The 64,135-nt window shown below is 48.5% G+C and overlaps 2 protein-coding genes across 4 annotated transcripts; both read right to left on the reverse strand.

Annotated features, from left to right (window-relative positions):
• Positions 1-2,333: 2,333 nt before the first annotated feature.
• On the reverse strand, positions 2,334-27,538 carry LOC133347395 (epidermal growth factor receptor kinase substrate 8-like). Of its 3 annotated transcripts, none has more exons than XM_061559639.1 (19): positions 27,475-27,538; positions 27,177-27,330; positions 25,973-26,121; positions 21,099-21,188; positions 19,630-19,791; positions 18,593-18,757; positions 17,989-18,077; positions 14,712-15,001; positions 13,586-13,671; positions 12,332-12,458; positions 11,250-11,338; positions 10,776-10,850; positions 10,381-10,529; positions 8,761-8,907; positions 7,660-7,738; positions 5,703-5,822; positions 4,735-4,891; positions 4,434-4,516; positions 2,334-3,301 (listed from the first exon to the last, which is right to left on the reverse strand). In XM_061559639.1, the coding sequence occupies exons 4-19, from the start codon at positions 21,126-21,128 to the stop codon at positions 3,239-3,241; spliced, it is 1,911 nt and encodes a 636-aa protein (XP_061415623.1). In that variant the 5' UTR covers positions 21,129-21,188; positions 25,973-26,121; positions 27,177-27,330; positions 27,475-27,538; the 3' UTR covers positions 2,334-3,238. The 3 variants fall into 3 exon arrangements, with proteins under 3 accessions (XP_061415623.1, XP_061415624.1, XP_061415622.1); XM_061559640.1 differs by lacking the exon at positions 27,475-27,538 and adding an exon at positions 23,212-23,327 and having other exon boundaries at positions 27,177-27,392; XM_061559638.1 differs by lacking the exon at positions 27,475-27,538 and having other exon boundaries at positions 27,177-27,392.
• A 7,774-nt stretch (positions 27,539-35,312) lies between these two features.
• DDB1 (damage specific DNA binding protein 1) lies at positions 35,313-60,089 on the reverse strand. Its single transcript, XM_061559904.1, has 27 exons — positions 59,700-60,089; positions 58,257-58,405; positions 56,405-56,521; positions 55,823-56,044; positions 54,754-54,868; positions 54,311-54,408; positions 53,220-53,378; positions 52,577-52,660; positions 51,338-51,454; positions 50,063-50,165; positions 49,588-49,663; positions 49,091-49,199; positions 48,242-48,420; positions 47,400-47,563; positions 46,005-46,112; positions 45,344-45,551; positions 44,460-44,555; positions 44,184-44,295; positions 43,609-43,732; positions 42,868-43,032; positions 41,965-42,059; positions 41,083-41,253; positions 38,883-38,992; positions 38,091-38,260; positions 37,082-37,184; positions 36,126-36,249; positions 35,313-35,843 (listed from the first exon to the last, which is right to left on the reverse strand). The coding sequence occupies exons 1-27, from the start codon at positions 59,758-59,760 to the stop codon at positions 35,760-35,762; spliced, it is 3,423 nt and encodes a 1,140-aa protein (XP_061415888.1). The 5' UTR covers positions 59,761-60,089; the 3' UTR covers positions 35,313-35,759.
• Positions 60,090-64,135: the final 4,046 nt, after the last annotated feature.

Below are 64,135 nucleotides of genomic sequence, written 5' to 3' on the forward strand. Positions count from 1 at the left end.
AAAGTCACGTAGAAGGGAAGTAATAAAACAATAAAAATTTAACATAATTGTTTTATTACTTCCCTTCTACGTGACTTTACCGAAAGAACCAAGAAGACAAAACAATACCCTTTATTATGGATATTGGTCGCGAAAGCCTCCGACTTGCTAAACCGATGGGCGACGCTTGAGTTTGACCGGTAGGTGGCGATGATTAACTGGCCGTGGCGTGAGGCTTTTCAAAACGCGGGTCCACTCCTCCGCACCCGTGTGTTGTGGTGACACGGCCAGGGATTTCAAGAAGCATATTGAACCTTAAGGAGATACATGTTTTACTCTTGGAATGACCTAAGACCGCAATACAGAGTAAACGAAACAAAAAAAATCATACAACTATTAAATGGATGTTCTTTATATATATATATTTGCACATGTGTAGAAATAGGAAGGGCAAAACGATACGAAACATCTTGTACACGACACAGATAGGAGGCACGTTTCATTTGAATCTGCTGCTTTCATTTGTCCACCCAACCACATGGCTCTGTTCAGTGATCTGTCAAAGGACTTTAAACTCTGCACCCACAACAATGTCGCGGGGATGCCATGGTGGCGAGATGTTAACTACCTCGCCTGGTGTACAAGAAGCCCTGGGTTAAATCCTGTGTATTTGGAGTTTGCATGTCGCGTGGAATTTTCTCCAGTTCCTCCACGTGCGTTCAGAGTATTTGGCTGCGATACATTTCCGCGTGATAAGCCACTTGGTTCAGTTGTCATTTGTGGCCAGGTCGCTTTCTGAAAGAGAGCTACATAGCTCAGTGGGCCTTACCTGGTAAAATAAATAATATTAAATGTCCCCATCTTCACCATCCCATAGAGTGGTTGTTTCCCATAGTGCGGTGCTCGTCTGGCTGGGCTTATACGAGGGCTTCTAGCCGCCTAAAAAAAAACTATTAACTGAATTTCGATTTAAAGCTTTCGTGACTGCAGGGATTCATATTCTTTGGTTTTTTCGGTAAAGTCACGTAGGTAACAAATAAAATACTGCTGATGCAGACTGTTAAAACTGTTAAAACAGTCTGCATCAGCATTCAGCAGTAGGCCATGCTTTCCCACCTGATGACGGGCGCTTGTGTTATGCCCGAAACGTCGTGATTTAATTCAGCTCTGTTCTTCACCTGAGGACGGCTGCTTGCGCTGTGGCCGAAACGTCGTGAGCATTTTACGATGTTTTATTTTTATTATTTTATTATTCCCCTTCTACGTGACTTTACCGAAAGAACCAAGAATAACTATTAACTGGGCCCAGATTATTCACAGCCAGCCCACAGCGAAACCTCTCGAAGCCGCACTCGCCGAGAGAGTGCAAGGCCACCACGAGGCAAACGCGGGTCCTCTCCGTGTGACGCTCGCCAGACTCCACGCATTTAAAGAAGCACGTTCATTGAACCTTGAGGAGAGAAATATTTCACTCTTGGCTGGCCTGATCGGTGAACCTGTGCCTGTGGATGCGTCCTCGGTCTCCCACGTTCTCTGCTCGTGGCAACCTTGCTTGCACTCTTGGTTTTTTTTATAGATACATTTTCTCAATTGTTTTCTATTTTAATTACTCTTTAAATGTGGTTATTTATTTTGAAACGAAAAATATTTCCAGCCACCTCAACATTATTTCAGCTCCCGAAAGAATATCTCCATCCAGTGCCTATGAACCTCCTACCACTCCATGTGGTTTTGATTGGTACGCGAAGCATGCCATAGGCCCCGTGTTTATCCAATCATTCACCTAGTGGTGAATGCTACTGTTTTGTTAAAGTTTGCATCTGTACGTATCCGATGTAATTATATATATGCATCATGCATACCCGCATGCTACTGAGTAATGTGCATATTGTGTAGTATTATTATGTCTATTGAGTATTATGTAATATATATAATAAAATGTACGTTATCAGTTGTTGTTGTGCGAGCGTACGTCTTCTAACGTTTGCGAAGCGTGTGGATTCCACTGTCAGACAGGGCCCCCCACAGGGCCCCCCACAGAGCCCACCACGCACTGTGCGGGTCGTGGCCGTGAAACTGGCCACGCTCCACCACGCCGGCCAGTTAGGTCTGATGAAGGTGGCACAGGCATGGGATCATAGAAGTGCAACACAACAATGCAATTATTTGCAGTGCGCCCTCTGCTGCCCACCACGTAGTCCCGCAGCCCTATGGCAACGCCTGTCTGTCTGCGCATGCCTTCCGATATGAGGAAACCATCGGCGCTATGCACTTTTAAATCTAGATTGAAAACTCTTTTCTTTAGAACTCCTTTTTGTGTTTAATGTGTTGTCCTTTCCGCCCCCCCCCCCCCACCCGCGCACCTCCGATTAGCGCGGTTGGCTACGTACGGTGCGAAAGACGCTCATACGTACACACATGCCAGTCACCCATCCCATCCCTGGCCGGGTTCAACTCTGCTTTAGGTTTCAAGATCTGACGAGATCGGGCATATTACGGGGTATTTGGTCATCGGTTAAGAACCGTTCACGAATTATAAATCACTATCGGCACGTTCCTCAACAGCGGAAGCTTTCCCATCAATGGGAAAATGTGCATGAGCGTGAATAATATATATTTTTTTCATATGTATGAGGAGCGGCGAGCATGTTTGGTGTCTTGGTGGCATCAAATACTGTAGTTGCGAGCTGTACGTCTGAGTTGTATTCAATGAATGGACTAATTTTTGTTGTTGTTTGGTGCCATTTCTTAATTTGTTTATTCATTTCTGATTTTACTTGGCAGTAGGGGGTGTCCATTTGCTTGGTAGTGGCTGTATATGTGGGATTTGGTCGTTATATGTGATTAATGTGCAGCGTTGTGGTATGCTATTAGCATAAATGACACTATATAAAATGAAAGTATTAGTATATTTTTTATTACGAGTGTACATGTTTGCGTTTGCACGTGCCGCGTGCGTGATGACACCATTTACGTATTGGTCCACAAATTGACAAGTGTCAAGTTCAGATTCCAGCCGATGATTGGGGGAGAGGGGGAATGGGGGAAATTCGAGGGTGCAATCGAAAATACCCACGTGACAGCCTTGCCACTGGCGATCGAACCCCCAACATTAGCGCGAGATGGCAGAGACACGGGCAGCACCCCCCCCCCTCTGCCCCAACCCACCGGCCTCGATCCGTCACCCCCATCCCCGTTGGCCTTCTGCGCCGCTCACGGCCACCGCCGTTCGAAAACCGCCTCGAGCGCTCCCTTCCGCTCAGTTCTCCAGGTCTCCGGGGTCATCACTCTCCCCGTCGATGACGCCCTCATCGTCCGAGTTCTGCGCAGCAAACACGTCGATCACGGGGGGGGGGGCAGGTTACGGGGGGGTGAGGGAGGTGAACGAGAAGATGGAGCTGCGACGGACAGCCTTTGGGAAAGACGGAAGCATCGTTTGGTGGCGTTCACGCAGTTCAGGCGAGTAACAGCGTCGGCTCTCGGATGTGCGTTTACGCTGGACCGCGCGTTTGGTCAGCGCGGTGTCGAGACGTCGTCGGAACGTCGGACACCGCGCAGAACAACGGGCGGCACAACTCGATAACTCGTCGGAGGGCTGCACAGCGCAAACCGTGAAAAGCTACGCCGCGGTTAAGACGTTTGGGATCTTCCCACCGCGATGCGCGCGTGTGCAGCCTGGGCGATCAGCGCAGCAGAAAGGGAGAGAGATCGACGCTTTTAAACGATGGTGCTGGAGAAGACTTTTTGCTTATCCCTGTGGGAAGCAAGAAGTACCTTTGGAAGTGTACTACAAGATATTGCCAAATATATATCCAGAGTTGTAACATCTGAGTAGTTAGATGGGAACAAAAGTGTTTTGGACACGCACGGCTACAGATGCGATTGGGAAAACCTGGAGAAACTGATGATGATCGGTTGTTGTTATTGCTCATGACCATATGGCCAGGAGCTAAATGCCAATGTGCGAGGTGCGCTAGCCATGACAGAGTTTATGTCGTTTTTCGTACGGCGTAACAAGCAGTGCCGGATGATCCTCGTAGCAAAAGTAGCTACAAATGCTACGGGCCCCGCACTTTCAAGGGCCCCGCGCTAAATGCTTTCAAACTATCAATTCCGGTTCATTGATTCTGCACTTGCTCTATTACTATAGCACTATACTGCCTTCAACTTTTACGAACTACTGGGTGTTTAAAGGTTAGCGATTTGTCGTATTATCTGGCTGTATAGCAAATGAAAAAATACAATTACTTTACTATGCAAGTAAAAAATGCGTGCGTTTGACTATTTATGTGTTTTTTTTATTATTTAAGGCCCCTTTATAACATATGCTACAGGCCGCGCACTAGCTTAATCCGGCACTGGTAGCATGTGTGTATTGCTGAACATCTTCTTCGCACCGTACGTAGCCAACCGTGCAATAAGCGGGAGGGAGGGAGGATGGTGGTGGGACTCACGCCAGCCGTTTTCTTCACCGCCTTCCTGAGTTTCAGCTTCAGCGCCAACTCCTGCTGCATCTGGTCCAGTTGCACCGTGCGGTCTGAGTGCGTCACGGACAGACACAAAGGCTGTTGTCGCCTCAACAGACTCTGGCAAGCGCTGTTAGCGAGTAGCAGCACCTACGAAGGCCGCCACGGCACACGAGGGAGGTGGGCGGCCAGCACCACGCCCAGCCACCTTTGCGTAACCCAGCGGCGATGTTTACAGCACACCGGCACCAGGCAGTGGACAGACAATGTAATATACGTCAAGCCTTGCCTTTCCACGCCGCAGGTATAGGCGGCTTATGTTTGTTGCCCTCTTGCTGCTTCAAGGTGTTGGGGTAGTAGTCCACTGGGGCCCCCTTGGGGCTCCCCACGATGGGCGACGGAGACAAGGGGGGTGGCAAGGGGGCCCCCTTGCCCCGGTCCATTTCCTGGTGAGAAAAGACAAAAACATGGAAAGATGCTGAGAGGAGGTTGCACGTGTGTGGAAAAATGTTTGCCTACGAACGCTGAAGATCAGGAAGGTGGTCGAAGAAAACGGGCCTGGGTTACAACAGTTCCCAGTCGCGACCACATGTCAAACGAGACACTGTTTTTTTTATTCTGAGCCTCGTCAGAAAACTGTGGCCTTATGAAGCCAATCGTGAGTTTTGGATTTCCAAATGGCGACAATTAAAGAATCAATGTTACCGATGAAAGCGATGCGTTTGTTTTACCTCTGCTGGTCAGTGATTGGGCGACTGAGGGAGCAATAGTTAAGCTTGTTGGAGCAAAACATTCTATGGATTGGCTGCGGCCATGGTAATATGGAATTACCACCATTATATCAGGGTTTACATTAGACATGAGCACCATTGCTCTATAGTGCGGATAGACACTCGGACTGAACTCTGACTGGACTATAACGGCTACTAAACTAAACTATTTTGTATTTTACCAGGTAAGGCCCACTGAGCTATATAGCTCTTTTTTCAGAAGCGACCTGGCCACAAATGATAGCTCAACGGAGTGACTTATCACATGAACATTTATGGCAGCCACATACTCTAAACGCGTGTTTGTAAATGAGAAGGGGAAAACCCGAGGACCCGGAGAAAAATCCACGCAACCACGGGGAGAACACGCAAACTCAAAATATACAGCAGGCCTCGTCAGGGTCGGGATCAAACCCACGACCTCCTGTATACCAGGCGAGGGCGTTAACATCTCGCCATCTCGGCGTCCTTCACCCGGTTACGGTACCGGTGTGGGCATGGGGTACAAGATGTAGTTGAGAGGCTCCAGGATATTGTGGGGGACGTATCCCGTCTGCTGGGCCCCCTTGCTGGCAACCTTCCACCACGACCGAGTCGAGTCCAGCACCTGATGAGGACGCGAGAGAGAGAGAGTACGTATGCATGCATGTTGAACTTCTCTCGTACCGTATGTGGCCAGCCGTGCAAAACAGCAACAATGTGTGTTTTTTTCACGCGACTTCCATTCACCGTTTTGCAAGTGGCTGTTGAAACGTGACCGCGAGGTTAGGATTGGCGTTCGAAATTGTTGCAGACATTAGGGTTGCATTGCCATGGCCGAATCACACGGAGTAACTCGTCGAATTAATGGCACGCCAAAGTGTGTCTTACGCAAGTTAGGGTTTGCAATTACTCGTGGCTGAGCTGAGGCCACTAAAACCTTCCAGACTTCATTCTCGATTAATCATGAATGGGCAGGAGCCCGAACACAATCCGGGGATATCAGTGCCGCTGGCTCGGTGGCTCTGACGTGGCGAGAGTGAGTTGTCGTGAGAGTGAGAAAGTTAACCGGTGAAAAAAGACAGACAATCTGAAAGCCAGTGAGCCGATGTGAAGGTGAGGCAGTGAGACGTCGTTAGCCAGTGAGCCGATGTGAAGGTGAGGCAGTGAAACGTCGTTAGCCAGTGAGCCGATGTGAAGGTGAGGCAGTGAGACGTCGTTAGCCAGTGAGCCGATGTGAAGGTGAGGCAGTGAGACGTCGTTAGCCAGTGAGCCGATGTGAAGGTGAGGCAGTGAGACGTCGTTAGCCAGTGAGCCGATGTGAAGGTGAGGCAGTGAGACGTCGTTAGCCAGTGAGCCGATGTGAAGGTGAGGCAGTGAGACGTCATTAGCCAGTGAGCCGATGTGAAGGTGAGGCAGTGAGACGTCGTTAGCCAGTGAGCCGATGTGAAGGTGAGGCAGTGAGACGTCGTTAGCCAGTGAGCCGATGTGAAGGTGAGGCAGTGAGACGTCGTTAGCCAGTGAGCCGATGTGAAGGTGAGGCAGTGAGACGTCGTTAGCCAGTGAGCCGATGTGAAGGTGAGGCAGTGAGACGTCATTAGCCAGTGAGCCACTGTGAAAGTGAGGCAGTGAGACGTCATTAGCCAGTGAGCCACTGTGAAAGTGAGGCAGTGAGACGTCATTAGCCAGTGAGCCGATGTGAAGGTGAGGCAGTGAGACGTCGTTAGCCAGTGAGCCGATGTGAAGGTGAGGCAGTGAGACGTCGTTAGCCAGTGAGCCACTGTGAAAGTGAGGCAGTGAGACGTCGTTAGCCAGTACGCCACTGTGAAAGTGAGGCAGTGAGACGTCATTAGCCAGTACTCCACCGTCAAAGTGAGGCAGTGGGACATCATTAACCAGTAAGCCACTGTGAAAGTGAGGCAGTGAGACGTCGTTAGCCAGTGAGCCGATGTGAAGGTGAGGCAGTGAGACGTCATTAGCCAGTGAGCCACTGTGAAAGTGAGGCAGTGAGACGTCATTAGCCAGTACTCCACCGTCAAAGTGAGGCAGTGGGACATCATTAACCAGTAAGCCACTGTGAAAGTGAGGCAGTGAGACGTCGTTAGCCAATAAGCCACTGTGAGAGTGAGGCAGTGAGACGTCATTAACCAGTGAGCCACTGTGAAAGTGAGGCAGTGAGACGTCATTAGCCAGTACGCCACTGTGAAAGTGAGGCAGTGAGACGTCGTTAGCAAATAAGCCACTGTGAAAGTGAGGCAGTGGGACATCATTAGCCAGTACGCCACCGTCAAAGTGAGGCAGTGAGACATCATTAACCAGTGAGCCACTGTGAAAGTGAGGCAGTGAGACGTCGTTAGCAAATAAGCCACTGTGCAAGTGAGGCAGTGGGACATCGCTGGCCACTGCCACCCTCCACCGTTGGCCAATAAGCCGCCGCTGTCGACAGTGAGGCGGTGAGCCCAGACCTGGAGGACGTCGCCAGCAAGCACGGAGATCTCGCTGCTGCTCCTCGCCACGTAGTCGTAGAGGCAGCGCGCCATCCCCCTGCACGAACAATCGATTTCCGCCTCATGTATGCATGTGTGTTGAACTTCTTGCGCACCGTACGTAGCCAACCGTGCAAATCGCGCCCTACGCAGCCAACCAGTGCGTATGTAACTGCGAAGCGGAATTTTGATTTCCTGCTGCACTACTGCCATCCGTCTCCCCGAAATCGTCATATTTTGTGTGTCTGTACCAAATATTCATGATAATAATACTTTAATTTTATATAGCCCCATTCACGGTTATTACACCCGCAGTATTAATCAGGGCAGCCACCGGATTCGACCCGTGAACCCCTGATACGAGCGGCGAATGCGCTTTAGTTAAATGATGCTGATCAACCACGTGAACATGAGGGCGTACAACCCGGTAAACAAGGAACGTTGGGCCAACGGTGGCCCAACGTTGGTCCACAGGTTCTAACCGCATGCCAACGTTGAAAGTTTCCTGGGAAGCCCGTGTATCTCATATGTGCAATTTTGAGAGTGGCGATTTGTTGATAAATGGCCATGTGCCACTACAACTTTCTTTCAGATTTCTGAGATTAAAAAAAAAAACTAAATATATTGGGTCAATCCTTACATAATTTGATACTTTCGCTTGAGCCTGGACCCATGGAGATTGACATCACCTCGTGTATGTGTGTCTGTATAAACTTCTTTCGCACCGTACGTAGACAACCGCGCTAATCGGATGTGCGCGGGGGGGGGACAACAAACTAAGCACAAAAAGCAGTTCTAAAGAAATAATTTTTCAATCTAGATTTAAAAGTGCACAGCTTCGGCAGCTTCCTAATACCAGAAGGAAGAACGTTCCAGATGGCCGCAGAGGCGCGTTTAAAGGCCCGCGACGCGGTGACCGCCTTTGCCCGACGGCTCGCCGAAAGCCGCTGCTGCGAGAATGACCGCAGTTCGCGTGATGACGCTTTATGCTCCTTTGACGATGTCTGCGAGGTCTTGTTCATCCCGCACCCCACCACTGCACCTCCACAGCCCCCCCCCCCCCAAACGCCTTCCCCGCACCTCGTTTGTCCCGGTGGCCACGCGCTGGGGCTGGGCTGAGATGGCTCGGCGTCCACAAACGAAACCTTCTTCTGCGCGGGGGGGTGCCAGCCGCTTCGGAACACGGGCACGTAGTGGGGCACGGGCGCCGGCTTATTCCACGCGGACCTGCACACAACGACGAAGGCAAATGAGATTCCTCCCCCGTATAGCCTTGGCGGACTGTTGGGGCAAGTGCTGTTCAGCGAGTAGCACCTACGAAGGCCGGCACGGCACACGAGGGGGGGGGGGGGGCGCGGTGGCCAACACCACGCCCGACCGCCTTTGTCTCCCCAGTGGCGATGTATACACACCGCACCAAGGTACTCATTTGAGGCTGAGTCGACCTTAGGAGAGGCTCAGGACCGGTTCAGATAATCGTCACTTGGTGTTCGCCGTGAGCTGGAATCGAACTCGGGTCGCCGGGTTCGTAGTGCAGCGCGCTAATCGCTACACTACTGCTCCCCTGCACACTGTGACGATTATCTGAACACCAGTGACGATTATCTGAACCAGTCCTGGCCCTCACCTAGGTCGACTCAGCCTGAAATAAGTCACTGGTGCGATATGCAAATCATCGGCACTTGGGAGACGAAGGCGACCGGGCGTAGTGCTGGCCACCCACGCCCTCGTGTGCTGTGCTGGCCTTCATAGCTGCTTGTGAAGAGCACTTGCCCAATATTATGTTGAGGCTGTACAGGGGACCTTGTCTTCGGTAGTGATGGCCAGAATGCTGATGATTCTGACGGTGGTGGCAGTGATCTTAACAATGATTCAAGATGGCACAGCGAGCGTACAATTCAAGCAGCACACAGAGGGCATGGCAATGAAGGTTACGTACAAGGCAGAGGGCAGCGGGCAGGATAGGTTATGAGGTGCAGAAGAGGCAGGGATGCAGGGCATTTATGGGCAGTCCCCAAACTACGAACAGGTTCCCTTCCTGAGATCCGTTCGTAAGTTGAATGGTTCGTAAGTCGGAGCACAGTAATGCACCGTATTTAAATGCACATACGGTCCGGTCCGTGTTACAAAACGTGTTCGACAAAAAGGGAAGCACTGTTCAGCTCATGAATAAAATAATTATTGTACATGTTCATGTAACTCTGAAAATAGTTCCGCCATTCGGTTCGCAAGCGCGAGTTCACGTATGCAAGTCGGATTTGTTAAAAAAAAGAAACACTACATTTACACTATGAGACCTCCTTTACCAGTGGCAAAATATAGTAGTAGGTTTTTACCCTTTAAACTGGTACAAAAACTGACACCTTTATACAAGGCATCATGTTTGCAATAACCACAACACAAGCAGTCAAAATGCAAACAAAAAGAAACAACTCTGATAATGATAATGATATGCACTGTCCTTGAAATTGTTTCTTTTTGTTTGCATTTTGACTGCTTGTGTTGTGGTTATTGCAAACATGATGCCTTGTATAAAGGTGTCAGTTTTTGTACCAGTTGAAAGGGTAAAAACCTACGACTAAACACTACATTTCTTAAGGAAGGTCGTTCGTTAGCACGTATATTCGTGAGTCTTGCGTTCGTAAGTCAGGGACTGCCCGCGTTGTGAACACGGAGGGGAGGGAGGGGTTTGTGCCCGACCTTGGTGTGTTCCACGCCTCCCCCAGGCTGCTCCACAGGTGGATGCCGTCCCCGCCGGTGCACGGAGCGAGGAGGAGCAGCGCGTCGCGAGTGAGCAGGGGGCTCACCACCGTCTCGGCCAGCTCGGGGCCCCCGCTCTCCTGCACGACCTGGGATTACACAAGACGAAGGCGAAAGGCCCCCGAATAGCCTTTCACACACTGCCGGGGCAAGTGCTGTTAGCGAGTAGCACCTATGAAGGCCGGCACGGCACACGATGTGGCGTGGGTTGCCAGCACCACGCCTGGTCGCCTTTGTTTCCCCAGTAGACATGCTTACACATTGTAGCCGGTACTTATTTGAGGCTGAGTCGACCTAGGAGGAGAAGCCCCCGACACACACACACGCGCACGTACCCTGGTGAGCGTCTGGAAGAGGGATTGCACGTGTTCATCGGCAGTGGGGTCATGGAGGTGATCCTTCAGCCGAGCCTGAATGCACAAAGCGTAAGGTCGAGATTTCCTATTAAATATCATTTGTGCAGATGACACCATTGATTTCTATTCTGGATCATAAAACATTCCGTGCAATAGTCATAGGTATACTGATCATCTGAGAAGAAGAGCTTTATAGATTATCGGATTTCTCCGGTATAAATAAATATTCCAATTTCCGTGACATCGGTGCTTATATATAGGGTATCCAAAAATGCATCCAGATATTCCAATAATCAGCCACTGAATTAATATAGCTTTCTCCATCCCCAGCTCACACTGCCCAAAACGACTCCGCCCCCACCCCCTCCCCCCAACCTCTGACCCCTCGCCCCCACCCACAAACCAAACATCGTTGACCCATCCAGATGCAGGCGTGCCCCTTCCCCTCCTCACCAGCAGGTTGAATGAAAACTTAATCTTCTGAAGGCACTCGATGAACTCCTCCTCGGTGGGCGGCTTTGCACGCAGGGTCAGCACCCCGACTGGTGGACAGCGGCGCGGCCCACGTCGGCACGCACGCGCACGCACGCACGCGCACGCACGCGCACGGACGGAGAGGGCACACACACACACAGGTGCACGGGTGAGCGTGGCCACGCCGCACGTGCGTATGAGAGCGTGCAAGCACGGGCACGCAGACACATTCAATCGCGTGAAAAATATAGGCAGAGGCCTGGGTGCAGGCCCAAAGGCTCTAGGCCCCAACACTGTTGAGGGTAAAGTAGATCAGCGTTTATACGTTTCTTCATTCGAGGGAATTCCGAAGCTGGACGGCGTGATTAATAAATAAGGAGAAAGAGGAGTGTTTTGACTTGCGGTGTGGTGAGCGAGTTGGTGGATGAATGAGTGGGTGGGTGGGTGAGTGGGTAACCATGTGGATGAAAGAACATCGAGTGAGCGTGATGCTGTGTCGTGCAGTGCGACGGTTGAACACCGTGTGACCACACGGTGGGCGTCTGCCAGGACGAGTCCTCAACACGAGTGGAGGAATCAACGAGCGAAGTCCGTGGTAGCGGAAACCGTCGTAGTGGCGGCAGAGGAGTTGATGAGGAGGCGACTGACCGCTGCTACTGCCTGCTGAACGCCCGTGCGTGTGCACGTGTGCGTGCGTGTGTGAGTGTGTGCGTGTGTGTGTGGGGAGCGGTAGTGTAGCGGTTAGCGCTACGCTGCGCTATGAACCTGGCGATCCGAGTTCGATTCCAGCTCACGGCCAGCACCAGTGACGATTATCAGAACCGGTCCCGGGCCTCCCCTAGGTCGACTCAGCCTCAAATGAGTACCTGGTGCGATGTGATAAACATCGCCACTGGGGAGACAAAGGCGGCCGGGCGTGGTGTTGGCCACCCGCCCCCTCGTGTACCGTGCTGGCCTTCATAGGTGCTCGCTAAAAGCACTTGCCCCTACAGTCTGTTAAGGCTATACTGGGGATCTCTGCGTGTGCGCGTGTGTGTGTGCGTGTGTGTGTGCACCCTCACCTCCGGAGCCGACCCTGGCGCTGTGCCCTTTGCCCTTGCGCTTGTGCAGCTCACGGCACGCGGACGCCACGCGGTCCAACTTAGCAACGAAGAAGTCCACGTCCTCCAGGGCCCGCGTCAGGGTTTGCTGATGGTGCCCGAGTGGGCGTTGGGCCGCGAGTGGGATACACAGCGCGAGGTTCAACTTTGGTGCCAATTATTAGTATGTGTGTATTTTGAAATTTTTTCGCACCGTACGTAGCAGATTTAAAAGTGCATAGCTTCCAATGGCTTCCTAATATTGGAAGGAAGAGCGTTCCAGACGGCCGTAGAAGCGCATCCGAAAGTGCACAATGCGCTGCCCGTCTTTGTTCGATGGCCGAGCACAAAACCGCTGCTGTAAGGATGACCGGAGTTTGCGCGATGGCTTATGCTCCTTGACGAGATTGGCGAGGTAATTGTGGATCCGAATCGGAAAGGTATCGTGCGTCTTTGGGGAAGAAGGCCATTTCACGGTCGAGGTGTTCCATGTCTCGGTGAGCGAGTGCCGTCCTTCACGAATGGCACGGGTTGGTCTCTGCGAGGCTGTGATCAGGCTAAATGGACGTGCGCCTCATCTCTGAGAATTGTGCCGAGCCTTGGTGAGTGTCTGCCATGCCCCAGTGGGCACGTGCTGTGTGTTGGCTCGGGCGAGTTGGATGCGACATGGTGAGGGTCTGCTATGCCTCAGTGGGCACGTGCTGTGTGGCCGGCGAAGCCGTGTCTTGTTTGCCAGTCTGCAGTACATTGGGGGTAGCCGTGCCGTGTGTTGGCGTGGGGTTCAGAGAAGAGGTCGCAACCGGGTACCCGATACCCGTACCCTACCCGATACCCGGCTACCCGTACCCGGCCGGGTACGGGTACGGGTACCCGTTTGCGACCCTGGTGCGGCCGGGTATGGGTACGGGTAGGCGGTGAGTCACTGGTGAGTAACTGTTTGTCACTCATTTCCCAACGTCTTGTCTCTTCTCACAATTCAAGTTCCTAGAATCAACCCACCCGCGCCCGCAACATTGCTTCATCCCAGAGGTCGCAATCAGGTACCCAATACCCGTACCCTACCCGTACCCGGGCCGGGTACGGGAAGGGTACGGGTACGGCCGGGTACAGGTACAGGTACCCGTTTGCGACCCTGGTGCGGCCGGGTACGGGTAAGGAATCTAAACCCGTTTGCGACCTCTGGTTCAGAGTCTCGTGTAGCGGTGCCGTGGGGTAGGGAGGCTGCGAGATTCTCACCGTGTTCTGCACCACCTTGAAGGCTTGCATATCTGGGTGCTCCGCGAGCTCCTCCTTGTCATCAGCCCTCCTCTGGACTCCGGCTTCTGCCCATGAAACAAACCAAACAGTCCGGGTATTTAATTATGCACATGGTCTGATTAAATATTTGCACAACGGGTGAACCGACAAAACGGCTGTCCACGTTTATTTACGTATAGAAGCTGCAAAATAGTGATTACAAAAACATCAACACGCTCATCAACAGCACTCCCTTCAAAGGAGAAGTACGTCTTTTATGTGACGACTTAGGCCAGGGGTTCGGAAAACAAAAAAAAACAAGGGCCATTTTTTTTTTTCGAATCTGATTAACAACAACAAAAAACTCAACATTTCAAGAGCCGCAATGCACCGCGTGGTGAATTCGAGACGGTGATGGCCCCTTCGTAAACGACGTAGCAAAGTGGTCCCTTAAAGAGCCGCACGCGGCTCCGGAGCCGCGGGTTGCCGACCGCTGATCGAGGCGGTGTCCACGGAGGACTCGAGAAGGGCCCCGTTGCCTGATAAGCTGCCTCTTGCAATACTCTTCTTTTTAATGCCACCACAGAGTGTCATTGACGAATGTGCTAAGTCGATTTAATTGTTGTCAGTTTCAGCTTGGGCACCGCTGCCAATGCACTATCACCAAATAATTAGTTTACAATTGGAATAGATTGAATAAGTTAAAAAAATTGAATGTAGTTTTCACATGTTACTTGCTGCAATTGGTGATTGAGCTAAAACTATCATAAAAATCTGTATTTATACTGGAGGAATCCGATGAGCAATAAAGCTCTTTTTCACAGTTGTCCAGTTGGGGCGTGTGAACATTTGCCAACCCCAAGAGATTCTGGTTTCCTCTCCAGAGTTAGTCACAGCGCTGGCTCAATCCTCTGACATGCTCATTGCAAGCGCATGAGCCATCAGCTGTCATCCACTTTCCAACGTCGCAACTGGCCGCTACCGCCTCTGCAAAAGGGCACGGCGAGGTCAATGGGTAGCGCCGTGGGCACGTGGACAGCATGAAAGAGGAGTCGCGCCCTCTCTACTGGAGCCCCCCCCCCCCCCGCCCTTCCACCAGCAGTGCACTTTCGGGCTGCACCTTTACCTTTAGCACCGTGGCCTCCTTGCTCCTCCCCGGCGAGCCTGGGGGTCGCGCGGTCCACAGCGGCCGCCGGCTTCGCCCGCTCAGCGCCCTCCTTGCTCCGCACGCCCTTGGGGAGCGCCGCGGCCTCGGGCGGCGGCTGCTGCTGCTGGGTCACCGACTCCGGCCGCGGGATGGGCGCTGCAGCGGCGGCCGGGAAAGGTGTGTACGTGTAGGTGCCGGGGGGCACATCGGCGGCTCGCTGCTTGGCGGCACTCTGGTCCTCCCGCTGTTGTTCCAACTTTCGGATTTTTCTGCGGGGGATGCGCGTACGTACGTACGTTGGACGCCTTTCGCACCCGTGCGCGTAGCCCAGGGGGTGGGGGACGTCCGACCCGCGGGCCGTGTGAGGCCCGCGGAATCAAAAATTTGGTCTGGCCCTGCCAAGGCAACCGCAGGTGGGACTCGAAATTCAATCAATCTAGGAGCAAACCTGGATAAGCAGTTGCGAGTAGCGACATCATCAATACCAGCTAACATCACGCGCCTCGCCAAAGAGAAGCAGTTCCAGCCATCGGATTAGGGGTGAGTTAATAAAATGTTTGATCAAATATAACAGGCTAATTTTAAAGTTGATGATTTTGTATGGCCCGCGAATGATGTTATAAATATCCAAATGGCCCTTGGCAGAAAAAAGGTTCCCTACCCGTGCGCATAGCTGATCCGCGCAAATTGGAGGTGCGGGGAGGGGGTGGGGGTGACGGACAACAAACTGAACACAAAGAGCAGTTCTAAAGAAATGAGTTTGTCAATCGGAAGGAAGAGCGTCCCAGACGGCCGCAGAAGCGCGGTGACCGTCTGTGTTCGATGGCTAACCAAAAGTTGCTGCTGCTGCTGACTGGAGTTGGCGTGGTGGTTTATGCCCCTTGACGAGATCCGCAAGGTGATTGTGGTTCATTTGTGGCGAGCGCTTTGTTTGTAATGGAGTGCGACCCTGTAATGGATATGTGGCACAGACAAACACGTTGACAGACCGACTAATGAACTGGCATTTCTGACAGGCAGAGCATAAGGGACAAACGTGGGCACAAAGGGCGGAGCGGTGGAACACTGGTTAGCATTGTCCTAGAAGTACACCTGGAAACCACAATTCTGATTCCTGACCAACCCACAGCACACCAAGCCACACCAACCCAATCCACATGACCAACGCGGCATGGGAAGGCCAAGAGCTGTACAAGACATCGTACAACGCGATAGACACAAAACTCCTGCCAGACTAGACAGAGGAAGACTGGGAGACACGCTACCACACTTTGCTGCCACTGCTACAGCCTGTGGAAGCATGAGCCGACGACCAAATCACCAGGAATTTGCCTCATCAGATTTCGGAAGCTAAGCAGGCCTGAGACTGGACAGTGCTTGCTGGGCGCCACAATGCAGCATAGGTGTTAAAGGCTATGTGTCTACATAGTGAACAGTAGAGGGCAGTGCAGAAAATTCCATTGTTGTACTGTGCTTCTTTGCCCTCACATCCATGCTCACCACCTTCACCAACCCACACTGACCAGCGTGGTGAAATATGGTCAAATCACCCCCATGACCGGCCCAGGCATGGGGAGGGCCCCATCCAGGGCTGAATTAATAAATAAAAGTCTGTTCATTGACGCGTGACACAGAGAGGCAGCATGACGGAGCTAATAATCCTGATTCCCTACAAAGGCAGATTCAGACCATTCCCAACTATGCCTGGCAACCCGATGAGCAAAGCTGAGCTCAAAGACATGCACACTTGACTGATACCGTGAGCGATGTTAGGAGGCCGGTTTCTCTGCCTCCCCTGTGAGTCCACTTCAGAAAGAGCCTCTCCAGAACATCTGCCTGTCTACTTGCAGCTCGCGTGTGCGATGCTGCCTGTCACTGGGTCACACGCACGAAGGTATCTCTCGATAAGCTCTCAGCTAAAACAAACAACACTCAACAAAAACAAAGGTCAGAGCAGCCACACAGGTTCGGCGCAGGAGGGTTCTCCCACCGTTCTGACAGTGACTGAGAAAACGTGACATCGTCCTGGCTTGCGCTGAAACCTATTTGATATGTCCTCTACCTTGGCTCTTTTGACTCATTAGTCTGCCCTGTGTTTAGCGTCCACTAAATCACATGACACCTAAGTATACATTCGTGGAATCAAAAACACTCCATACGTAATTGTGTACATAATTCTAATAAATGAAGTTTAACACGTAGGCTTTCGCGACCAATATTATTCGTAATAAACAGGTTTTTTTTTTGGGGGGGGGGGGGGGGTTAGATCACGCAAATATAAATATACATCGTTAAGCCACCACCACCCGACACGGCCAATTCGTAACTTTTGTCGCGTAAACAGAACGTGCCAACGAGTGGACTGCTTCAGCACACCCACGTGTTGGAGAGCAAACCCGACAACATTCACAGTTCGAGTACTGCGCCGTTTCGCTGGTGATTGGGGTGGTTAGCGCACTGCTGGTGGACGCTGTTACATTGGCGCTGCGTGCGGTGTTAGTGGAGTTGTCGGCGGCGTTGTTTGTTGGTCGTTGAGCCGGCACTGCGCTGCCACGGCAATACCCCGGTTAACGTCGGGGATGCGTTCCTAGCAAGGTGCGACGACGAATATCGAAACGACGTGAATCGAAGCGATTGGCAGGGCAACGTTGAACTTCTTTCGCACCGCCACGTAGCCAACCGTGCTAATGGGAAGGGGTGGTATTTGATTGGGAAGGCTGAGAGGCGACGGATACGAGACAGCGACGCAAATCGGGTTGGCGGTGATAATCACGTGACGACGTATTTGGGAAACGACGTAAAATAGGGAGATGTGCATCGGAGTGTTATTGTATATCCTGTTATTGTTGTTGTCGCTGTCGTTGGCATTGTTGTTGCTGCTGTGTTGAGAGTGTGTGTATAGTGTTGCGTGTGTTTGTCGTGCCAGTCGTGTCGCGTTGAGTTCGTGTCCGCTGTTGTGCGACGACCGCTGCCCCGTTGGCAATCGCGAGTTGTTGTCGTTCGCTGCCGGTGCGGTTGCTGCTGCGGTGGTGTCGCGTTGTGCGTTGTTGTCTGCGCGAGGGAATATTCTCAAGAGCTGCTCTTTCGCGATGGCCGTGGCGAGACGTCTTGAAAGGAGCCAGCGCTCGCCACGGCAACCGTCACGAGCAACTTCCCGGTTCGTCCAGCCGCGTCGCGAAACACCCGCGACAGTTGTGGCGCGCGCGCAGTGTGCCCGGGTGTGTCGGTGCCGCGTTTGAGTTTTGCGTCTTATTACTCCACGACGGCAGGACGCTCCTTCGCGCGGCCCTTCCCCGCCTGAGCGTCCACAAGCGCGCTCGTTATGTCCTGGCAGACCAGGTTCACCTAACGGGATGCACAACGCACACAACAACAACAAACACCAACAAACAGCCGCAATTCGTCACCAAGTGGCGGTGAAGTCACCGCAGCTGTTGTGCCAGGCTAAGTGCACTGTGAGGCCACGTGGAGTGCCGAACGCACGCTGGGAGTAGGTCATAGACCCTGGTGACTGACTGAGATGAGTGGCCGATGCACCGACTGCGCTCCACACAGTGCCATCCATTGGTTATTCTCGACGATGCACAACGAACAAAGATCCCCCGTACAGCCTCAACAGACTGTCGGGGCAAGTGCTGCTCGCAAAGCACCTCCTTCACACGTGGCGTGAAGAAGAGCCATTGCCCGCAGCGTCACTTTTTTCTTTAGAAGGCAGCGTTATTGACGAATTCGATGAGTTTTTTAGTTATTTATTTTTTCCCCGCTCATCGCGAGCATCGTTTTTCCCCCGATACGGGGCCGGAAAACCGCACGCTGAACTGCGCGCTCCACTCGACGCGCGCAACCCGAAGCAGGCTCACCGGTAGTTCGCGACAGCTGAAGAGGTGAATGTCGGGCCGGCTCTGCGTGTCGTCCTGGCACAGGATGGCAAGGAGGCCATCCTCCCGCGACGACCCGATCTCCAGCTCAAACGGCACGGCCTCCACGCGCTGCACCGATGCCAGCGGGAAGTTCTCCAGCACGTCCTGCAAGAGTTGGGTGTGGATCGCAATTCACGGCCTGCAACGTTGCCACGAAACGCCCGCCCGTGGCCCTCTGCAGCTTTCGGTTCGTGTCCTATCGATTGAGCAGCGCACAAAGTGCTGGCGGCACTGAGGCGTGCTAATGCCTCTCGGCCTTGTCCAAACCACCGTCTCAAAAGAACTGAATGTGTGATCCGTTTGGTCAATTGGAACCACCAACTCAGAGAGCTGCGAAAATGTGGCCATGCCAATAGGCAGCGGTGACTCAAAGACAAAACCGTAGGCCGCTTTTGTCCACATTAGGACTCATCAGTAGCGTAGTCTTGAAGGCTCACTGCTGCCGTAGGTCTCTGGAAGCCGGCTTTCACAAACGTTTATCTTGTGATGGGGTTTGTCGTCATGTACACACTTGAATCTTGTCTTATCTCCACGTTTAGCGTTGTGTGTCGTGCCGGTAACTCGGTGGTGTAGCGCGGTTGGCATGGGTCCCGGTGCTAGGAATAAATGGATTATTTTTTCTCCGGGTCATCCGGGTTTTTCCCTCCACATTTATAAACATGCATGTAGATTATTTCGAGTGCTGGGCCTGATAGAAATGTGGACATGATAAGCCACTTCATTGGGTTATCATTAGTGGCCAGGTCGCTTCTGACAAAGAAGCTAATAGCTCAGCGGCCTTCACTTTGTAAAAAATAAAACGCTGTTCAGTTTTTAGTTTTTTCACGGTGGTCACCCATCCGAAACGCCGCGCAGGCCCAAACTTTTGCTCGGCTTCCGAGGTGCAATAGAACCGGCCGCGATCGTCAGCGGGGAAAACAAAAACGTAAGGAGAGAAGCTGGGGGGCGGGGGCGGGAGGGGGGGTAGATTGGTTCACCTGCGTGTCTTTGCTGATGAGGCAGACGGAGTGGCCATTGACCTGCAGCATCATCTCCTGGCTCCACACCTTGCCCTTGTGCTGCAGCACGTGCAGCTTGCGCACTCCCACGGGCACCGCCCGCTGCACCGCTCGCTTGTCCACGGAGAACATGGCGAGGTGCTGCACCCAGAGGTGTGGACTCGAGTCATGTGACTTGGACTCGAGTCAGACTCGAGTCATGAATTTGATGACTTCAGACTCGACTTGGACTTGCATAACAATGACTTTGTCCCACCTCTGAGGTGTGGACTCGAGTCATGTGACTTGGACTCGAGTCAGACTCGAGTCATGAATTTGATGACTTCAGACTCGACTTGGACTTGCATAACAATGACTTTGTCCCACCTCTGAGGTGTGGACTCGAGTCATGTGACTTGGACTCGAGTCAGACTCGAGTCATGAATTTGATGACTTCAGACTCGACTTGGACTTGCATAACAATGACTTTGTCCCACCTCTGGCTGCACCCCCCCCCACAACCAAACCAACCCATCCCGCGGGGGGGAGGGTGGGGGCGACACGCCAGGCGGTCCCAAACAGTCGGGAAGAATGAGCGCGAACAAATTAGCATACGAGCGCATCCTGAATCTGGGGACGCTGCTGCTGCTGCTTCTTGCCGGTTCGATCTCCCGACGTGGCAGTCGAAAGGATGGGAACGTTTCTTAAATTTCGCCCCCCCCCCCAACTCCCTCCGCACGAGAAAATAAACGTACAGATATTGTCGAAACAGACAGCGCAACAAGAAGGCGTAAGTCACAAAGCCATTGTTGGTGGTTGGTCATTCGTACAGGAGCGAGTGGAGACGCGCACGCGTGCCAGGCCCCCCCCTGCCGTGTGTCGTCACAAAGTGGCCTCCTCTCTCGCTGTCTCCACAGGCGACGTCACGTGACACGCTCTCGACAGGGGACGTCATCGCCTCGTGGCCGCTCACAGGCGAGCGTGTGCGGCCACGAGCGAGGGGGTTTTGAAGAGGGGTGATTTGGATGTCGTATTTACAGAACTGCCGCATGACGTGGCCGCGCGAGATTGATGTGAGCCTGAATCATTTAGTGGACCGTATTGGTTGTGTTGCGTTCGGCCTCTCTTTAACTATTCATAACCTTCCACGAGATTACAACGATTCGCAACCAACTTATAACAACAAAAACAAAAACGCACAAAAACGTATTATTGGGTCTTTCGGTAAAGTCACGTAGATAGGTTCAAAGAAAATATAAAAAAACATAAAAATATATGTTATAATAATGATATTTCATTTGAACCTATCTACGTGGCTTTACCGAAAAACCCAAGAATATGAATTCCTGCAGCCACGAAAGCTTTAAGTCAAGCACAAGAAACGTGTTTGAGAGCATTGTTCACCCGACTGAAACAAAACAGACACAAAGGGGATAAACAAAGAAACCCCGGCACGTGGCGACACTGACCTCGACGCGGTGATTGGTGACGTCATCCATGTTCTCGCGTGTCCCAATTACCTCGCGTCGATCCGCGGCCGCTGTCACCTGCACACGCCTCTACGTCGCGACAGCGGAGACGGAGTGCAAACACACGGCGGCAGCGACGTTGATGTCAGTGATTATGCGGTTGCGGCGGCGTCCGCCACGTCTAAATCCAACATCTCGTGTCGAGACACTCCAGAGCGGCGGAGAGTCGACGGTCGTTGGACGATGAGGTCCGGGCGTGGGGGAAACGTGGTGGAAGAGGTCAACACGCAGGGATAACATCGAATCGCGTGCGTAAGACTAATTGGTATTTCGATGTGAGTATATGCTGCATGTCATGAACCCTCCAGCCACTAGAGGCCACAATATATATATACACAAAAGCACATAGGGGGTATTTAAGACCGAAACGGGAGGATTTCTCCACAATTCTGGCTGTCGACTGATGAGGTTGGTTATAATTATACCGTCAAAACGTCGTACTCGAATTTTAAATGTAGCGGATTTAATCTCCAACACACAACCGGTGTGTGCTGAACTAGCAACGAATTGGCACGTTTTGTTTACGTGGCAAACCTACACTAATTGGCTTTGTCGGGTGGTGGCGGGTTTAACGACACATTTATAGCTACGCGATCATACCCCTCCATCCCACCCCTCCAAGAAAAACCCCTTCTATTATGGATAATAAACAAAGTTTTGATTCGAATCACAACAATTCATTGCATGTACTGTGATCGTTACATATTCTACTTAGAGGACGTTTATTTACCGGGTGACGTGCCCATGGGTGCGGTAGGCGTGCCGGTAGCCCCAGGCAGCTCGCTGCAGCGGCGTGGGCCACGCCTGCATGGGATTGTTTGGGGTAAGGAAGACCCACTGAGCTATGCGGCTTTTTTGTTCAGAAGCGACCTGGCCATCGCAAATGATAGCTCGATGAAGAGGGCTCGTCGCGTGGAAATTTGGAGCTGTCAAATACTCTAAACGCGTGTTGATTCTAAAATGTGGAAGGGAGAAAAGTCCACGCGACCACGGGGAGAGAGAGAGACACGCAAACTACAAATATACAGCAGGCGTCAGGGTCGGGATCGAACCCACGACCTCCTGCATCCTCGGCGGGGGTAGTTAACATTTCGACACCGTGACGCCCGAAGAAGCAGCGGTGGGGCTGGTGGCTCAAATATTTTGTTGGGGCGGTGCAGGCGTCGTAGTGAGAGGCGGGAGGGGCGGCGGTGAGTGACACCTTTGCCCCCCACCCACGCACCCACCCACCCCTTTGGGGTGACCCATAGGCGACCGACTACAGGCAATGGCTTTTTCATCATCTTTGATGCTGACAAATAGATCCCCGTAGATATTGGCAGTAGCTTGTTGGTCGTGTTTAAGGCTTCGCGGGTCACATTTCGCCAACGGTGCCACCAATTTAAGAACCTCCCCCCCAGCTGCAGTCAGAGCGGCGGGGGAGTCAGTAGGAACAAGCGAGTGGGGCAGGCGGTGATTGGACACGAGAGGGGGGGGGGAGGGCATGAGGAGAGCGAATGGGAGGTAGGAGCAGTGGTGATACCGGCACGACTACAGCAGGCGGATATATCTGAGTGTGGAGAGACAAAGGCGGTCGGGCGTGGCGCTGGCCACCCACCCCCCTCGTGTATCGTTCCGGTCTTCATAGGTGCTCGCTAACAGCACTTGACCATAAAGTCTGTGAAAGCTACCGGGGGTAACTTTGTCTGTGTATACTGTGTAACCGGTTAACGGGCTGCGCTACGAACGCGGTGACCCGAGTTCGATTCCCACTCACGACCATCACCTGTTATGATTATCCGAATCGGGTCCCGGGCCTCCCCTAAGTCGACTCAGTCTCAAATGAGTATCTGATGCGACGCCTAAACATCGCCAGGCGGGAGACAAAGGCGGCCGGGCGCGGTGTCGGACACATCGCGTGCCGTGGCGACCTTCACAGGTGCTCGCTAATTACACCGGCTTCAAAGAGGTGATATTTTTTGTGACACTATTTGTAGGTGTGTCTGTGTGTATGTGTGCTTACGCGTTGCTTGTAAGGGTACGTCACAGCATTTAATATGTGGGCACGACGTACTAAATTCCACCCGCAGATCGTCACGAACAAGCTTGTCCGCCTCAAGAAGCCTTCGACGATGATGCTGCACGCTGACAGGGTGAATGTTGGGAAAGCCCTCCACGTGCGTGACAAATCTGTAAAGACGGTCAACATCACGCGGAGCGGGTACCGTTGCGGGGCTCGGCTACCTGCGGCTCGTGAGCACGCGGGCGGTGGCTCCTTAAGGACTGCAGTTGCTGCTCTTGAAAGTCGAAAAAAAATGCTCTTCTTGTTATTTTGGTTGCCCACCCCTGACTACCCGACACAGCATATATCACCGTGGAAGTCCAGCTTACCATGGACGTCCAGTTTACCATGGAAGTCCAGTTTACCGTGGGAGTCCAGTTTACCATGGGAGTTCAGTTCACTCTAGGAATCCAGTTTACAATGGGAGTCCAGTTTACCATGGGAGTTCAGTTCACTCTAGGAATCCAGTTACCATGGGAGTCCATTTTACCACGTGAGTCTAGTTTACCCTGGGAGTCCAGTTCACCATGGGAGTCCAGTTCACCACGGGAGTCCAGTTTACCGTGGGAGTTCAGTTTACCACGTGAGTTCAGTTTACCACGTGAGTCCAGTTTACCCTGGGAGTCAAGTTTACCCTGGGAGTCGAGTTTACCATAGGCAGGGGTCGGCACCCTGCGGCTCCGAAGTTGCATGCGGCTCATCAACGCGCTTCGTGAGGTTACAAATTAAATAACCACCGTCTCGTAGTCACATGCATTCCGGATTTTGAAATATTCGGTATTTTTTAACCGAATTCGAAAACAATGGCTCTTCTTGTTATGTTTGGTTTCCGACCCCGAGTATAGTTGGTGTAAATACTGTGTGCTATGACGACGGAAGAAAGGGTAAATGATATTTGGTTCAACATCATAACTGGAATACCTCAGAGGATGTATGTCGCCACCCCCTCCACCCTCTTGTTTGCTACAGTAATAGACTATGTCGCGAAACGAGAAACACGTGGATCGATTACATCACGTATTGAATGACTCCGGGAAAGGAGGGGAAGCAATTGTTTGACTTCGACTTTGCTGATGACACAGCTTATGTTAGACAACACATGAATGAACCATTTCAACTGCAATGTACACAGATGGGCCAGGAAACACGAAGGCTATGTGCGACCAATATTATTCATACTACACAAGGTTCGTGGGTTAGATTTGGAAAATCACCTGATGAAGCTGGTTGTAATCACCAGCGAAACGTCGTACTCAAATTTTAAATGTTGTGGGTTTACTCGCCGTCACACCGATGCGCTGAAGCAATAGCAAATTAGCACGTTTTGGTCACGTGTAAGCGCTTACTAATTGGCTATGTCGGGTGGTGGTGGGCTAACGGCACATTTATATTTACGCGATCTAATGCAAAAAAACCTTTAATATGGATGAAAATTAAACTATGGTGATAAAAGCATGGCCACTTTCCAGGCACTTTGTTTTCATAAAATATCAATAGAGGAATACATTGAAAAGAAAGTAGGAGAGTGGGTTTTTTGTTGTTGCTATCTCAGGTAGGATAATCTCAAACAACAAAACAGGTGTGGATTCCACGATAAGATGTTCCAGTGAATAACCGTCAAGCTCATTGTATCATCTCAAACTATAAGTATCCAAACACTTTTTTCTGATATTTGTATTCTCATCGTTCAGAAATGTCTATTTGTATGTTGAGCATTAATGTGACGATGACGCTTTGAGTGGAAGAATTTACGCCGGTAAGGCGCCACACGCGCGCAACACACAAATGTGCGTGACGATAAATGCGCCGACACGGCAAACGTGCATAGAGCACGTTGTCTTGTGTTCAGAGAAATGTTTACTCCATTTCACACGAGACCCTGTTGACGCTCGAACGTTTCTCGAAACGTGGAGAGAGAGAGAGAAACAATGTTAAAGATCTAAATCTCATTCGTTTGGCGCGGTCCATATTTACTCTCTGAAATTCAAGAAGCCTCTCGGCTTAAATTAGCGTGGGTTGGTGCTCACCTCATTTGGCAACCCCGAGACAATTGGTGGAAATTCCACATTCCTCAGGTGGGTGCCAGTGTATCGCACAAACGGGTATCATCACCGTCATTCGCCACGATCAATCCACTGCGCGATGAAAAGCCTCCTAAAGCCGTTGCCAGCCTCACGACACGGGCAGCTCCCATGAGCACGGTTGGCGATGTACGGCGCGAAAGAAGTTCAACATACATGCACGCATGCAACCCATCTAATAGCGCCTTCACACGCGAACAGATTGCGTCGTTCCGTATCCCTACGAGGCGTCCTCTCGAACGCCCGCTCTCTCCCCTGTCTGTCTCTCTTTACATCCAAATTTAATGTGATGAAGACTTTTTGTTTTTATTCGCAACTGCGGTAGCCACGGCCACTGTTTAACCTATTCCACTGACCATATTTACACCACATCCAATAAAATGCACGTTGGATAACGAACGACTCCGAACGTTGTGCCAAGGCTTCTCTAATGTCATCGCTGTGTCAGTGCATCACTTTAGTAAAATACTGTATCTGTGCGCAATTGCCTCTGCCTTTCTCTCCGGTGCTCAGAAGGAATAACTTACCGAAACGTTAGCTCGTATATTTTCCAGATACAATATACGACGCGAATAATGATGATAATGATGATACCAGCGATGGTAACGGTGACGAACCACTGTGAAGCCAGTCCACATTCGTCCAATGCACACAACAGATCGTTACACATTACAGCACGGCGCAGTCCTTACTTTTCCGACGTTAGATGAGCTAAATATATGTTTCCCACGGTCGAAACGTTGTAATATCCACGGTAAAAGGTGCGTGGCACAGGGAGGTGGGTCCGCCTTTGATGTGCGGATCGCACAGGGCAGGGAGGAGCATTTGTGTCTCCACGCAGCTGCAGGCAGAGAGGTGGGAGGAGGAAGGGTGGGAGACGTGAAGATCAGGTTCCCTGCTCACTCGCTCACTCACACACAGGACTCTGTCACCCCCCTCACAAAGACACCAACAACAACAAAACATCCCCCGTGTAGCCTTAACAGACTGTTGGGGCAAGTGCTGTTAGCGAGCACCTATCCAGGCCGGCACGGCTCACGCGTGAGTGGGTGGCCAGCAACCACGCACGGACGCCTTTGTCTCCCCAGTGGCGGTGTCTACACACCGCACCAGGTACTCATTTGAGGCTGAGCCGACCTAGGGGTGGCGCCACTGGCGCTGGCCGCGGAGTGGGAATTGAACTCGGATCGCCGGGTTCGCAGCGCAGCGCGCTAACCCTAACGCGCTGCCGCTCCCCAACCCTCACAAAGACAAAGATCCCCTTCGTGTAGCCTCTAACAGACTGTTGGGGCAAGTGCTTTTAGCGAGTAGCACCCCTGAAGGCCGGCACGGTACACGAGGGGGTGGGTGGCCAGCACCACGCCTTGCACGCACACTCCCCGAGGCTCTCTCCACGCCACTTCTCGTGACTTTAATATTTCTCTTAGCCAGCCTCTTCCCACGGCTTCCACACAGCACGTACACACACACACTCCTCCTGCAGTCGACCAAAAACCCAACGAACGCCAGTGAAATATAACGCCTTTTGGCGTCCTCTGGTCTAACACCGTTTTGAGACGAGGCTCAAAAGAAAGCTGTCTCTGGTGTGGACCAATCAGTTTCAAAGACAATGCATATATTATCAGAGTATGTTTTTAGTTTGCATTCTGACCACAAGTATTGTGGTTAATGCAGATATGATTCCTTGTAAAAAGGTTTTAGTTTGGTGTTTTAAAATCTCAACACCTGTTTTGTTGCCAGAAAAAAAGGGGAAAACCATATTCTCACATAATAACCTTGTTGGCAGACCTTTGGGACAAAGCGCTGTTAGCGAGCACCTATTTGGTCTGGGCCAACACCACGCTCAGCCGCATTTGTCTTCCCAGCGCTGATGTTTATACACCGCGGCGTACTCACCTGATGAGGCTGAGTCGACCTAGGGGAAGTCTCGGGAAGAGTTTTAATTGCCACTCGCCACCGATGTCGGCAGTGGCCGGGGAGTGGGACTCCAACTCGGGTTTTGCGTGGCGCAGTGACCAGAGCGAGGCCACCACTCTCCGCTCACTCCTCACTCACTCGCGCACACGCACGTCGATCAAACAGCGCACTTCACGTCGACAGAGAGAACGCCAAACACTTGCAATTCGGGAGATAAAATAGAAATGTAAAGTTTACACAAAGAGACTTTTTGGTGGCAAGTGCTGTTAGCGATCACCTATGAAGGTCGGCACGGCACACGATGAGGTGGGTGGTCAGGACCACGCCCGGCCGCCTTTGTCTCCCTAGTGGCGATGTTTACACACAGCTCCTGGGTACTCATTTGAGGCTGAGTAGACTCTCGGGGAGGCCCAGGACCAGTTCAGATAATCGTCACCGGTGTTGGTCGTGAGGGTGAATCGAACTCGGGTCGCCGGGTTCGTAGCGCAGCGCGCTAACCACTACGATACCGCTTCCCACACGCACACTCACACAGACCCGCTCCCAATCATCATTCACGCACTCCTCGCTCCATCACCTTTCCTCCCTCTCGCACGCACTCATCTGCCTTCAGCAATGCACCCTCCCCTTTCAGCTTGCCCAGCCACTCCCATTGTAACACAACTCCTTGCTCTGCCCCATCCCACGCACACACGCACGCACACGCGCACACACACGCACACGCGCGCACACACACACACGCATACACACACGCACACACGCGCACACACGCACACACACACGCGCACACACGCACACACACACGCACACATACACACACACGCACCCCCTGACCACCCTCACTCTCCACAGAGCCACAGCGGCCAGCAGGAGCAGCATCAGCATCAGCAGCATCAGCAGCAGCAGCATCAGCAGCAGCAGCAGCATCAGCAGCAGCAGCATCAGCAGCAGCATCAGCAGCATCAGCAGCAGCATCAGCAGCAGCAGCATCAGCAGCAGCATCATCAGCAGCAGCATCAGCAGCAGCAGCAGGGCGTCTTTGTTCTATAAACAAAGGGAGACCCACACCTGTGCCGTTCATTGTTCTCCTATCTTCACTGTCCCCTGAGGACATAGCCGCCTGTTTTTTTGCACGATGTACATAAATAATGAATGACTTTGTACACACGTGTGCCTTACACGGACTAAGACTCATACGTCTCGCGTAAGCAAATGCACGTGTGGTATATTGCACGCGTGTGTGTGTACATCGCGCTCGTCAGTTCAATGTTGGTCGAAGCCTCCCCTCCCAGATTCTAAAGAATACAACATCCGAATACAGGTCGTTTTGGAAAAGTGTAGCGAAAAACAGTGACACGTGCAGGTATGCATGCCACCTATTCGTGTATATATAGTTTGAAAACATCGGTCTTTATTTACTGTGCAACGATTCTGTAATTTCATAGAGTTGCACAGCCATAATATGCGAGGTTGTTTCGGGTCATGTAATAAGGTTACATTTTCAAGTGGATGTTGTGACTCGCCGTTTGCGACCAGGTTAAGTCTCATTGGTAGTAAGAGTGACCTGGGGCATCCGTCTGCCAGCAGGGGGGGGTGATGGATGCTATGTATAATTCCAATTGAGTAATGTGTGCAGAATATTGGAATTTGCAAAAATATGGAGGTTGTACGGTCACAATGCAGCCATGATCTATGTTCGTACATATTAATGAGTAGTTTTACAAAAGGAGTTTATATTCATGTATTTTTAGGCCAATGGGAGACATTCTTTCACCACTGTACAGTGGACATTGCCCATCTTGAAATGAGGCAATTGATCGGGTCGTCTTAACCAGGGTTCCAAGCGACACATTGTATGCATTTATAATCTAACACCGATTATCGGGGTCTTCTCTACCGGAGTGCGGGGCACGGGGCAAATCAAGTTTTACATCTGACACCGTGAAGTCTAAGCCCCCCCCCCCAAAGCGCTGGGCCCGGGGCGGTCGCCCCGATATGCCGTACCCTAGGGACGGCACAACCGCTGATGTTCTTAGATACTCGCTGATGAAGTTATGAGCCACTGCTTTGGACATCGTACTGTATTTGCAATGGAGGTCTCCCCCCCCCCCCGCCCCACAAATCTGTCACCAACCCGCAATAGTGCTTATTATAATAAATGCGGATGAAATTTCAGGGAAATTTTTTTTTTATTGCAGCACGCGGTTTCCAGTGACAAAACAAATGTTTAATTTTGAAATGCCATATCCCTTCACAAACATTCGGCTTAAACGTATACAATTACATTTAGAAAGCTTACAAAAGCAAACGCATACATTAGAAGTTATGCTATTTGTCAAAAGAATGTCTTTTAATTTTTATGGGTTAAAAACGTACTGACAGAAACATGCATGCCATTTCAGTGTTTCATAGTTCATTTGTGGTGATAATTCATGACAAAATAAGCATTGCACCTGTGCATGATTGCCAAAACAGGCGTATTTAAAGACCCCTATATTATACCAGTCTCTCCACGTAATACTGTGGAGTGACATGTTGGAGACATTGTTTATTTACGTTGTTCATTAAATTTTCCACAACTACGCTAATTATTATCTTTAACTACACGATCAGTGATTATATGGCCGCCGCCGACGACGACGACGGTGATGATCGATGGGATAGAGCGGTGGCATCATCGGAGTGATGAGTGCGCTGTGCTGCGAACCCGGTAACCCGAGTTTCATTTTAAATCTCCAACTCTGGCTAACGACAGTGGCGAGTGATATCTAAGCCGGTCCTTGACCCCTACACTGACCAGCGTGTGGGTTAAGCATGGCCGAGAAACTGCCGCAATGGCATTAGGCGGCCTTCATCCAGCAGTGGTTTCACAAAAATGGCCTGCGAATCATTTCGCAAATTGCTGCCCAACATCGTTCGTTGAAGCGGCAGTACGTACAGTTAATTCCAAATTCAAGCCACGAAACGTCCCAGAGTGCTTGAAGCACCACATCGTAGGAGCGGCTCGAATTGCCTCGGAACTGCGGAGGTTTGAACCCCGACCCCAGACCCTGACGAGTCCGCGGATCCAGATGTACTTGTTGTGAGCTGCTTCAGCTGAGATGAGACCGACTGCGAGCCACGCTTTGGTCATCGTGAAAGGTCAACTGTTGGCGATGGGATGTGTAAAAAAAAAATTCGTGTTATATATTTGCATGTAGAGACGGATGTGGGAGGGATGGGTAATGTGTTGTGCTGAATTGTTAAAAAAAATAAAAGAGGTGGGTGAGAAATAAAGTGAAGGAAGATGAAGGGAGTCGTTATGAGACAACACTTCATGTAAATACTGTGGTGGAGGTGGTGGTGCAGAGGCTGCCTGCTGCTGGTGCGAGTGCTGCCGAGCTTGCGTAGCATCAAGCGTTGGTGGAGCGTTAGAGGACTTCCCCCGACCGAGGGCAAAATGTGAACACGTCACAAAAAGGTCATCGGAACCAATTTGTAACGTTAAAAAGACCCGGGTGTTTTTTTTGGTGAGTTGCATACAAATTACACCACTGTAGACAATGCATTTACACGTGTAGTTCTCCTCTCTTGAAGTATTTAGACATTCTTCTTCCCATGTGTCCTCGTTTTTGGTTGAACCTGAAAAGAGGTGGCACTCTAAAAGTGCTGACCTGTACATTATTATGTGGCAGAGGAGCATTATCTCTAGACATGGATTTGAAGCCTGTCAAGTGGGCAGAAATCCACTCATCGATGGGTACTGCCATCGACATAAAATGCCTCCCTTGTGCAACCCTTCACCACATGCCATCTGCAAACAACACAAATGTGAGTGGGTGTGCACAGCGTCCAATTGCGACCACATCCCAAGACGCTGGAAACAATGGGTGCATTTTATAGTGAAAGGCAAGGCAGTCGGGCATATGCATAAGCAAAATGTACACACTTTTATTTGCACTCAAAAGTACAAAGTGAATCATTTTGACCCCTGAATTAATCAAATTTGATGTGCTGAATAAAAGTGGGTGGCTTGCAAGAAGAAAATTAAACATCTTGACTTAAAGCTTTCGTGACTGCAATAATTAATTTTCTTTGGGTCTTTCTGTAAAGTCAAGTAAAAAGGTTCAAAGAAAATAACAACAAAAATTACGAAAAAATACGTTTCGATCGCAACACAAGCGTTCGTCATCAGGAAAGCTTGTGTTACGATCGAAACGTCATAGTTTTTTTTCTTTGAACCTATCTACGTGACTTTACCGAGAGACCCAAGAAAATTAAACATGTCGAAAGGAAACCACCTACTTTTATTAAGCATATCAAATTTGATGTATTCTGGGGTCAAAACAATGTATTTTGTACTTTTGAGTGCAATTAAAATTGTGCGCATTGATAAACTTGTTTTTGACATTTTTTTTACGTTACTCTTGTAAAACATTATTTGTTTATGTACATATTCATTCTAAGATCTCAATACAGAAAATGACAATAGTGCATTATTGTCCGGATAATTCTGTTTGAAATAGTGCAACAAAAGATTTAGTAAAAAAACACGAAGAGGCCCAGCATCGGTGGGATCTTCGATTGCCACGAGAGGCGAGCCCGTGTACAAAACAATCAGCTCGTTAGGCTTCGTAGATCCGAAGATATTAAGCGTCAAAGCTTTAAAAGGCTATAAACAGGGCAAGTTAAATAAAAGTGAGTAAAAAAAGTTGAGGCTGAACTTGGAAGGAGCAAGGACAGGGGGGAGGGGGGTGTCCAACGATGGAGTAAGCTGATGAGAATGAGCCGAGACGATTGCTCCGTGACTTCAACGCTGTTCCACATCCCCGGAGTGCACACTGCATTAACACCCCTGCTCAAGAAGTGCAACGGCCTTATGACGCACGAACACCATGTACACGTCCAAGACCAGACAAAGCAAGAAAAGGGAATGAACTTTTCCACGAACGTTGAGTCAGTTTTTTCCCCGACGAAAAGACTTTCTACAGACGAGGACGTTTCGCGACACGTTTAGCCAACACCCATGGGCTTGATCCTGCAGGACAGTCCCAAGGCTTCGATTCTGCGGCGACTCCTGCCTCCAACGCAAATCAGTCCCCTCCATCCCAGCTTAATTAGACGCTCCAAGCCTGGGGTGTCATTCAGACTGTCTTCTCGACAGACCTGTTCTCCACCTGAGGACGGCTGCTTGCGTTGTGGCCGAAAGGTCGTGAGAATGATTTTATTGTTTTATTTTATTATTTCTATTCTACGTGACTTTACCGAAAGAACCAAGATGTTTACATGTCCAACCATTTCTCATATCCCGCCTATAGCGCGGCCCTCTGCGAGTTTGATGTGCGATTGTGCGCCACCCGGGTTTACAAAGCATGCCACCAACACACCACAGCATAGACAGTAAAGATAAACTGCAATTTATTCAAGATTAATGCAAGCAAAAACTATAAAACACTGGGTATTTTTGTTTTCATATTTACATTGATATTGATCGTGTTTTTTATGTTGTGTAAATGGCAGTGGGAGGGTATTAGGACCTTAAAAACTTTACGTGTAAAGCTTAAAGTTGTCCTACGATAGAAAAAAACTGACGAAAATAAGACCGACTTAATATTATAGGATTTTGACTAGTGACGAGAGATTTTGGACTTGGACGAGGGTGCGTGCTGAATAGCCGGATTTGGAGTAAGGGTGTTTCAATCTCGTACGAGAACTATCGTAAGTTTCGGGTGGACACGAGACAAGAATGAACTTGATATTAAGATTGCATAACTGCACAATAGAATCTTGATTTGAAGCTTTCGTGACTGTAGGAATCCATACTCTTTGGTTCTTTCGGTAAAGTCACGAAGATAGAAAAAATAATAGAACACGACGTTTCGATCGTAACGCAAGCAACCGTCATCAGGCGATCGAAACGTCGTGATCTATTATTGTTTCTACCTTCGTGACTTTACCGAAAGAACCAGAGAGTATACACAACAGAAGATTGGGCCCCGAACAAGTGTGAGATTCAGTCTTACATTTTGGTTCCTGTGTGCGTGAGTGTTGAGATGTCATACTTGGGATTAGAGGACATTTGACTTCCCTGTATTTTCAAGCAAGCATTGGGGCACGCGTCTTATAATCTTGTAGGCGCGCGCGCTCGCGTTTAACCAGATTTACATAACTTTATTGACACTAAAAATGAGTTTTAGATGCACTGTGAAGTCCCTTTCCAAAAAACTGTTTTGTCATCAACTCAAATATTTGCACATATCATTCGTGAACGGTTCGTACATGTTACTTTCATGAATGGTATGCAGTGTGCAATAAGTTAATACAGCTACATCTAACATAGCACTAATGTCTTGAAACTCATCCCCATGAATGATCCTGAGTCAGTGGTTGCAATTCCACATTCCGATGGTGGAGACCGGCGAGTTCATTAAACACAAATGACCAAAAAGGTGGTGCACATTTTAAAGATCCGGCGTGGTGGCGATGATCTGGGTCAATGCTGGCAATAACCAAACAAGTAGTTTACTGTTCTAAATATTTACAGGTTATGAGCAAAGGGAGGAGTAATTTTCTTAAAATGTCAATGTCCCAATTGTGCTGCAATTCATGCGACGAAGCAAATAAACGATCCTTAAAGAACCCCCGTAGTCAGCAAAACCCACAATAGTGTTGGAAAACATCTGAGGTACACGATTTCAGACAAGCAGACCGCAGACCAAGGTAGCGTCATTCTAATACAACTCCTTGGTCAAAATCAAACGTCACTCGCCACTTGTTGGCGCGCAGCATTAATTCTTGCGACATAGGAGAAAAGACTGGCCTCTTGTGTTGGGAGAATAGTGTCCTGTGTTGTACTATGCCAATGAGCAAAAGGGCGTGTGTGGAGGTGAGCGCGCAGAGCAGATTCGCCAAGTGCTCAGACCCCCCCCCCCCCCCCCCTCTCAGCAGCATTGGCTTGTGCCGGTGAGCGTACAGGCAAAGCCGTCTGATCAGACAAGCAGGCCGCAGGTAGATATTTGTGAAGCTGCACGTCATATTTATAAAAGTGAAAACGTATATGATGGCTTGCTGGCTCTTTAAAGTTTTGCAACTGGTATATGGACCAGGGAGATGGTTAGTGGCTGCGCCGTGTCCTGAAGGGTAACTGGAAAACCCGTATCCCACTTTCAACGTTTCGCCGTCATAAAGCACGGCTTAACGGTGGCAAGGTGTGTTTTTCTCAGGCAGCAACTCGTAGCAGGCTATTTATTGGCAGAACGGGTGAGATTGGTTAACCATATTGGCAGATTGTGGAAAATAAATATACAAACGAGGGGTTAACGTGAAATAAACTTTAGGATCGCAGGACTGATATCCATCAGGATTTTTTTTCAAGCAGTCAATTGGACAAGTTTTGACTTCGTGTGTCTCATCAGCATGGAATGGCCTCTTCAATTCTGATAAAATTGCTCTTGTAAAAGGTAAAGGACAACTCAGCAACATTGGGGTATTCAGGGCAGTATAGCAAAACTGTACATTATTACATGCTAAGGTGGGTTGTATTTCAGTAACAAGTTAGCATAAAATGTATACACCCATCACAACAAAATAACATCAGATCCATCATCCAAACATATTTCTGGATTAATCTGTTTCTGCAGCAGCTGCATCAATATCAACTGTGTGTCATCAGCAAATACAACTCGACATCTGTAGTACTATTCTTTTGCGAACAAGAGCTGCTGGGGAAACAGTGGCCCAAGAGGCCTTTGGAAGATGGTCATGAATTTTACTTTTTACAGTTTGGGCAGCTGGATATCAGGTAACAGGGTTGCTTGCTGAGAAATATAAGTCTTGGGTACGATGCAGCTTTATAACCGAATATCTGCCTGTTAAGATAAATGGGTCACTGGATGTTTTGGTGATTGAAAAGCTGTTAAACTGGATAGTTGGATGTTTGAGCGACAGGATGAGGCATTCGAGTAAGAGGAAAGCTGCGCGATTGATACAACTGATTGGCTAAATTGGTGGCTGCAGTTTTGAATAAATGTAGACATAATTGGGTCGTGGTGTAGCTGGGCTTTTGATAAAACGAGGCAGAGCTGGGCAACAAACATTTGTTTGTTTGGGGTAACTAGACAGTTGGGCAGCAAGAGGCATAGCTGAATATTTTATTATAAGTAGGTGCCCATGCGGAAGGGCAACCCCTCCTGAGCAGTTAAATAACAAAAAAACCACTTCCTCTGAAACAAGGGCCATGCTTCCTGTTGTCCAAATGTACAGATGAGCGAGGCGGGGGTGTGGCACAGTACAAGCACGACAGTGTTCATCGCCGTCTCGATAACAGGGATCATTCAGAAAAGGGAAGTGGTTGAAAGAGCATTACGTGTGTGTGGTGAGTGAAAGCAAATTGTCAACAACGGAACACAAGTTGGGGAAAGGGAAGGTAAAGAGAAACAATGCAGGGTAGAAGTGGGTAAAATTAACAAAGGAAAAACTAGTTCAGGCAAAATAGGGTAAATCCTATGTCTTCGGCGGGGAGGGGTGGTCAATGAAGGGCTACTGATGTTTGGGACAGCATGTGCAGTGGAAGATGCCCGCTGCTCAGTGGATTCGCGTGAGCTCCTCCACAGTCTTGATCAGGTCGTCCACCGTCGCTTCCCTCTTCATGCCGCTCCCGTCGTCAATCTGACAACGCACGGAAAATGAAAATAGCTCGCCAACTCGCTCTCTCACACTCCCCCCCCCCCCCCCCACCAACTACTAAGATTCTCGCATCTGAAACACAAACGCCGATACATCGCGCACACCACTCGCGGTTCCTTACGCCAACTCGCTCACTAACCTAAAACTTTTCTCTCACTCGTGCTTACGAATTAAAATATCATCATCGGTGGTCGCGGTATTTCTGGCTCTGGCCCAACACAGGCTCGAAATACATCTCCAGTGCCACCGGCCCTCTCCTCTCACCTGCAGGCCGGCCACCACTTCTTGCATCTTGGGGCGGCTAAGGTCCAGGAAACTCTCGATGAGGTCCCCATCCACGAAACCCGTCGCTGCTTCTGTCTTTCGCTCGTTGTGGAATGATCTCCAGGTGCAGGGCTGGCATTAAGGACGTGAACAAATCCGAGGCAGCTGGCGGTCAGGCGTCTTCCTGAGCCTCGGTATGTTAGACTTCGCAGTGGCAATGACGCAACTCCCCTCCCTTCTCTTGGTGGATACCGCATTGCATCCTATGTTGTTAATTGTCCATTATTAAGTTGATGATAACCATCACAGTTTCAAAATTAGTTGGTTGGCTTTTTTTGCCTAAGAATGTCATAATATAAAAAAATGTCTTGCAATGCATGCTGCAAATGTCCTTATATTTCCAGTTCTTCTCTATTATATGCCCGACTTCTCATGGAGTTCTCCAGTATCTGTCAGCCGGCTTCTTTAAACACTTGTGGCAATAATGCATGTCCACTACCTGACCAGGTCAATGTAATATTGAAACAAGGAAAAAAAAGATAAAAACTGAAAATCATGTTATGCATGAAAAATTTAAAGCTCTCCAACATACATTTGTCCTGAGAATGATTTAATTAGTGGTATGAAAACCAATGGAAATGGATAGTGGTCAGGGCAAAATGTACTTGCATATTTGTAAAGTCCATTTGGCTCTGGTTTGCATCTACACGTTCTGGGCAACCCTTTGATCAACTTAGTTATCAATCGGGTAAGTCTACATTAGCAACAGAAAGTTATACCAAAGTAAAATTTATATTGGATCATCGTTACGAGAGTTATCTTGTGACCCCTCGCTACAGACAGCCAGACAGAGAGAGGTAATGCATTCAACCTTTTTTGGAAAGTGATAAAAAAAACTTCCAAGTGGTATAGTAAAGTGCACAGCGGCTGCACATACGTCAACCTCTCAAGGATATAAGGAGTGCTCGATTTTGCCCACGCTCTTGATGACCTTGGTGAGGCGGCCCTGCATGTCCTGCAGCAACGTGAACAGGCCCTCCGACAGTGACGTCACCAGCCCTGTGCAAACAAGCGCAGGTTGGCAAACATTTCCACAACTTGCTACACACACAGCATTTAAACAAACAACCACGCAGGCAGACATGCACACACACACACACAAGCGTGCCTGTTCGCTCACTTGGGTGTTCCACATGACACTGCACTTTAAATTTAGAGTATGCCCAGACGTTTCTTATGGCAGAGGTTTTGAGCAGAGTTAGGAAATTCGTTTAAGGGCAACACCAATATACTGGAAAGTGCTTGGAAAAATGTAGGGATCAATACACATGAAAATTAGCAGAACTGCAAAATGCAGGGTTCTTTGGTAGGTCGGAGCAATGTAAACTTCCACCTTCGACTCCCGCTGATCGGGTAGCAAACAGGACAACAGTCATCAATGCTGTATGTGGTTATAGAACACCTACACCAAGTAACTGTTTTTAAAATGTAAGATTTACTGGTCAACTGCTTTTTGAAAGAGAAATATAAAGAGAAAAAAGTTAAACTTTTCAGAAAAAATACCCTCGTTTGAATAACAATGACTTATTCACAGCTGATTCTGGTGTCACGTGACAGTTTAAATGATGGTGCAGCAGTTCGCACAACGCGCTCTGAACCCGGTGATCCAGCTCCCTCCGTTCACCAACCTGCACTGACCGGCGTAGTGAAGTATGGCCAAACAACCACCAAGGCCAACATGGCGTCGGTTGGCCTTCATCTAGTAGTGCACTGACAAAGGGGCATTTGTGTTATGTTTTATGTAAAAAAAAAAAGACTCAGGATCAGTCCAAAAAAGCCGCAGACCGTTGACGCTTAATTTAGTAAAGGTCACTTACATTACAAAGTTATCACACACTACCCTAGACTGTGATGGGAGGACGGGCGAGCGAGCGAGGGAAGGAAGAGGCGGAGGGGGCACCTCACCAATCATGCCGTTGACGGTGCCGAAGAGCACAGAGCCCTGCGTTGGCGTGGAGCTCTCGCCGAGGTTCTGCATGACGAGCGAGCCGTGGCAAAACACGTTGACGAACTCGCCCAGGTGCAGCTGCCCCACCTCCTGCAGGTGCTGCCTCTCCTCGTCGGACGTGGCCGCACTGAACGCACGCACGCGCACAGGAGACAACGCACAGGTATATAGAGGCACAAACAAATCCGCAGGCGTACGCAAGGCACACGTGCGCATAGGTAAACGCACGCACGCGACACATACACGCACACGCGCACACTGAGATATGAATGTGAATGAATGGAAGCCAGCATTTGAATTCTGGTAAACACATTCATGTGATTACATGTAGTAACATCACAGTTAGTTTACAGCTCTGTCTTAGAGTCCATTGGGTAGTGAATTGTGAAGCGTGATCAAACACAACCCCCATTACTGACACAGCGTGTAGAGGCCTTCATTAAGCAGTGTATTGACAAGCAGCTCTAACTTACACATCAAAAAAAGGATTACAAATCGGAACTTTGATGCTACGTAACACCAAATATTTCCAAGTCGACCATGACAGCCGGTGGTTACATTGCACACTTATTTAGTTCAATGCCCACACAAAACATTGTGCAGTTTCACTGATTATTGGATGTGAAATTCTGGATTGGAAACTCTGATGAAAATATAAAAATTTTGCTCAACACTGTTAAATCATGAATTTCATTAGGTTCTCCCAAAAATAATGACATCAAAAATCAGAGGGTTGGTAGAGGGCATACCTGTCCTTCTGGCAAACGAACAGGTTGTAGGAATTCTCTGCGCCCAGGAAATTGTCATCATCAAGCACCTCTATCGCACTCATCCAGTTGGGGTTGAAGTCGCGGGCAATCTGTGAAAAAGCAAAAGACAACATTTTCCCCCACAGTTTGACACGTTTTTGTAAACGACATTCTATGCACTGCACCTCTCCGATCAGCACTCATTCACTTGTCCATTCGTGTCAAAAAACTAAAGTATCAAGGGGGTCAATCCCCTGCCTGCTTATATTAAACAATGGTTTGACTCGGGCTACTAAAGTTTAGAAAGTTTCCTGTGAAAATACTGCTAAACAAAATACGTATTTAACTTTGGTATGTGTTCCAATCCGTATATTTCTGTTTCACAGTGTGATTCCTAGAATGACATGATCTATTTAAAATAAAAAAAAACCCCACACATTCGTCCTTAACACTGCATTAAATGGAAAAATATTTCTGGCAACTTCTCGGGCAATGTCCCTTCTTCACAGCACATAACGAGAATTCAAGTAATCAGTGTACTCAAATAATAATTACACTGGTCTACAGCCAAAATGATTCTGAAATAAATGTAGTCCAACTTTACTAATTCTGGGTCACTGAGAATGAAAATGATGCTTACAATTGTTAATTGGCTCTAGTCTTCAAGATATTCTACTGGGTCAGTAGATACGACCCTTGACTTGGGAATGGCGGAGGGTAAGCGAGTTATAAAGGGAAGGGATCTCAATTTAAACCAGAAATCACTCAAATACATCTTTCACTGGATCTATAAAAAAATCTATGACTGGGTTTTTTTTAGCAAAATAATGAATGATGCAATCTGAACCTGGTATTGCATCATACATTATATTAATTGCATCATGTTATTCCCAGAAGTCATGGATGATGCAATCATAATGAGGCTTACATCCCTCTGCTGAACAAATTGCACAATATCAGCTCGAGAAATCATTCAGTGTCGTGCTCACTTATTTGTCAGTGTTTGATTTTGCAAAGGGACATTTCTGTTTAGCCAAAGTGAGCAGAGATGCCTCGTATTTGTGTGAACAAAGCAGATAACTTCTGCTATGTTTGTGAAGTGACTTTTGCATCACAAAGGCGCAGTATAACCACTATGGTTAAGAAAGCCTATCACAATTATTTTTGCTGCAAAATTAGAGATCAGGACAAGATGTGGGCCCCACACATATGCTGCAACACTTGTGCAACAAATCTTCGCCACTGGTTGAACAGGAAAAGGAAATCTATGCCTTTTGCAGTGCCAATGATTTGGAGAGAGCCAACAGATCATATCAGCAATTGTTACTTCTGTGAAGCTAAGATAAAGGAAGGTGTCTTTGTTGGTCCTCAGATTCATGAACGTTTTCGGGGTGATGCATTTGACAGTTCACTTTGTGGCAAATAAAAGACGGCATGGAAAGCCTTCCAAGTTAGTGGCAACACATTTTCTCAGAAACAACAAGGCAGACAACTACAGGGAGTTGGCGGTGGTGGAAAACCTCAAGGCATACAAAAGCCTTGGTTGCAATGTCACTAAACATACATTTTTTGCACTCTCGAGATTTTTTTCCCACCGAACTGAGGAGCAGTGAGCGACGAGAATGGCAAGTGATTTCACCAGAACATTGCAACAATGGGGAAACGCAATAAGGGCAAATGGAGCCCATCAATGCTTGCAGACTATTGCTGGACAGTGACGAGAGATGCTCCATTAAATGAATACAAGAGACAAGCCAAGAAGCGCCGAGTCGACACTGAATAAGGACTAAACTATGTACTTATATATACATAATAGTTTTTTGCCTTTTGTTTCATAATCAATTGTATATATATATATATATAGCCCTTTTGCTGATTTTTCAAGTGTTACATGAACAGGACAAGTGACATGTTATCATGTAAAGCAACCATCAACAAATGAAAAGACCTAGGTTTACAATGTACGAGTAAAACTCTAAATAGACGTAAAATGTAAAAAGTTAAACATCTTGAGAACAGTAGCCAATCAGTTGTTTTAAGTGTCATATGTGAATTCAGCAAAACAAAATCCATAATAAACAGCACATTTCATCTCTGAAGCAGACGACGTCTAAGAAATTGTAGACCAGTGGTTATCAAAGTGATTCACGAATCGTGTTATGGATGCGTGTGGAGGAGGGGAACCGGTAGGATGACGCACTTCCTCGAAGCTACCCTCCATGGGCTTGTAGGCAAGCAGCAGCATGGAGCGCATGAGGTCGCCCACGAGGATGAAGTCGCCCTTGGTCTTGAGGTAAAGGGCCATGATGTTGTTGTAGTGGTTGCATTCGGTGCGCAGCTCCTTCTCCGCCGTCCACTCGTAAAGGCGCACCTGGGCAAGTGGCACACGAGAGCAAGGGCATGTCCATCGCGCACCAACGTGAATAATCGGAATCTTTATTTAGACTGGAGGAGGAGGAATCCGATTAAATATATGAAGCTCTTTTTCACAGATGTCCATTTGGGTGGATGTCAGCAAGTTCCAACGGCAAACAATAAAAAAACGAAAGGAGTGCAAAATAAAGAAAAAGGTAAGCAAGTCACTAAATACAAATACGTAATAAGTCATTTCATTGCATAAGTTCAATTTATTAAGCTTGGGCAAGGCCAGAAAAACAATAAAACAGTCCCAGACCACACCAAGATAAGACGCAAGTCCCTTAATAAAATGACACATTAAGAGTGAATAAACGCGAGATGCAATCAAGCGCATGGGAAGCACGCACGCTCGAACACGCACACACGGGCACAGCGGCGAACGTGAGCATCGCGACGAAGGGGCAAACCTGACCCCATAGCTAGACACGTGTATCCATAACTACACACGTGTCAACCCCAACAACACAGGTTTAACAATCCCAACGAGTGCAACCATCACAACGCGTGTATAAACCTAACCCATATGTAGGCAAAAAACAAAGTAATCTGAAGAACAGTTTAATATAAACATGCTTCATGGCTACGATTCATAGAATAAGAGCTATGTCATTGAAATCATCGTCAATACTCTTTGGATAATGGCTATGCACGGATGTGGCCTCACCGTGCTGTTGATGCTGGCCAAGAGTTTGCCGTTGAACTCAACCATTGAGTACACTGCACCCTTCACCTCCTTCTCTGCCACCGTCTGCAGTTTCCCTGCACAGCGACACAAAAGCAACGCATCAACATGCAGCGGGCACTCGTGGCGTGCTCAAGCATACGGTGGTGCCCCCCATAAACGCACCACAAGAAAAAGCACCGCACGCGACACAGGAAAAACACATGCCACACAACATGAGAAGAAAACGGCACGCAACATATTGACACAACACGGAAAATCTAATTGCACCTCGCAACATGTGAACACGTACGGCACATGAACACGCACGATTCGACCATTCAAATCGCATACCACACAAAATGGAAATAAACACGATACGTATTTGAAACATACAACAGGCGGATGTGCGTCACGCACGCCAGCATTGTACAACGCATGGTCACAAGGCAACACGTACTTTTGAAAATTCGTTTAACTTTTGCAGTAATTTCTGACTGGACAAATGCTATAAATGCACTTCAGAACTGGATTCATTTGGACGTGGTGGGATCCGATCGCTGCCCCTATGTGAGTAGGGCAGTCACCCCACCCACCGCATCCCTTTCTCCTGCCCCATGAGCACCTGGCATCAGGCTTGTTGCCCGCGGAATATCTGTACCTCCCCACCCCCCTTGCCACTCGTGCTCTGTTCTGGGATCTCATTTAAAAAAGAAAAAATTTCAACGGTGCCGGCTCAAAGCTTGCTCAAGACCATTGCGGACAACTCAAGATCATTTTGAGCATCTGGAAACATTTTCAAGGTGAAAACACTGAACATCTTCACACTTGTGTACAGCTGACAACGGGTGGCCGGGAGCGCTCGCTCGCACGACCGCTCGCACGACCGCTCGCTCGCACGCTCACCGTCAGTGTAGTGGAATATGGCGATGCGGCCCTGCTTGGGTTCCGCCTCTTCGGGGTACACCATGGCCGTGCCCACCACGAAGTACGTCGTGGGGTCCTTCCCCAGACGGCACGACACGATGCTCAGAGCGTACTCGCTCGGGAGGAACTGGTGCGCATGCAGCACTGCACAAGCGCCAAGGGCAAATGCATTACAGGTGGGTAGTATCAACACTCAAGCAAGGTCAACATCAACATATAGCAGGGTGTCATTTTGAGGGCATTTACCTATTGTTTTGAAAACATATATTTACGAAGTTAGTCAATGGTCTAATGCATTCACAAAATTGAATGCACCACCACCATCCTAGCATGGATGTAAAAGTGAGTCCGAGTACATCCGACAGCATGACATTTTATGACCATTTCTCAAAATGTTGATTTCTATCTGACTTATGGTTCTAATTTGTTACTGTACCCAAGTAAACAAAAAAAACTCTACGATTATACTCACTCATTTATACATTCATGACTTAACCAATTAGATGTTTAAAAAAAAAGCAGCCAAGTGGAAAATTAATCCCATTAAGATTAATCCCAACTTAATTTGGCAAATAGGAAGAGCTATTTTTCTCAGAGGGGTTTCAAATAATAAGGATACGCTCATGGCGCCCCAATGCAAACAACAAGAGGGGTTTCAACGTATAGTGGGGGCAGAAAAAGGAGATGAGAGGATGGACCGAGAGGTAAACTTCAGGGTACCTTCAAAGGTGTGTTGGTCGATGACGAGCAGGCTGTGCACCTCCGTCTCTTCGCCGTACGAACTCTCGTGCTGCGCACTGTTGCTTGAGAACAGCTTGCTGTTGCTTACGCTGTTGGACAACGCCTGGGGAAGATCGTACACATTACCGTTAGAATCACCGTTGATGTATTCTAACTTGTTTTACATACTTAAAACACGGTCTCTCTGTTGACAGACAAAGTCAGGACTGAAAGAAAAAGAATTGAAATTGTAAGACAAAAAGGAACAGGTAATGGAACAAAATCTAAAAATAAAATCGCAATGAAAAGCTAAACTAAATCTTAGACATTTCAATAGTTTTCTTTGTTCTAGAATGTTTCCAAGGAACCATAGTCTGCAATGTTGAATCCGGGCAGGGAGAAAGAAGCATTTATGTATTTATATGCATGTTGAACTTCTTTCGCACCATACGTAGCTAACCAGAGATGCAATACCATCAGCAATTGGCCTTGATGACCTCTTCATCTTGTATGCATGCCCAGCTTGTAGCGGCGAGTTCCGGACATTGGGGAAGGGAGCTAGGAGAGGCCCTCACCTGCGTGCTGGCACTCGGTCGCACGAGGCTGGTGCCCCCATTTTGGTCGAGTAACTCCACGCGGCTGCTGAGAATGCCAAAGCATTGCGATGACTCCTGATAGCAAATGCGCCTGTGTTCGAACAGAAGACAAGGTGCACAGTTGTCAGTTTCGACAGAGACCCATCGGTGCAAACACAATGTATGCGTGCGCGCCATCCCATTGACGGAGGTGTGTTTGTAGACTCAGTGAGCTTTCAAGTTGCAAGAGTTAATAGCCTGTGGTTACGGACTCACTTGGGAGATTCGTTGAGTGGCACTGTTCGGATGTGCAGTTTCTGAATCTCATCGATGGTGCCAATGGTAAGAGTGCTGTTGTTCGCCAGCGCCAAGCTGTCCGTGAAACACAACCGCATATCACAAGTGTCAAACACGCACGCACAACAAAATATGTCCGAGGAAGAAATATCCCTCTCCCCTCCCCGTATGAAGATGGCATTTGTATCAAGTCCAACTGTTCGTTTCCAAGCTATACAGGGTTTGTTTTTAAGTGTGCGCCCTTAAATCTGGAGCAGGTGGACAAATCATTCCAGGTGAAAAATATCAGCACAGCTAAGGATCTTTGTCTGATGTGCAATTCCAAGAAAGTGACCAGAAAATAATATGTAATAATTGCTTAATACCTTATGAAACGTAAGCAATCGACCTAACAAAATTAATTTCCCAAATTAATGAATTGTTTTTCCAACAGCTCTGTTTCTTCACCTGAGGACGGCTGCTTGTGTTGTGGCCGAAACGTCGTGAGAATTTTTATTTTATTATGTTTTTTTATTTTTTTATTTCCCTTCTACGTGACTTTATTGAAAGATCCAAGAAGATGACCAGTATAACGTGTTAAAAACAAAACTGAACACATTTTGTCACAGGTAAAGTAGTTACCAGAGAGGTAGGGTCTTTACCTTTCTGGCCTCTCTCTGCACTGTGTTAAAGGGCCATTGCTCAAAACATCAACTATTATACACTTATTATTTGAAGGCAGTGTTATTGATGAATGAGTTGAGTTTATTTTTTGTGCTTGTACACCCCTGCCAAGGCAGCATCACTAAACAATTCTAACTTGCTCGGTGGTTCGTGATTAGTAAATAAATCAAACGGAAAACTCCCGCTGATAAGAATGTACCCTGTCAGGGTAGCCTTGTGAGTTGAGGGGGCACATGTAGTTGACCTCCTTAAGGTTCACGTTGGAGAAGACCAGCTTGTGGTTGCTACTGTAGATGACGGTGGGGCGGTCCGAGCAGGCAAACACGTTGGTTGTGGAAAGAGACTTAAACGTGCGCAGCACCGTCGGCTGTGTGCCCAGTGTCACCTTCTTCTTGTCGCTCAGGTAGCCTGGATGACACGGGGGAATGGAAGGCAGGGGTCAAAGGTCAAGTAGGAACAAGTCAGCAGGAATAAAGGCAAGGGTGCTGATTAGAAACGGTTTAGGAAGAAGAGAGATGAGAGAGTGGAAGGGCAAGATGGGAATTATAAGGATACGGCGCTTAACTGCACCTCCAATTAGACGTGGTTGGCTACGTACTGTGCAAAAGAAGTTCAACATACATATGCGCCACAGTGGTTTGCTGTGAACCTGGCGACCTGGTCCATAAATAGCAAAGGGTGGCAAGAAGGGCAAAGACGTTTGGAGAGTGCTAACAAATGAGTAGGTAGGGAAGGGGGGGCAAAGGAATAGAAGAGCATCATAAGAATGCCAATGAATAGAGGACATCAAGGGGGAGGAAAGATAGCGAGTTAAAGGCCCCCTTTAATCTAACCGATCCAGAGCCGTCGACCTTCACTCACCGCTGTCCACACTGAGATTGAAGTAGAAGAGGGCTCCGTCTCCAAGTGCACACAACAGGTAATGGGCTCCCTCGAACGTTGTCATCAGGATCGAGCGAGGGATTATCTCTGATGGGACGGCACAACACAGTGAATTGAACGGCAAAGAAAACCTCACACAAATCAAGTCACCCACAGCACGCCGACGCAACTCATGACACAAGGATGAAACCGCCTGCTTTGGCAGTGAATTAATCACGACGGGAAAACCCACATAGCAAGTGCGCATCGTTTAGAAAACACATTGCTTATCTTGGGGCCAGAGCATCACTATATTCTGTTGACCTTAAGAGGCAGCAGCGTAAAAGCAATGTAAACCACAGGGGACTACAGCCAATTATATAACAAAACTGTGGCACAGTTTAAAGAATGATAATGGCATGTTTATAATTATCAACAATTGTGCAACACAGTAATTCAAGGTAGATGGTCGAGTAAACAAAACATGGCACAGTCCAGACAACTGTCCATGTTCAAAATCAGAATATTTACGGACACTGGAGGAATCTGATGAGCTGTAAAACTCCTGGTCACAGATGTCCAGCAGGGGGGGGTCAGAACATTAACACATTCCTGCAGAGGGAGCTGGTAGGAACGTTGGGTTGCTCGGTCAAAGGCCAGGGTCAACGGCGGTGTGGTGTTTTCCGCAAATATGCCTGACTGTGAGGGCGGGCACAAGCTGGCGTGAGTAGGTTAAACGTTGAGTTTTATAAGGGCACCACGGGGTGACCAGCCCCTCCCCATCCAGCCCCACCCCTCCCACCCTCCACCCAGCCCCACCCTCCCAACCCAGCCCCTCCCTCTCCATCCAGCCCCTCCCTGCACGACGGACACAATAATCCCCTGTGGGCTGGCGTAACCAGGAGGCTCCTACCAGTATAACAACAGTCTACAGAGGTCACTTTAAACAGTAAAGGTGCAGCTCTGTAATTTCTTCTTTACACCACTGCTGGTGGAAGTGCCTCCACTAGAGGCAGCCCTAAAGAACCCCCTCTAGAAGATATATGGCCTACTGTTCCAACGCTGGCCTGACGCCTTGGAAGAGGTACCTGCACTTTAACCCACACACGATCTGTAATTGGTGGTGGTATGCTTATCTATACTGCTGGGTGGACAGAGGTAGGAGGGATTTATGAAACTTGCCCGTTGTTTCAACTGCAGCACCGAAAGAGTTCAAAGTGGCGACCTCTGTATTGCAAGTGCACCGACAGCATGGGAGCATCCTGAAAATCAAGTCACTGTATTGCCGTACAAAGCTGCGGGTTGCATGTCCGACATCCACGCCTTTCAGGGATAGTCTGGTGTACACTCAAGAATATGTCCAACAACGAACGAGGGGGCCTAACTGTGCCCCACCTCCGCCCAGCATCTCCTTGTGCAGTGTGTCGAACGAGGGCAGACGCAGGATGCGCGCAGAGATATCCGTCCACAGGCCCACGGCACACAGGGTCGAGTTGCCGGCCCCATCGCCCAGCGGCGAGATGTCGAGACATGCCACCTCATGCTCCATCTCGGTGGAACTGTAGCGAGGGAAGAAAATACTCCATTAAATTTTGAAACAATCTATCAAACCTCTCCATTACTTCGAAGGAAGTTACCTCAAGCTCGCAAGTGTGTCGACTTTTTGTTATCCTCATACATAAAGAACGTTGTCTCAAAGTTAATCCACTTGGAAAAAGGGTCTACATGCTCATGGTGTGATCTCATATCGATGCCTGCATCATCAAAGCACCATCAAGGCACAGCTGTGCTTAGCTTCCAAGAAATAATGAGATCGGGCACATTGTGGGTGATTTGGTCAAAGGCTAAGTGGCTAAATAGAAGCACGACGCAAAGGTGCCAACGTCTTCACATTGTGAAATCCTTCACGTGGGCTTTAATTATCTGACATTAGCATTAGCAGTTAGCATCCGGAGCGTCCTGTGCGGGGAGTCGGCAACAAAAATAACAAAGAGAGCCATTTTTTTTTTCGAATTCGGTAAAAAAAAAACTCAACATTTCAAGAGCCGCAATGCACGTGAATATGGGACGGTGGTACTGAATAAACGACGTCACCAAGGAGTCTTTACAGAGCCGCATGCGGCTCCGGAGCCGCAGGTTTTCCAGCGCCTGGTCCAGCGGGGCCGGTCAGGGGCCAGGGTGAATAGCGAAGTGAGAAAAGGGGAGCAAGGCCACTGCCGTTCAAGGTTTGTGATCACCTGACTTGCTTGAGTTGCCCTGCCGAGATGTCCAGGTAAAAGAGCATTCGGCCCACGGCGCACACCACCTGCGCCGAGTTGCAGGAGGCCACACTGATGTTCTTGCCACTGGGCTCCTTCCACTCGCTCACCAGCGCCTTTGACTTGTGGTCCACCAGTCTCACGGATCCACAGGTTATCTAGCACAGTAGGGGGGGGGGGGAGAGCAAGCATGCACATGTCATCAGTCATGATCTATTCATGGTTGAAGGTCTCACCAAGACGTCGATATCTCACATGGGTAAATACGATGCAGCGATCCATCTAGCACCTGCACATGTACTGATTTAATCGCTCCACCTCCGCAGAATACATTACATCAGTAGTAAGACACCAGATTGATCGTTAAGAAATGCAAGCGGGCTTGGGCAGGGTACACTGCTTCAAGGGCCGATGGCCCTGGTCGAGACGAACAACAGTGGCAGCCAAAGGAAGCAGCACACACGTACAATGGACAAAATGCTGGAACAAGATTCACCTCAAAATTGAACAAATGTCAAGTGCACCAGTTGCAAATCCTGTGATGACATCAGAAAGTGTGTTGGTAGATGTTTTATGTGAGTGCGTGGATGGTGTGTGGGGTGTGTAGCTGGTATGGTATTGAACAGAAGTGTTTCATACTGTTCAAGCATTCAAATACATTTTCTCAAGTTCCCTTTCAAATCCTCCAGGAATAAATGCAAAATTCGCAAGCAGTTAAGCATGAGGAAATGTATGGAAAGGTATTTTTTAATTTGGGAAAAATGTTTGCCAGTGTGGGTAATGGAAGTGTAGCAGAGTCGGTAAGGAGTGTGTGGGGGAACCTCAAACCTGGATGAGCTGTTCATTGGCCACGTTTCCGCAGTAGAAGGTCTGCTGCTCATCACAAAAACCGGGCAACTCGGTCTCCTCCACCTCCTCACCGTTCAACATGAGCACTCTGCAAACGCACGTCAAAACACACGGACCCAAGCAGAATTCTTTTACTTGTATCAAAGCTGTTTTTGACTCGGTGTTCGCACTAGCTTCCATTAAATTAAATTACACATTCCACACTAACTTATGTCAAACACAACGCATATCTCCAAAGGGTTGTTTTTTGCAATAATTTTTTTTTTATCTTTTCCCCTCAGATTCTGTTCCACATGTGCCATCTGCATCAAGTAATGACATTATTAAATAACTATTTAAGCTTTTACAGCGAGCAATTTGAGTCTTGTTCCGTAATCCTTGATCGAGCCTTCGCTACTTCATGGGACGCGGATCAAGGTAACTAAATAAAGAGACTATAAAACAATGACCTTCGTTGCTTAAAATAATTGTCATACCGTGTCTGGCCGACAAAGGAGAGAACGAGCATGTCATCCAAGTCACGTGTGGGGTCCGAGCGGAGAGGCCACAAGCCTGCCATGGCCAAGGATTAGAGATGGAGAGAGAAAATAAAAGGACATCGTCATTTACTTGTCAGATCTGATCTTGTTATTACTCTCTGTATGTATGTTGATCTTCTTTTGCACCGTACATAGCCAACCGTGCTAATCGGATAACCCGGCTAAGGAGTTTCTCCCCTTAAAATGCTTTAATCTCTGCTGAATAGGAGGTCGCTCTTTCACCAATGAGATGATGACATTGGCAACAACGACATTAGCTCATCCTGATCGGAATATGAACATTTACATTGAGATCACAGATGCTCTATCGAGTGGAGCAGCATCCTGAATTGGGACAAGTGTGCCGAGATGCGTGTCTGGTTAAGTGGAGTGTGATCATGCCATGTACGAGTGTGTGGGTGTGGATCGGTACCCTTAATGCCCGGCAGGTCAATGCTGGCATGCTCGTGAATTCCAATGCCATTGCGGATTATTCGCAATGAGCCCTCCTTGAAGGCACCTGAGCATGTCACCAACTGCTCCGCACACATGGAACACACACACACGCACACGATCACACACACATGCAAACATACTATACTAAATAAAAAAAATATTTTACCAGGTAAGAAGCGACCTTGCCACAAATGATAACTTAACGAAGTAGCTTATCAGGTGGAAATTTTTACTGGTAGGAACCACCTGGTTCCACCAGCCCACAGGGGATTATTGTGTCCATCCATCCGTCGTGCATCCTAAAATGGGAGGAGTGGGGCTGGGTGGAGAGGGGAGGGCGGGGAGGGGCTGGGTGGGGAGGAGCTGGATGGGGGAGGGTGGGGAGGGGCTGGGTGGGGAGGGGCTGGTCACCCCGTGGTGCCCTTATAATACTCAACATTTAACCTACTCACGCCGGCTTGTGCCCGCCCTCACAGTCGGCTATATTTGCGAAATACACCACGCCGCCGTTGACCCTGGCCATTGACCGAGCAACCCAACGTTCCTACCAGCTCCCTCCGCAGGAATGTGTTAGCAACCAAATACTCTAAAGACATGTTCTAAATGGGGAGGGAAATCCGGAGGATCCAGAGCAAAATCCACGAAACCACGGGCAGAACATGCAAACTCCCAATACACAGCAGGCGTCTTGGTTGGGATCGAACCCACAACCTCCCGTATACCAGGCGAGGTAGTTAACACCTCGCCACCGTGGCGCCAGAAAAAAAGATCCATGTGCAAATGCACATTGATTCACATTGACATGCATAGACATGCGGAGATATACCACATTCCTCTGGCATGTGGCCCCTACTAGGTAAGTGTTTAGAGATGCAGTGGCTCCGAGTATGAAATGTGCTCTTTGCTGTGAACTGCTTACTAACATTATTGAAGGTGTTTTGACCAAAACATTTAGTCGAAATTGACAGAAAATGCAGCATGATGGTGATCGTCATGCACACGTTTGTCAATGGGCTTGTACGGTCTATGTAGTGGGCAACAGATGGCAGTGCAGCAAATTCCAGAATTGTATTGTACAATGTCTCACTCTACGCCTTCAACAACCACACTAACAAGCATGGCGACTCATGGTCAAATAACCACCACAACCAGCATGACATGGGGAGAGGTTCTCTTCCAGCAGAGCATTGACAAAGGGGCTGCAACATGTGCATGCCATATGCAAGAACACGAGCCATGGTTGAGCACTCACCTGGCCCTGCCCCTGCCGCTCCAGGTCCACAACGCACATGTCCACAATGGGGCCCAGGTTGGTGAAGGTCTCCATGGTTGTGACATATGAGCCCTGCTCATTGCTGTCAACATTCAACTAAAACACACAGTAGCCAGACAACACAGTAAACATGTAACTAGGCATTCATTCGTTGATTGAAATTGATTCCTATGCTCATAATACTCACATTCAATCGTATGCAAATCATTGGAGAAGTGGTTTTCTCCTCCAACAAACCCTACAAGTTCAAATCCAGATTAGGGTCAGCTTAGCGTGTCATCCCTCTAGCTTTTGCAAAATTATTTCAGTAAAATGTTCGCACCACATTTTGGCATATCAAAAGTTGTTGCTGTGCAAAATATTCAAGTCACACCAATGGCTGCTCGGGACTTTCAATGTAGATCACTAGGGGATGTGTTCCCGATTTTCAGATTCGAAATTTTTTATGATCCCAAAGAGATTTGTTTCAGATTGATCTGAAAGTATGACGTCACAGAAAACGATGTCGCATAATCGGTAACTTCCGTGCTTTTCCCGCTAAAGTAGTGTCACGTGGCATCAGGTGACGCCACTTTAGTTAGTAGGAAGACACATTATTATATAACCAGCCTATAGCCCGTCCCGATGACGGGTGTATTGCAGTAAATCTGAAATATTCAAACGAAAAAAACGTTCTGCTCATGATTATTAATGAGGGGGGAGGGGGAGTCCTCCATGTGGAGTGACGTCACCCACTGATGATTATTAATGATAGCGTTACGGAGTTAGCGTGACATCAGAGTTCTAGCTTTAAATATATTAAGAATGTAAAAACTCATCCCAAACATGCAGAATGCCCATTGTTAAACATAACATACTCTTTGGTTCTTTCGGTAAAGTCACGTAGGTATAGAATGAAATAAACCACGACGTTTCGGGCACAACACAAGCGTCCGTCGTCATGTTTACTTTAATATATCGTTATTTATTTTCTGAACAGTTAAATGTGTGGCTCAAGTTATGGTTGTAGTCAGGATTAGGATTAGTTAAGCAATGGGTCAGGGGCTATGGAAAATTAGGGCAATGGTCACAAATAAACTACATAACTAGAGCTACATTTAAGATTAGGACATCCCTACAATCACATTCTCATGCTGCATAAGTATTAGCATCACATCACTCTTTCAAGCACTCAAACTTCTATCATTCTCCATTACTATGCGAATGTTTATCAATTACCTTAACCAGTTGGGAGTCTCCGAGCCTTGAACCGATGTAAACCACACCATTGTCCAAGTAAGTCAGACATTCGGCAATAGATGTCTGTTGAGGGAGAAGACGCAATGATGCCAACCTTAACACAATTGTAACCATCAACTGTACTTTTATGTTTTTTGTGATATTTTATTTGTCAGGTTTACTTCTGAAGTAGTTCAGAGTTGAGAGTTCAAAACCCTGTCAAGGATAAACCCATCTACTCATCCTACTTCATAGGGCGTGAACAATTAATGATTGTTCTGTGGAAAGACTGGGCCCTGCCATAACAATGTGGAATTTTCACAACGACCTCAGGGCTGACAAAGGATGAACAATGTTTTTTTATGTAACCATTCCTTACATGAACATTCATTTACAATAATTTGTAAACGTAGCCTTAACCTACTCCCTAACAATTACCCACCTTACCATACATTGGGCAGAGATTTTTTGAGAGGTCAAGTGTAGTATTGAGGAACTGGTATGCAGGTAAAATAAAAGCAACACGATAACATTGCTCATAGAAAAATATTTTGTTAAGGCTATGCTATCCTTTGTCCCGAATCGGGCTCCAGGATTCTTAAAATCAGTAGTACAAAGATTTGACATGAGGTCTCTGGCTCACCTCCCCGAGCATCTCAACTCGCAGATCCCGCACGGTGGCCGTGCCGTCCATGAGCTCATCCCTCTCCAGCAGCAGCATGAACAGCCGCCCCTCCATGTCGCCCAGGAGGTAGCGGGAGCCGTTGGCGTCCACGCGATTTTGGCACACGATGGTGCTTTGCTGGTGGTGAAGTGAACCAGACAAGGCAATGGTGAGAAAATTGGGGTGGAGATGGAAAAGCATAATTGCTTCTTAGGATAACACAAGCAGAAATACAGAACTACACCATGGGTGAGTAATGCAGCAGATTATCAGGAGGGTGATAGTGATTTATTTTTGCTTATTTTCCTCGTTTTTCTGAAATTAGGGGCAACAAAGTGGTGGTATTATCACATCACCATCCATGTCAGAAGATTTCAGACAAGGAAGCCCCACTAACATTCCATTGAAGGTAGATTACTTTTTGAGAGATGATGGTTTGTGGAGCCCAGACCACCAGATGAAATCTCAATACACATGACATATAAACTTTCAATCTCCACCAATCAAACAGCCTGCCAGAAGCCCAGGTTGGAACCAGCGCCAGCAGTCCATCACGGTAAACCAAAACCAATTCATCAAGGGGGTCGTGTAACCATGTTGCTGTATGGTGCTTATAGCAGCGCCGTTTATCCAAAATGTGCCATGGACTCCGTTACTTTCAGGCTCATATGAAGGCTAAACATTGTCAGGTTGGAAGAAGGCCTTTAGCCTCTGAATGTTTGAATGCATTTGTCAAATCGGGTCTTTCAACATCTTAAGTGTCTCAAACCAGGCTTGCCAGGTGTTGTAGCCAAGGGGTGGCAGTGCTGAGTGTCACCTCCTCATACACGTGGGTTTTCCCCCAATACTCCTGGTTTCCTTCCAAAATTCCAAAAACTAATTAATGGCAATTCATATTCTTGGTTCTTTCGGTAAAGTCATGTAGAAGGGAAACAATAAAATAATAAAAATATAAAACAATACCGAAAGAACCAAGAATATGAATGGCAATTCGTCAAACAGCCCAATGCAGGACCATCCTGAGGAAGCCTTGAGACTAAGATAAGCTGATCATAACAATTCACATTTACCTTGATGGCAGGAGGAGCAATGGGTAGATACTGGTCACCATTGTGGTATGTGATAGCTTCCTGTCCAATAATGAGAGCTCCTCCCATTGGCTGAGGCACTGTCACATACAACACTCTTGGTTAGTTGCATAACAAAAAAAATGTGTGACGAATGTGCCTATAAGTATGTTTTACACCAGTTAATGTATAATTAATAAGAAATTAACATCAGTGCAGAAAGTTGTAAAAAAATATTGCTGTACATGTCAGAAATTAAAAACCCAAAAAGACGGCTCTCATGAGCTCGTAATGGCTGTGACGGCGTAATGAGCCAATGAAGATGAGGTACTGGGTTTATATCACAGTTTCAACCATTCATAATGAAAATGATGTCATGTTACATCGGATGATGTCACTTTTGTTCATGCTCATAAATGATGCGATGAAGGGAACTCAAAGCTCACCTGCAATGACGATTCCAGCTTCGGCATCCACATTGTCCTGTTTCCAAGGCCCCTTATTAAACTCCTTATCTCGAAGAGACACCTCATAGGTCTTCACATGCCGACCTTGGGGGTCCTTTATCATGACACCACCACAACCACCACAATAATGATCATCACTAAAACACGACACTCACTACCATCAAAGAAAATATCATAAGCATGCCTAATCACCATCAGCACCACAATACTTGGAATTTTATGGATAAAACTGGGAGTCGGCTACATGATCTGGCGATAACATGACCAAGTTGTTGGATCATACCAACTCACGGTTGTTATGTTAAAGTGCAATTACTTTAAGGAATTAAGGATTTTGTTGATCGTTGTTCACCTATCCCCTTCCCCCACCCCACTGAAACAGGGTCTGGCACAGGCAATGCCTGCTCACTCTTGTATGAAAGCCATTTGGCCTTGCAGCATTTTTTGGTAGCCTATAACATGGCTCTACCCTAAAGGGACACTTGGGAATAATGGGACAATCATAACCATATGCTTAAACATAGTTTCATTATAAATGTATTTTTCTCTAATCCTATATGACTGTTCCTCCCAGAACGCCCAATGACAGAATCATGTTTTAGTTTGTTAAACCGGGTAAAACTCTGTGAATGTGTCCAAACACAAATCCATGTTAAAACGTTTAAAGATGATCCGATTTTGTGCAGTTGCTGAGGTAATCTTGTGAGTTTGCAGAGACATCAGCGTGATATCTGACTGTTGTGCGATTCAAGTTACGAGGAAAACTTCCCCTACCACTTGGCCACAGGCAGTAATGTCCATTGCATGAAAGTTAAAATGAATACAAACTTGTATTTCATTCTCAGAGCTGGAATTAAGTCAAATTAAGCACAGAATCATGTTGATTTGTGACCGGACTGAGCCCATTAACTCACATCACATGATAATATGGTTAATCACAGGCAGCTTGCCTCAATGCTGCTGCCTCTTAACCACCTAGCCACCACATAAAATAAAATAAAAAGTTGGTAGATCAGGGCTAAGAGGTGATCCCTGCTGCCCCACGTGCCTGGTAGACGAAGCAAATGGTTGGCACGGCACAGCCAAACAGGAACTTGACATCGATGACCATGAGCTCCTCCAAGCGAATGTTGAATGCCTTCAGCTCCTTGTTGTCCCGGTCAAGCGGGATGACCTTGAATAGGCCATCATAGAGGCGCAGACCAATCATGCGGCTCTCGGGGTCTACAATGCCAATGATGCCCGTTTCTGATGGACGTCCAATACGGTCCTGCAGAGACAAACATTACCATTAACACCATCTTTGCCTCCCCATCGTATTAACATCATCATTCTTGTCAATGTAATTGATGCCATCGCAAATCTTCACCATCGCCATGATCAATATCATCCCCATTATGCATTGTCTGTATAAAATGTCATTGTAATTCGTAGATTCCGAATTGGCATCATACTTCACCGTAAAAAGAAGCCATTTTGAAAACGTTGACTGTTGCATACATAAACTTATGTAGGTGTCTGTATATCCACAAGTGTTTAAAAGTATATATTGGTGACATTGTGGTTTATCTGAACCAGCCTGTTCCATGGTGATTTCCCAAGCATTTATGTAATGGAGCGGTGCTATTACCTGCACATTACCATGTGCCCTCGTGATGATATCCACATTATCCCCATCCTGTTTGTACTCCAGGATGCATGCGTTGTACTTGGCAGTCAAGATGAAGAGAAGATCTTTTTTTTCTCCCTGGAGACCACACAACATGCTTCATCGTCATGTAAAATTCCTTCATAACCAATAGCAACATCGCCCCCTACTGGGAGACAAATGCAGGCCAGTGCTGTGGTCGCCTTGTGGAGCACAAGCCACCATTAGGCAGTCCTCTAGGCGAGAAAATTGAGGTCTGAGACGTTTCAGTAGATTATGGGTGCAATATGAATAAAAGTATTTTTTATTACTATGAAAGAAATTACACTCAAAAGGAACGTGTGGGTAAACATTCCCCAAGGTCGAAGTTTCCCAAATTTACAGGGTGAACATGATACCATAAGTGTGATTGCACTTTACCCTCATGATTTGCGGTTGATGCAAAATAAGGGGAAAGTAGTTTGTACATCTCAAAGAATAAAAGCCTACAGCAATAATGCCGAAATGTAGCTTCACGAGTAATGCATCATAAGTGTGCATCAGTATGTTTATTTTACATGTAGACAGTAGACATGCACCTAAAAGAAACATTCAACCAAAGCACTGTCACTTCTTCAGGTACTCCCAAGCGTATAAAAATAAGAGCCAACAGCAATAATGCCGAAATGTAGCTTCACGAGTAATGCATCATAAGTGTGCATCAGTTTTTTTTTTACATGTAGATAGTAGACATGCACCTAAAAGAAACATTCAACCAAAGCACTGTCACTTCTTCAGGTACTCCCAAGCGTATAAAAATAAGAGCCAACAGCAATAATGCCGAAATGTAGCTTCACGAGTAATGCATCATAAGTGTGCATCAGTTTTTTTTTTACATGTAGATAGTAGACATGCACCTAAAAGAAACATTCAACCAAAGCACTGTCACTTCTTCAGGTACTCCCAAGCGTATAAAAATAAGAGTCAACAGCAATAATGCCGAAATGTAGCTTCACGAGCAATGCATCATAAGTGTGCATCAGTTTTTTTTTTTACATGTAGATAGTAGACATGCACCTAAAAGAAACATTCAACCACAGCACTGTCACTTATTCGGGTACTCCCAAGAGTGAGCAACACGCTTTCGTCATTGTGACGCCAACATGAAAATAATATCATTGTACATATCTGGTTCAGCGCATTGAAAGAACCATAGCTCACATGCTTACGAGTAATGTCAGTTTTTTACAGTTCTTGATTGACTCCATCCGCTGTCTGGCAATGCACGAATTCAGGTGTCCCCATACGAATCGTGAAAAAAATCTTCCATAAATCCCTATAGTTTGAACATCTTTCACTAAAATTTTAATCGCAACTTTTCACCACAAGAACACATCTGCTTCATCTTATTTACAACGACTCTACCCTCAGCTCCTCCATGCAACTACATAATGGATATGATACGGCACTGTATCAGAACACATTCGTTGGCATAGCGATTGAACCTCATAACCCAGATGTCCAACCAATTATGCATCAAGGATTACTCATATTCTTGGTTCTTTCGGTAAAGTCGCGTAGAAGGGAAACAATAAAATAATAAAAATATTAAACAATACAATTCTCACGACGTTTCGACTGCAACACAAGCAATCATCATCAGGTGTGAAATCCACTGCAATAAAATGTCACACCTGATGATGATTGCTTGTGTCGCAGTCGAAACCGTCGTGAGAATTGTATTGTTTCATATTTTTATTCTTTTATTGTTTCCCTTCTACGTGACTTTACCGAAAGAACCAAGAATTTGAATCCCTGCAGTCACGAAAGCTTTAAATCAAAAAGGATTTCTCACTTGCGGCCGGAAGAGCTCCATGACGGAAATCTTCCCGTACATGCCGACCTCCTTGACCGCCCGCAGGCCTTCGGGAGTCACCACGTAGATCTCTAACCGGGTGTTCTTGGCAATGAGGAGGTTCAGGTCCTCTGCGGAGGTGAAGTGACCTGCACACCGTGGCATCAGTTACAAATAACAACCCACGTTATGTCCGGGTAACCTCTTAATCGGGAACCCTGCTTTGGCAGAGATCCGCAGAAGAAAGTAATTCCCTACAGCGAAGATCAGGGAAAAATGCACGATTCAAAAAGCATGTTTTTAGATTGAATTATGTGGTCCAATGCCAACTGATGGGGGGGTTTTTGGAGCAATGAGCCAGAGAGATGTTAATATTGTGAATTTACCTCGGTCGCCCTTGTAAGCGATGCACAATATACCGTGTCGATTTCATCTCCTGGTTAAATAAAGGATACAAGTGCGGTGTTTTGTGTTTTATTTAAGTCCTGTACAGTTTGTGGTATGCTAGTGGCCTAATGGTTACTAATCTGCGATTGAGTAATGCCGTGCTTACCCCAGCACTCCACAACAATTGTAAATTGTCCCATTGGAACCCACGAAATGCCCATCTCAGTCTTTGGATATGCATGCTAGGACTACCCATGGCCTCACCACTTACTGCACGGTGATGAATGCCATTGGGGTCTCATGGAGGACAACATATCTCTGCGTGTTGTTCTGCATTTGGTATCCCCATTAAACCCCACATTTACACAGCCAATTTAGCCACCGCATATACAGAACACTTCCCAAAGCTGGTGGTTAACCTCCCACAGCAATGACAATACAGTTCAATTCAGGAGACAATCGTGGTTAATGAGACGGCGTAAAGCACCAATCCTACCGGTCAATATACGATTTGAAAGATTCGGAGAGGGCCTGTTTCATGAACTCGCTGAATATTTAACCACACACGATGCATTTCACAGGCCAAAGCAAACGGGTGCGTGGGCCCCATCCTCCATCCAGACACTTTGCTAGCAGCAAAGGGTGACCGTGATGTTTTGCAATCGTAAACTTCGAACATTGGAGGCTACAATCGAGATGTCTGGCTCACAATTTAGTTGCAATGGTCGATAAAACTGTACGGTGGGGAGGGAGGGGGGGGGGGCAATGTCAATTAACTAACGTCGAGTTTGTTTGTTTGGAGAGCAACGTTGGAACACACACGAGGTGATGATGAATGCCACGAGGTGGACGGATGTCTCCGAGAGAAGCAGTTAAAACAGCGGCCAGTGGCTCTTGTCGGGAGACGGAGGCAGACATTCACCAAGCAGCAGTCGATGACATCGATAACCACCCCCCTCCCCCCACGTGTCTAGATGGGGCCCCATCGCGGCCTTCGTAGATGAGGATGGAGGTGGTGGTGTTGGTGGTGATGGTGGTGGCCGCCTTCCCGCTTACCCGTGACGCACGCGTTCACAGCCGTCGGCTTGTGCGCCGTCACCACGTAATTGTACGACATTTTGTTTTCTGCTGCTGCTTCTTCTTGTTGTTGTTGTTATCCTGGACGATCGTTTCGAAACAGTTTCAACGACGGCGCCCGCAATCCCACACACCCCCCCTCTCCCAACCCACGCTTCGGGTGCCGACCGCTGCGATGTAACCACCACAACAACAACGACAATAACAACAACAACAACCGCGCGCCGCTGGGATGTCGCGTGCGTGGTGTGCACTGAGCGTGGTGTTCACTGAGCGTGTGGTGTCTGTGTTGTCTGCGTGTGCTCGCTGGGCTTGCTTGGCTCGCTCGCACGCCACTTGCCGCCACCGCCGAGAGGCCAAGCCAGTCAGTGTGGAGGTGCCCGAGACGCCCAGTGCCATTGGCTGCAGCGGGGCGAGGGTCACGCGCGTGTAAGGCAGACGGCCATTGGTGATGGGCTTAGTGATTGATGGTCGTAAGACCGCCCCCTCCCTCCCACCAACCCTCCCACCCAGAGCCGGCCCAGCCACTAAGCGACCCTTGCAATTGCAAAGGGCCCCGTGGCCAGCAGAGGGCCCCCTAGAGTCACTGCTAGCTAGTGGGTGAAAAAATCATACATCAAAGGGGCCTCCAACCAAATTTTGCTTAGGGCCCCCAAAGGTCTAGGGCCGGTTCTGCCACCAACCCTCCCACCGTCCTACCCACCAACCCTCCCACCCCCCCTCCAACCCTCCCACCAACCCTCCCACCCCTCCCACCAACCCTCCCACCCCCCCCTCCAACCCTCCCACCAACCCTCCCACCAACCCTCCCACCCCTCCCACCAACCCTCCCACCCACCCCTCCAACCCTCCCACCAACCCTCCCACCCTCCCACCAACCTTCGCACCCTCCCACCAACCCTCCCACCCTCCCACCAACCCTCCCACCCCTCCCACCAACCCTCCCACCCCTCCAACCAACCCTCCCACCCCCCCTCCAACCCTCCCACCCCTCCCACCAACCCTCCCACCCCTCCCACCAACCCTCCCACCCCCCCTCCAACCCTCCCACCAACCCTCCCACCCCTCCCACCCCCCCTCCAACCCTCCCACCAACCCTCCCACCCCTCCCACCAACCCTCCCACCCCTCCAACCAACCCTCCAACCTCCCCTCCAACCCTTCCACCAACCCTCCCACCTCTCCCCTCCCACCCTCCCACCAACCCTCCCACCCCTCCAACCAACCCTCCCACCCCTCCCACCAACCCTCCCACCCCTCCAACCAACCCTCCCACCCCCCCTCCAACCCTTCCACCAACCCTCCCACCCCTCCCACCCCCCCTCCAACCCCCCCTCCAACCCTTCCACCAACCGTCCCACCTCTCCCCTCCCACCCTCCCACCAACCCTCCCACCAACCTTCTCACCCTCCCACCCCTCCCACCAACCCTCCCACCTCTCCCACCCCTCTCACCAACCCTCCCACCAACCATTTATAACGCGTCAGATTTTGCAGACAAGTCAACAACTCAGAGGTGCGGAGTCAAGCTCAGAGTTGCTCGAAAGCCTGACCCAAGAGATAGGCCTTTATATGTTTCTTGAAAGTCAGAGTGCATTTGATGTTGCGGATGTGCAAAGGGATAAGAGAGTTCCACACCGAGGAACATGTTCACTTACTTTTACTGAAAAACGTTGAAAATGTTATTGGAAGTGCCTGGAATTAACGCGAGGAATGACAGACCGTGCATTGTTGGATTTTGTCCACGCAAAAAATATGTAACTTCTCGTAAAAAAAAGAAAAATGCTTGAAATGCGACTTTAACGTAAGGTATATCGAATTTGTTCCCTAATTTATAAGTTGCGTTCCTGTTTTTGCGAAATTCCATATATTGAGTTGCCGTATTACGAGCGATGACGGTAGCGAAGGTTGCAATATATATTTTAAACAAAATTAATGTATAAAAAATAAAAAGAGGGGGTCTAAAGGCTTTGATGGTATCCAATTGACCTATGGCAGCGACACCTCATCTTTAACTATTGGATTAATTTGAGATTGATCCCAAATTTCAATTAGGGGCTGTCCATAAATGACGTCACGCGATTTTGGACGATTTTTGACCCCCCCCCCCCCATCGTCACACGGCGTCACAAAAAGTCAGACCCCCCCCCCCAAAAAAAACATGCTTCAAATCGCTTTAAACTATTGTCATTGTAGTGCGTATGTAATGTGGCGCTGCACTCTGATGTTGTAGGAGAAAACATTTATTAAAACGACTATTTATTTAATTAAGTAGAACGTGTTGTCTATATTTATTTAAAGTTGCGCATTTTGATGTGACGTCACATTTCTCACCTCCCCTCCCATCTCGTCACACATCGTCACAAATGTCTGACGCCCCTAGGTGCGTGACGTCATTTATGGACGGCCCCTTAAAAGGGTCTTAGCACGGTGAGCTACGGCGTCAGTTGGAAACAGGAGACGCTTCTGGGCTACGTAACTTGCTACCTGTACCGTTGATGCATTAAACATTTTTACTGGTAGGAACCCACTGGTTCCACCAGCCAACAGGAGATTATTGTGTCCGTCCGTCGTGCAGGGAGGGGCTGGGTGTGGAGGGAGGGGCTGGGTTGGGAGGGGCTGGTGGGGCTGGGTGGAGAGGGAAGGGTGGGGAGGGAAGGGTGGGGAGGGGCTGAGTGGGGAGGGTGGGGAGGGAAGGGTGGGGAGGGGCTGAGTGGGGAGGGTGGGGAGGGAAGGGTGGGGAGGGGCTGAGTGGGGAGGGTGGGGAGGGGCTGGGTGGGGAGGGAGGGGCTGGGTGGGGAGGGTGGGTGGGGCTGGGTGGGGGGTGGGAGGGGTGGGGCTGGGTGGGGAGGGGCTGGTCACCCCGTGGTGCCCTTATAAAACTCAACGTTTAACCTACTCACGCCGGCTTGTGCCCGCCCTCACGGTCGGACATTTGCGGAATACACCACGCCGCCGTTGACCCTGGCCATTGACCGAGCAACCCAACGTTACTACCAGCTCCCTCCGCAGGAATGTGTTTTATACACATAGTTTAAATACTATTATACACATAGTTTAAATACTATTAGATTTTTTCTTGCACATTATTGATGCACATTTCAACAAATGATTAAGTAAATTCAATGATTGTTGATTGCCGCCGCCTTGTGGCGAGGGTTGTAATTTATTTAATTAAAAACGTTCAAGAGGGGGTCTAAAAGGCCTTTAGTCGATACTCAAGCTATGGCAGGCGACACCTTATCACCTTTAACTATTGGATTAATTTGGAATTGATCCCTCGTGGCTCTCGTGACAGGTGAGCTTCGGTGTCAGTTAACAAAAAACGCTTGTTGGGCTATTATAGAACTGCTCAAACCTGTCCGCAATACCCTTGATGCATTGAAAAAACACTTGTTTATATAATAACACTAATAGTTAAAATACTTTTCGAAAAAATGTTTTATTGTATGTTACCATGCTGATAAACATTGCAAAACACGACTAACTAAATATAATGATTGTTTATTGAGTAAACTTTTTTATATTATAACGGCGGTTGGATTTGAACCTCCGACCCTCTTGACGATGCCTCCGCCACCTTATGGAAAGGGTTACAACGTTGACCCGACGTTCGTTATTTACTGGGGGGATTACCTCGTCCCGACAACATTCCTGCGGAGGGAGCTGGTAGGAACGTTGGTCAACGGCGGCGTGGTGTATTCCGCAAATATGCCCGACTGTGAGGGCGGGCACAAGCCGGCGTGAGTAGGTTAAACGTTGAGTTTTATAAGGGCACCACGGGGTGACCAGCCCCTCCCCACCCATCCCACCCCCTAGCCAGCCCCACCCTCCCCACCCAGCCCCTCCCTCCCCACCCAGCCCCTCCCTCCCCACCCAGCCCCTCCCTCCCCACCCAGCCCCTCCCCTCCCACCCCCCACCCAGCCCCACCCTCCCCACCCAGCCTCTCCCCACCCTCCCCTCTCCACCCAGCCCATCCCATTTTTGGATTCACGACGGACGGACGGACACAATAATCCCCTGTGGGCTGGTGGAACCAGGTGGTTCCTACCAGTAAAAGGTGTTACAGGATTTGTGACTGTTCATTCCACCCTCGCTGTAGCGAGCAACGTCGTCAATACAGTACAGAATTATAATTATTAATTGATGAGTGCATACCTGTAAACCCATTATCAGTGCCTACCTGATTACAGACCAAATGCAGACTCTCATTGATCACCCCGTGCCCTTACAAATCTCAACGTTCATCCCACAAAGTGCCATCACAAGGGAGAAACACAAACAAATAGACACACATTGGTCTCCCTATTGAAACGGCTGTACGCCGTATGGACCTGAAAACTCAAATTTCCTTTGTACAATAATGGGGGGGGGGGGGGGGGTATAAACCGTATGGGTTGACACGGTGAGTGAGTT

The sequence above is a fragment of the Lethenteron reissneri genome, chromosome 26, assembly GCF_015708825.2.
Source record: "Lethenteron reissneri isolate LAM-NWPU_2019-01 chromosome 26, ASM1570882v1, whole genome shotgun sequence".
Taxonomy (NCBI): domain Eukaryota; kingdom Metazoa; phylum Chordata; class Hyperoartia; order Petromyzontiformes; family Petromyzontidae; genus Lethenteron; species Lethenteron reissneri.

Excerpts from the sequence above, each read along its gene's own strand:
- LOC133347395 (XM_061559639.1), bottom strand. The coding sequence starts at position 21,128 with ATGGATGACGTCACCAATCACCGCGTCGAG. Across the intron at positions 13,672-14,711 it reads AGGAGGCCACGGTGCTAAAG|AAGCCGGAGTCCAGAGGAGG; the intron begins GTAAAGGTGCAG and ends TTTCATGGGCAG. Across the intron at positions 5,823-7,659 it reads TTGCTGGCGACGTCCTCCAG|GTGCTGGACTCGACTCGGTC; the intron begins GTCTGGGCTCAC and ends CGTCCTCATCAG.
- DDB1 (XM_061559904.1), bottom strand. The coding sequence starts at position 59,760 with ATGTCGTACAATTACGTGGTGACGGCGCACAAGCCGACGGCTGTGAAC. Across the intron at positions 49,200-49,587 it reads TCCTTTGTCGGCCAGACACG|AGTGCTCATGTTGAACGGTG; the intron begins GTATGACAATTA and ends GTGCGTTTGCAG. Across the intron at positions 38,261-38,882 it reads TTCGTTTGCCAGAAGGACAG|TGCGGCCACGTCCGACGAGG; the intron begins GTATGCCCTCTA and ends GCGTGCGTTCAG.